At 32.4% G+C, this 72,089-nt stretch overlaps 2 protein-coding genes, 1 non-coding gene and 1 pseudogene across 8 annotated transcripts; all 4 read left to right on the top strand.

The window, feature by feature from the left end:
- The first annotated feature begins 18,636 nt into the window (after positions 1-18,636).
- On the top strand, positions 18,637-24,305 carry LOC120068085 (pentatricopeptide repeat-containing protein At5g66520 pseudogene; annotated as a pseudogene). Of its 3 annotated transcripts, none has more exons than XR_016525017.1 (5): positions 18,637-20,382; positions 20,486-20,576; positions 20,711-20,797; positions 21,794-21,897; positions 23,544-24,305. The product of XR_016525017.1 is annotated as a pentatricopeptide repeat-containing protein At5g66520 pseudogene, transcript variant X1 (transcript). The 3 variants fall into 3 exon arrangements; XR_016525019.1 differs by having other exon boundaries at positions 18,646-20,382; positions 20,486-20,621; XR_016525018.1 differs by lacking the exon at positions 23,544-24,305 and adding an exon at positions 22,975-23,103 and having other exon boundaries at positions 18,646-20,382.
- A 6,446-nt stretch (positions 24,306-30,751) lies between these two features.
- TIP2;2 (tonoplast intrinsic protein 2;2) lies at positions 30,752-33,845 on the top strand. Its single transcript, XM_039050826.2, has 3 exons — positions 30,752-30,986; positions 31,858-32,108; positions 33,262-33,845. Exons 1-3 carry the CDS (start codon positions 30,860-30,862, stop codon positions 33,634-33,636), a joined length of 753 nt encoding a protein of 250 aa, XP_038906754.2. The 5' UTR covers positions 30,752-30,859; the 3' UTR covers positions 33,637-33,845.
- A 448-nt stretch (positions 33,846-34,293) lies between these two features.
- Positions 34,294-34,366, top strand: TRNAK-CUU (transfer RNA lysine (anticodon CUU)). The gene has a single exon. It is a non-coding gene; the product is annotated as a tRNA-Lys (tRNA).
- Positions 34,367-53,000: 18,634 nt separating this feature from the next.
- LOC120067339 (auxin canalization protein (DUF828)) lies at positions 53,001-55,729 on the top strand. 3 transcript variants are annotated; one of them, XM_039018907.2, is made up of 7 exons: positions 53,026-53,142; positions 53,265-53,707; positions 53,828-54,212; positions 54,385-54,561; positions 54,989-55,038; positions 55,148-55,205; positions 55,304-55,729. In XM_039018907.2, exons 2-7 carry the CDS (start codon positions 53,444-53,446, stop codon positions 55,540-55,542), a joined length of 1,173 nt encoding a protein of 390 aa, XP_038874835.1. In that variant the 5' UTR covers positions 53,026-53,142; positions 53,265-53,443; the 3' UTR covers positions 55,543-55,729. The 3 variants fall into 3 exon arrangements, with proteins under 3 accessions (XP_090163966.1, XP_038874835.1, XP_038874834.1); XM_039018906.2 differs by having other exon boundaries at positions 53,030-53,142; positions 53,260-53,707; XM_090307840.1 differs by lacking the exon at positions 55,148-55,205 and having other exon boundaries at positions 53,001-53,707; positions 55,304-55,534.
- The last annotated feature ends 16,360 nt before the right edge of the window (positions 55,730-72,089 follow it).

Below are 72,089 nucleotides of genomic sequence, written 5' to 3' on the forward strand. Positions count from 1 at the left end.
AGAAATGCATAAATCTCAAGAATGGGTATTTGTTAAATGAGAAATTTCGGCTAATCACAAATTGCCACGTCGTCACAATGAAGACCTAGAACCATTGTGAAAATCATAAATTGGATCAGATTTAGTAATTAAATTGCTCGGGTCCAACCCAATTCAAAGCCCATGGTGAAATTTGGGCCAAATTAAAGATAAGGCTTAAGCCCAATATTTGGGCCCAAAAGCAACTAGGTCTAAGCCCATATAAGGTCCATGGAAGTCCCCTGTAAATAGAGGTCTTACTCCTTCATTTTGGGTAAGGCCTCTATTTATAGATCTGAAGATTAAAATTTCAAAGCTCTAAAGATCCAAAAGTTGAAGCCTTAAAGATCTGAAGAACACAACTCCTCTGAAACTCCCAAGATCCAAATACTGAAGCTCCCGAGTCTTGATAACCAAAACTCTCAAGCTCCCGAGTGCTGAAGACTAGAGCTTCTCAAGTTGTAAAAGACATGAAATTGAAATTATTATAAGGTTCAAAGATTTGAATACTTCAACAAATAGACCGTATCTTCACAACCTATAAACTGAGTATTCAATTTCCTCAAACTCAAAAAAAAGCTCACAAGTCAAAGGTCAATCTAAGTTGATCAAGAAGCCAAAGGTCGATCAACAAGTCAGAGGACAATTCAAGCTGATCAACAAGTCAAAGGCCAATCCTAGTTATCAACAAACAAAAGATTGGTCCAGGAAGATCATCAAGCCCAAATGTCAATCCTCCAAGAAGATCATTAAGTCCAAAGACTAATTATTCAAGAAGAGTGCTTAAGGATTAAAGTTTATTTTTCGAGAGAAAGCACAAAAAAAATTGTGTATTAGATTGTAATCACTATACAAAATGTAATACAAATACAAAATTCAAATTACACAAATTAAATTTCTCCGAAAATCTTATTGAACACATATAATAAAAGATATTATAGAATTTAAGTTGAACACTTGAAAATATAAAAACTAAAATGAAATGTTGGAAAATCTTCATGTTCATTCAACACATTTTTGCCTCTCCTCCACTAAACATCTATTGCTAGACACAAATTTACGTCGTATAAAAAGATAGCTAAAGTCATGTTTCAATTGCATTGTATAACCAGCTAAAAACTTTGTTAAACTTGGCCAATACATTATATTGAAAAACTTTAAATCTTATTATGCAAGTGCCTTCTTAAAATTATGAGCAAAATTTAGATATGTTTGAAAGTTATTTTAAAATAATTAAAATTACTTTATTAGGTTCAAAATTACTAGTAATCATGTTTAATCATTAAAAGCACGATTTTAAAAGGAAAAAATGTATTAGATGGTAAATCAAGATTAGGGTTTAACAAACATGACTCTAACTTTTCAAATGTTTCAAATATGGTAAATTATTGAGATTAACTTTGTAGACGCATCATCAGTTGTATGGTTGTTATTACCTCCGTCCACGCATGTATAGTGCAAGAATCTGCGCTTAGCAAATGCAACGCCCAATTAATGCTAACAGCAACAAATTTATAATAACGGATCAAACATTTTCAACTATGTCCTCAGGTCCTGTTTGAAACTATTTTGTTTTTTAAAATTAAGCCTATATCATCTATATTTCTTACCATGATTTGCATCTTTCTTAAGCACAATGGTTGAATTCTTAGTCAAATTCCAAAAACAAAAACAATTTTTTGAAAGTTACTTTTTTTAGTTCTCAAATTTTAACTTAGTTTTTTAAACCATTGGTAAAAAGTAAATAATAAAGGAAGAAATTTGAAGGTGGAAATAGTTACTTTTCAAAAACAAAATAGTTACCAAACAAGGTCCCACTCATCAAACCAAAACTCACTTTCTTTTCCCCTTTATTTGTGCCTTTTGCAGTCTTAAAGCTGAATATAGATTAAATGGTAGATTAGATTTCATCAGAGCAATGGAGGTTGTTTATAGTCGTGTCATGAACAAGGTAGGTTGTAGATTCTACCTAAGTCTTCAGATTGATAAGAATTTGAATTCTCTCTCTCCTCTCTATGTGACAATTCCTCCTCTTTTCAACTTAAGGTGATACATAAAAGGCCTAATTAAATGAAAATCCATTTAATTACAAACTTGTCACAAGTCTTTATTTACTTAAATATCTTTAAATTTAAAACACTTAAATAACTAGTCATTTTCAACGGTATATCAATAGTACATCAAGTGTATCAAATATCTATTAATAGTGTATCAAGTGTGTATCAACAGCGTATCAAGTGTATCAGGTGTATACTAGTCATGTAACAAGTGTATTAAGGATATCAAGTGTATATCAGTAGTGTATCAAGTGTATCACGTGGATTAGACCTGTTTTTTGCCATTTTTGAAAAAGTGATAAGTCTGGGTTAAGAACCTAGATAATTTTTTTAACTTATTTTGCCAAATATGCAAGAAGCCCTTTTAAACATGACCGTAAAGTGATTTAGGATATCATTGGGAGTGATTATGAAATAGAAAAAATAACTTTTGTAATTTCCAAAATTACTCACAAACATATATTTAATCATTTTTTATATATGAAAAATGTGTTAAAGTGTAAAATGAAACATTAAATTGAATTAACAACATTAAATACGTATTTTGGAGTGATTTTGAATATGACAAAAAATGATTTTAGTAATTTCAAAACCGCTCTTGACCATGTCCTTAATTGTCGAGAAGGTGTATTATATCCCATGAATAATTGGTTATTTGGATTTATTGCTCGTGCTCCAAATCTTTATTTTGTGTTAAAGTTTGCCTTAAAACATTCAAACGAATTAAGTTCAAGAATAATGAAGGTTTTTAAAATAATTACAAAAGTAGGCTATCAAAGAAAAAATTTTAAAACCAAAGTGGTTGAAGAAATAAATTTTAAAAATAAGGTTAAAAACCAAACTATTGACAAAAATACAGTAGGTTTGGTTATGATAAAAATTGTGTACCTGATACATGATTTTTATTAATCGTGTCATCACCAAGATAGTTGCTAGGTGACTGCCATGAGTCCAAAATCGTGGACCCCGTCCATGAGTTATTATTATTATCTTTGTTTACAATTTTCTTTCTTACGTGGCCCCATCTCTTTTTCTAGTGAAGAGATTGGAATATGAAAATAACAGAGAGAAAAATGTGGAATATGGGATATGAAAATTGTAATTAATTAAATGAGGAAAATAAATGGTCAATTTTATGAAAAGACAGTTGTAGACATTAGAATATGAAAATTTTAATTAATTAAATGAGAAAGACGAAAAGACCAATTTGGGAGATCTTTGAAGAAAAAAGAGAGAGAGTTCACGATTTTGGGGAGATTTTTTTAGGGTGGAGAAATTCATGGACCAGGTCCACGATTTCCTTCTTGTACACATGTATCCCTATTGGCAAATTTTGAAACCAGGTGGAGTTTAAATCATGGACCGGGTATATGATTTAAGATAAATTGAATCGTGTACCATGTATACGTTTTCTTATAATCGTGTACTGAGTACATGATTTTCCAACCCTATTTTTATCAATATTTTTTTGCTCTACAATAATATTATTAGAAAAATAAAATTTTCATTTAGAGTTACATCTATTAATAAATTTAGGGTAGTTTTGATTAGGAAGAAAATCGTATACTACGTAGTTGTGTTTAAAAATCAATCCAAATAGACAAATTGAACAGAATTGATTGTTTGGTCGAGTTTTTTTTTTTTTTCAAATAATGAATTTTTCGGTTCAATAAATGAGATAACCAAAATTTTTCAGATTCAACATCTTGAAAAATCTTTTAAAAAAAAATTAAAATTAATTAATTAATTATATATTGTTGTGAAATTAAGGAGCACAATGGAAATGAAAAAACTATAATATATATAAATATAATATAATATAATATTAATAAAATAATAAAAGATAACTAAACTTATAAATAACTAAATTAAAAATAACTAAAATTATAATTTTATAGAAATATGAATAATAGAAATAGAAAATATGATTTTATGGAAATAGGAAATATACGATATTTTCTTTTTATTCTCATCAATGTGCATAATTTTAAAATCCACCAAATGACACTAAAGTGACACTTTCATGGACACCAACCGTAAATTATTACAAGACACATGGATAACATGAAAAATGACACATGACTTTTAAGACATTAATTATTGAGCATCTATTTTTATAATATTTACAATATATGGATTCTTTTTTAATCTAATGTGGTCTTCTAGCCCATTTTTCTTTTTCTTAAGGAGAAATAAATTTAAACATACGTTCAGAAAAATAGACCATCCATTTTTTCTTCTTAGAAAATAGCAAACTAATGAACCAATGAATCAATCGTTTTTTTAAAAAAAAAAAAAAAAAGAAAGAAAAAATATACTAAAATACCATTAGATTAGAATAAAAAACAAAAATACAGTATATTTCAAAAAACATACTAAATCTTAAAAACCAAAGAAATTTTTTTTGAAATAATGTTATTTTAATAATTATTAACAAAAATAGGGTAAGGTAGAAAATATTGACCAAAATAGGTGTTGTAATCGTGTACCCGGTACATGATTACCACTAAATCGTGTACCCGGTACACGATTATAACTAAATCATGTACCAGATACACGACTACCTGTGACCTGGTACTCGCAAATTGCCACATGGACAGTCATGCAGCGTTGACCAAGTAATCGTGGACGAAGTCCACGATTACCCTAAGCCATGGTCCCTTAAACCCGTGCCCTTCCTCTTCTTCCTCCATCCGAAACGTTTTCTTCATTTTCTTCCTCTTCACTGCCACTGGTCACCATCTCGCCGCCGTCCGCCATCTCCGATCTTGTTGCTGTTGCCGTCGCCGTGAGCCGATCTACCCTTTGTTTGTCATCCGCCTTAGGTAAAAAATTTTCTTTATTTTTTTTCTAATATATGAATTTGTATATTTGGGCTTTTATAGATTTGTTTATTTGGGTTGATTTATAGATTTATTTATATGATTTTATATAATTGTTTATAAATTTGTATACTTGGGCTGATTTAAGCTGATTTACGTTTTATAGATTTAAGAAAATATTTGGATTTTTTAAAAAAAGAAACAATTTTTTTGTCGTATATTTTTTGTCAACTATAACAATTGAAAAATTTTGAATAAATATGTCGATGCATCCTAGTTATTCTTAAACCTGGAAATGATGGAGATAGTTATATTGAAGTTGAACTTGATGAATGATTTGGAAATGATAGAAGTGAGGAACAAGATCTTGAGTTGATACCGTCAGATATTTTCACCCAAATAGATTGGAAAATTACTAATTCAACATGTGAACGAAAGTCAGCTTTGGAGGAAAGGAGTATATGTATAGATAATTCTAATTTAATACAGAAGAAGATTTACAACTTGCTGTAAAAAAAATATTGCGTGACAGAACACTATGAGATTATGTAGTGAAATCAAATCAAGATATCTGGTATGTGAGATGCAAACAGTGGAAGGATGATTATGATTGGAGGTTACGACATGTCGGCGTAAAACTCATGTTTGTATTCTAAATTGACACAGGATCATTCACAATCTAAGTCAAATTTTATGAGTATCGAAATCCAAAATTTGGTTAGAGCTGATACTGAGGTACCTATAGCCCTACTCTAAGAAGCAATAAAAAACAATATGCTTAGACGGGTGTGGCAAACCAAGAGAACAACATTGATTGTTATGTTTGGTGATTGGGAGAAATCATATCCAGAGTTTCTATATTGGTTGAGTGCTCTTGTTCATTACAATCCAGAAACACAATCAGATTGGTATTTCCTTCTGTCTAATGTGTCAGGTACGACTTTTGTCGAGTTTTCTGGTCCTTCGGTCTTGCAAGAGAAAGGTTCAAATATTTTAGACTTAGGATGCATGTAATGCATTGATAGCAAACAGTGCTTATTCCTAAGCTTCTATCTCTTGATTATGCGTCCTAATCTGACTCTCCCGAGCCTAAATTCTGACCTGACCTTCCCAAGCCTAGATCCTGTTCTTAGACTATCCTCTCGAGTATCTCTAATGGACGAATGAAGCATACATAATACAAGATAATCGTATAGAATGAAGATTCCAAGTTGTACTAGTTAAATGTTTCTCACCACATTCAACAGATTTAGCTACTCATGCGTAAATAACAGAGAGTGAATAGATATAGAGAAGCAAATTCCATTTGTATAAATGATTTGAGTACAAAATAACAATGAAAGATAAAGGTAGAGAGCCTGGTAGAAATTCCTTGCTGACCGAGGCTTTTACACTGTAAATCTTTATTCGGTTCAAAAGATATTCCTACTTCCGCAGGCGTCGGCCCTCTCTCTATCCTTGAAGCTTCTGGCGCTCTCCAAGCTTACTAGAACGATCTGTTGGCACAACCTTCTTCTCCCGCGTCCGCCTTAAAGTAAAAGAAAATCTAAGAACAAGGCTAAATTATCAATAGAACTATGAACTCGTAAAATAGCTTAACCCCTTTTCTGAAGGATGCCTCTGGTATTTATAGAGCTTCGGGGTGAAGGCGGCTTCTCTTTTATGATTGCTCAGATGGGATGGCTTTAATTCCTTGACTGATGCGCCAAATATTTGTCACCGAAAAGCTGAATGTACTTGTTATCGTTAGTGGCTGTCAGCTTAATTCGGATTCGACCGTCATCAGCTTTCTGTCCCATCGCAATTAATTGTGCCTTTCACCCAAATGCGCCCACCAAGTTACGTCGACTAAGTTGCGGCATTCCTTTTTGAGCAAATGTTTGCGAACACAATCACCGCAAAGTCTTATAGTAATACTGCGCTTGACCAATGATTTCCTATGATCGCAATTTCCGCCTTGCGTCAACGCATTTTCTGCATAAAAATACAAAAATCAATTGTTCCTACACGATGAATGCATGCGACCACAATATTATGAATTTGATGCTTTTTGGATGCAATTTAACATGTTTTATCAATGCAAGTCAGTATTGTTTAAGAACTTAGCACTATGATAACGTGCATTTCTGCCTGTTATCAAGCAGCTAATCATATCTATACTTTTTTCAGGAAACTAGTTCCTGGAGACAACTTATAAAAGACGAAGCAACCTTTAAGGTAAGGACCGGGGAGATTGTTCTATTAAAGCAATGGGAGATATAAAGTTATTTGTTGGAGCTAGATACATTTTATTTGAAAATGTTTATTACATTCCTTTTATGAAAAGGAATTTAATTTCTATCTCATATTTGCTAGAGCAAAAGTAGAAAGTTTCTTTTGAATATAATGAAACATTCATTATCTCAAAAGGTAATATAGTATGTTATGCAAAATCTAGAGAATAACCTGTGTTAAAACCGACTGAGGTAAAAGCCCTTTAGAATATAGAGATGTTTAAAACAGCTAAAACTCATCATAAGAAAAGGAAATTTTCTCCAAATGCCTATCTTCGGCACCTAAGACTAGGTCACATTATTCTTTTCTCCTTTTATTTGTTTCTATTACATGCTTATCTTTGTAATTAACCTAATTAGAGTACTTTAGATCCGTTTTTCTTCCGCTACGCATGTGTTCGTTCCATCATTTTGTATATTTCATGTCTTGAATATACTTCTGCAGCAGCAATATCGAAAGAAAGGTTTTAAACAGTATTCTGAACTAATTTCATGTCTTCTCGTGATCGAACAAAATAATGAGTTATTGATGAAAAATCATGAATCTCGACCAACTAGAGCGACACCATTCTGATTATCATTAAAATTTATAGCATTCCAAGAAGTGAATGCTATAAATTTTAATGATAATCGTGGTTGAGGTCATGGTCGTGATCGTAGTAGATGGAGAAATAATTTTTCTTTTCGAGGTGGGCATTATAATCATCCAAATTTTAAGAGAATCACACGAAATGGTGATCATAAAAGAAAAGCTTTACAAGACAAGAATTTAAAAGGTGATGAACAAAAATGCTTTCGATGTGGTATGACTAAGCATTGGTCACGTATTTGTCGTACATCAAAACACTTAATTGATATGTATCAAGCTTCCCTGGAGGAAAAAGGGGGAAATGTGGAAGTAAATTTTGCATTCCAAGATAATGATATATTTGACTCATCCCATATGAAAAATTTGGATGTGGAGGACTTCTTTGAATTTCCTGAAGAGAAGATCGACACAGTTGATGAAACATCAAGTGTTTCTTTTGACTTTGAAAATATCTAGACTTAATGTTGTTTTTTTTTTTTTTTTATCCATCTTCATGTTTTTTTTCTCTTAGTAAATGTTAGCTTTTGTATATTGAAAATGTTTTTTTTCTTATTATAATTATTTTCTTTTAGTGAAGAGATCTAGATCATTTTCATATGTTGGGTGATTAAAAAATGAGTAAATAAGATCTATGTCTAGCAGACAATACAACTATACTCACAATACTTATAAGTAAAAAGTATTTTTTCAAATTGAAAATGTTGGAAGCAAAAGTCAATACAATATCAAATTCTGCAAACTTGATTGAAGGATTTAAAAAGGAAAATATTATTTTGCCTATAGAAACAAAAATTACAATTGACAATACATTGTTTTCTAGTCAATCAAAGAGAATCTACTATGTTTTAAAGATATATGTTGTAATGATTATCATATTGAGACAAATAGAAAGAATAAGATAGAGCATCTTTATATCATATCTACTATCTCAAATAAAAAACATATATTGAAAAAATTATCTACCTTATCTTTTGGATTATATTATACTCATATATGAGTAATTGAAACATATGCAACAATGACTCTAAAGTTCAAGAATCCATTTATACTTGTTATTTGGCATAACCGGTTGAGTCATCCAAGGTATATAATGATGAGAAGAATTATTGATAATTCAAATGGAAATCCATTAAAGAGCCAGAAGATTCTTCAATCAAATTAATTATCATGTGATGCTTGCTTTCAAGGCAAATTAATAATTAGACCATCACCAGCCAAAGTGGGAATTGAATCACCTACATTTTTATAACGAATTCATTATAATATATGTGAATTTATTAACCTACCAAGTGGATCATTTAAATATTTTATGATATTAATAGACGAATTCAGTATATGATCACGCATGTGCTTATTATCAAGTCAAAATCTTGCATTTACAATATTACTTGCTCAAATAATTAAGTAAAGAGCATAATTATTCTCTCAACTTCTCTGGAAGTAAACAATATATGTTATTAGATGATGTATATGTAGTTCCTAATATGAAAGGAATTTAATCTTTGTTTCTTGTTTGATTGAGCAACATTATTCTCTCTCCTTCTTTGGAAGTAAAGTGTTTGTTTTAAAAAATGGAATGGAGATAGGATTTGTTTCAAAAGAAAGTAACTTATATGTACTAAGGTCGTTAGTTATAAAGGTTGTCCTACATACTAAAATGTTCAGAACGGCAACAACTGCTAAGAGACCAAGGATTTCTCCTAAAGAAAATTTCCAGGTATCTAAGGTTAGGTCACATTAATCTCAATAGGATTGAGAGATTGGTGAAAATTTGACTTTTAAATAGTTTAGAAGAAAATTCTTTACCTATATGTGAGTCATGCCTTGAAGGAAAGATGATAAAACGACATTTTACTGGAAAAGATTATAGAGCCAAAGAAGCCTTGGAACTTATACATTCAGACCTTTGTGGTCCGATGAATGTAAAAGTAAGAGAAGGGTATGAATATTTTATCTTTTTTATAGATGATTATTCAAGATACAGGTATCTATACTTAATGTAACACAAGTCTAACGCACTTGAAAAGTTCAAGAAATATAAGACTAATGTTGAAAACATATGAGGTAAAAAGATAAAAACATTACGATCTAATCGTGGTAGAGAGTATATGGACTTAAGATTCTAAAACTATATGATAGAAAATGGAATAACATCCCAACTCTCAGCCCCTGGTATACCTCAACAGAATGGTGTATCAGAAAGGAGAAATAAAACCCTGTTGGACATGGTTTGGTCTATGATGAGTTATGCTTAATTTCCTGACTCGTTTTGGTGATTTGCAGTGAAGACTGTTGTTTATATTTTGAACAACGTTCCATCAAAAAGTATTTCTGAAACACTTTTGGAGTTATGGAGAGGCTGTAAAGGTAGTTTACGCCACTTCAGAATTTGGGGATGTCCAACCCATATGCTTATGACAAATCCTAAAAAGTTGGAACCTCGTTTGAAAGTATGCCTATTTGTAGGCTACCCCAAGAAAACGAGAGGTGGGTATTTTTTTGATCCAAATGAAAATAAAGTGTTAGTATCGACAAACGCTACATTCTTGGAGGAAGACCACATGAGGGACCAGAAACCATGAAGCAAAATAGTTTTAAGAAAATTTTCTGAAAATACTACTATAACTTCCAAAAGAGTTGTTGAAGGCTAGTACATCAACAAGAGTTGTTGATGTCGGTTCGTTTAGTCAAACTAATCCATCTCAAGAGTTGAGATTGCCTCGACATAATGGGAGGGTTATGAACCCACTTGTTTGCTAAGTGGGATTAACAGAAGCCCAAAACATCATTAATGATGACGTTGAGGATCCGTTGTCTTACAAGAAGGCAATAGAAGATGTTAACAAAGATGAATGGATTATGACCATGAATCTAGAAATGGAGTCCATGTACTCCAATTCTGTCTGAGAACTTATAGACCAACCTGATAGGGTAAAACCTATAGGTTACAAGTGGATCTACAAGAGAAAAATAGGTGTAGATGGAAAGGTACAAACCTTCAAGACTAGACTAATAGCAAAGGTTATACCTAGATTGAGGGGGTGGATTATGAAGAAACCTTCTCTCCTGTTGCTATGATAAAATCTATCCAGATTCTCTTGTCTATTGCCACATATTATAACTATGAGATATGGCAAATGGGTGTCAAGACTGCCTTTTTGAATGGTAATCTTGAAGAAATAATCTACATGACTCAACTAGAAGGATTCATAATACATGGTCAAAAGTAAAAAGTTTGCAAGCTCAATCGGTCCATCTATGGATTGAAACAAGTATCTAGATCTTGGAACATGAGGTTTAACGTTGCGGTCAAAACCTATGGTTTTGATCAAAATATTGATGAACCTTGTATTTACAAGAAGATCATTAATGGTTCAGTAACTTTTTTGGTGTTGTATGTGGATGATATCTTACTCATTGGGAATGATGTAGGTTTTCTAACCAAAATTAAGGAATGGTTAGCTATTCAATTCCAAATAAAGATTTGGGTGAAGCTCAGTATGTTCTAGGGATCCAAATTATAAGGAATCATAAGAACAAAACGCTAGCCTTGTCTCAGGCGTCCTACATTAACAAAATTCTTGTCAAACATTCGATACATAATTCCAAGAAAAGTTTACTACCTTTTAGACATGGAATTGCTCTATCTAAGGAACAGTGTCCTAAGACACCTCAAGAGATTAATGAGATGAGACTAATTCCTTATGCATATGCGGTAGGTAGCCTTGTGTATGTCATACTGGGTACTAGGCCTAATATCTACAATGCGGTGGGAATGATCAGTAGATATAAGTCCAATCTAGGATTTGATTACTGGACAACAGTCAAATCCATTCTTAAGTATCTTAAGAGAATGAGAAACTATATGATTGTGTATGGTGTTAAGGATTTGATCCTTACAGGATACATTGTTTTGATTTTTAGACTAATGAGGATTCTAAGAAATCCACATCAAGATTAGTGTTCACTCTGAATGGAGGAGCTATAGTATGGCGGAGCATCAAGAAATGATGCATTGCAGATTCCACAGTAGAGGTAGAATATGTAGCTGCTTATGTGTTGGGTTTTATGTCCTAAAATTTACAGTTTGTAAAATGATAAACATTTTCTATAATCAATATAATTATTATTGATTTTATAAATTGTATGAAAGTCTAAATCTAATAAACTAAGACCCATGATTATTACATGAGTACTTGAACTTTATGTGGAGACATAAGAGTGGATCAAGTTCGAGGAAATAGTCAAAATGATCTATAGTACATAAATAAAGTTGGGTACCTTATTCTGGTAACACTATTGGATGTGACCTACTCTATAGTTGTTACAAAGAGTTGTAAAGTGCTACATACAAGGTGATCCTAATTCGTACATGTTATGACTTGAGGAGTGGGAGCATCCTATGCAATGAGTTTTCATAAGACCGGACCAAAAAATAAGTCACTCTTACTTTATAACGTTGTTTACTGTATAAGACTGACTATTTCACTTAGATGACCTAGGTAACTCGATCTTAATCCTGAGCTAACTATGAACCGGAATTATCCTTAGATTTGCATAGGTGGGGATTGACTCAACAGTGCCGGCTCAATAAGCCTCCTATTTCAGGGGTAAGACCTAATAGATAGCTGGGGACATAGGGTGCAAGACAAAGCTCACGCCTACCCAATTTAAGGATAGGAGAAAGGTTGTTCTCTCTAGTACTGAATCTAGGTCTTAAACAAGGGGCCCCACCCTCTCACTGAGCTGAGAGAGTTTGGTTTAGTGATTGGATCACAAACTAGTTGTTCATTAGAGGATTAATGGGAATTTAAGGAACAAGACGTAATCTCGGGGGTAAAACAGTTATTTGACCCAGGCGTTATCACGAACAACCTGTGAAAGGCCGACTTGAAGATTATGGTTAAATCATGTGGACATAATATATCCTATGGACTTTAGTGAAGTGACCCATTAGTTAACGAATTGGGGTTAATTTGGTCTAATGAGTTTAGCCAATTAATCCCGAATCGTTGGAGCCCATGATCTATAGGTTCGCAAGGTCAACCTACTAGCTCGTAATTAGACTAGCTTTAGAATAGCGTGATAAGTTAATTTGAAACGTTCAAATTAGAATTAAGGGAATTAGTAATTACATGTTTAATTTTAGAATTAAATGGAATAGAAGAATTTATATTTAAATATGATTTAAATATATAAAGATGGTTGTGTGTAAAAATTAATTTAATATTTGATATTAAATTAATTAAGTTTTATTTAAAATTAATTTATGAAATTAATTTTATAAAATTAAAATTTTCAGTTTTAAAATAAAAATGGATTTTAAAAAATCAAGGTTTGATTTTGAGAAAAAATTGGAGAAAATAATACACAAATGGAAAAACAAGTTTTTCCATTATCCATCTTCTTCATGCTCACACATTTTCCATTTTCTCTTATTCATTAACTCCAAGCATGAGCTGCAACTCATGCAACTCTCTTCCTTACATGATGATTTGTGATATATTGAAGAGATTAGAGTGAATTTGGGGCATGGAATCAAGAAAGAATTGTAGAGAAATTTCATGTTGAAGAAAGTGTTCTTCAACAAGATTGTTGCTGTGAGCAATTCTCCATAATCCCTTGATTCAAGTTTGTTTTAAGTCCCACAACTCAATCTAGAGCACCAAGAGAATAGTGGGGAAGATCTTGAGGTGGTCTGCAATAAGATTCGGAGAAGATTGCAACTGAAGATCGAGCTTTGAAGAAGTTCTACAAAGGTATGTCATGAAACTCACTTGTTTCTGTAAGAGCATGCTTTATATTTTGCCAAAATTAATAAATTAGAGCGCTTAACTGATCCTTGTTGCTTCCGCTGTTGCTGATACATTCCTACATTGTGAAGTTGCTAAGGAAGCTGTGTGTCTCAGAAATTTTCTGGCAGATTTGAAAGTTGTTCCAAACATGATTTTGTCTGTCACCCTTTATTGTGATAGCAGTGGTGCAGTGGCAAGCCAGGAGCCTCTAGTCACAAACGTGGAAAGCATATAGAGCGCAAGTATCATCTCATTAGGGAGATTGTGCAACAATGAGATGTGATCGTCACACAAATTGCTTCGAAGCACACGTTGCTGGTCTATTTACAAAGGCTCTCACAGCTAAAGTTTTCCAGGGTCACATGGAAAGCATGAGTCTACGAGATATGAGTCACTTAATCTAGGGCAAGAGGGAGAAGTTGTTAGGTATATTGTATACCCTAATTTATTGTATTGTATTCGATACTATACATCCCATTTTTAGTATTTAATACTTTATACTCCACTTATTCATTGTATTATATTTGATACAGTACATCCCACTTATTTTAGAACAAGTGAGAGATTGTTGGAGTTAATATCCTAAATCGAGTGTATCTTATAGTTTATAAAGACAAATTATATATCTAATAAAATAAGAGGTATTTTATTAATGTTTAGACTGCATTAAATCAATCCAATAAACTAAGATCCAAGATATTTTATGAAACTTAAACATGTATGTGGAGACATACAGGTGGATCACGTTTAAGCGATAACCTAAACAGTGTGTAGTAGATGGATAAGGTTGGTTACCTTATCCTGGTGACACTACGAATACGACCTGCTTTGTAGATGTTACAATTGATGTAAAGTGCTATAAATGATATGATCCTGATCGTTCATGTGGATACATGCGAACGAGGATAGTTTGTATAAGATCAGACCGCGAAGTGAATAGTCTATCTACATAACACTGTTGTTAAGAGACTTACATTTTACTAAGATGAACATAGGTGACTTGACCTTAATCTTGAGTGAGTTATGAACTCCTGTCTATGAGGGTAATCCTTTGATTTGTATGAATGAGAGTGGCCTTCTTAGCCGACTCAACAAGCCTACCATTTTAGGAACTTTTCCAAGTAGGGAGTTGGGAACATAACTACACAAGATAGAATTCACTCTTTTCCCGACCTTAGAAAAAGTAGATAAACTTCTTTAATAGCTAATTCCGGGTCTTGAACATTGATGCCTCAACCTCTCATTGGCTTAGAGGTGTTAGTTTATAGTTGGACTATAAATTGTTTGTTCTTAGGGGGATTAGTGGTATTTAAGGAGTTAGATGTACCTATAGGGGTAAAATGGTATTTTGACCCAGCTGTAGTTTTGAGCAATTTTTGAAAGGTCAACTCACTATTGATTGGTTATATCCATGGACACATAAATAAATCTACAATGCGAAGAGTGCAACTATCGATCTTTAGTGGAGTGAACGGTAGTTAATGAAACTTGATTAATTTAATTAAAGAGTTTAATTAATTAATCTTATATCATTTGAGCTTCTAATCTATAGGACCATAAGGTCCCCTTGTTAGCTCACTAAAGGATATATAAGAGGAATGATTTGAATTGTTCAAATCAATTACATATTAATGAGATTAATATAATATGGTTAATTATAGATGTGATCTATAATTAAGAGAGGAAAATATTTGAATAAAATTCAAATATTAAAGAGATGTATATATATAAATATGTGATAATTATATGTTGATTAATTCTATATTAAATATGATTTAATATAGTCGTTTAATTGATTAATTAATGGTTAATTAATTAATTAATTTTTGAGAAGTAGAGATAAATAAACAAGTGATGTTTATTATTAATTAATTAATTAATTTTATATATATATCAAATTGAATTTAATATATATGGTTATTTAATTATTTGACTAATTAATTAAATAAAAGTTATTTAATTAAATTAGAACTAGAGTATGAATAGGAAATACTAGGAGAAGGGGGTCATCCCTCCTCTCGATAAATAAATCTTCATGGCCCATGTTTGTGATACAGTTGAATTGGAAATTCTGACTCCTAGTCTCCTACTACTTCTCTCAAAATCTCTCTTCTTTTCTCTACTACTTCTTCTTCCTCTTCTAATTCTTGAAGACCATACATCCAATTATTGGGATCCTAGAGAATAACAAGGTTTCACTTACGATGGTATCCCTTGATCATTAAAGAAACATTCCGAAGAAGAAGGGAATCATGAAGAATTTGGGAATCTACAAAGGTAAGTTTTAGCTCTTCCCTCCTTTCTTCTTTTAGATGCATGCTAATCTTGATTATTTATCTATTATGCTTTTATTTTTATACCGTATTTTGTTTATGTAAAATAAAAAACAAAATTGTAAGGCGATCACACGCTTCTACTTGGGATTTGATCCATCTAGTCACAAGATATAAAACAAGATTAGTTGCACAAGATTTTTCACAAAGACCTGATGTTGATTATGAGGAGACATATTTTTCAGTGGTTGATGCAATTACACTAAGATATTTAATTGGCCTGACTGTATATGAAAGTCTGGATATGCATCTTATGGATGTAGTCACTATATACTTATATGGATCTCTTGATAATGATATTTATATGAAAATCCCATAAGGATTTAAGATACCTGAAACATATAAATTAAGTTCTCGAGAATTGTATTCAATAAAGTTACAGAGATCACTATATGGATTGAAACAATCAGGACGAATGTGGTACAATCGTCTAAGTGGATAGTTGAAAGAAGGATATCAAAATAATTCAATATGTCCGTGTGTTTCTATAAAGAAATCACAGTCAAGATTTGATATTATAACTGTATATATTGATGACTTAAATATAATTGGAACTTCCGAAGAGCTTTTAAAGGCAATAGCATATCTTAAGAAGAAATTTGAGATGAAAGATCTTGAAAAAATAAAATTTTTCCTTGGCTTGCAAATTGAGTATTTAGTAGATGTGATATTTGTTCATCAGTCAACTTATACAGGAACAATTTTGAAAAGATTTTATATGGACAAAGCATATCCATTGAACATTCCAATGGAAGTTCGTTCACTAGATGTGAAGAAAGATATATTTTGACCTCAAGATAACGAAGAACTTCTTGGTCCTAAAGTACCATATCTTAGTGTAATTGATGTACTTATGTATTTTACTAATAATACAAGACCGGATATCACATTTTCAATAAATTTATTAGCTAGCTTCTCTAACAAAAAGACATTGGATCGGAATTAAGCATATACTCCATTATATCCGAGGAATGATCTATATGAGTTTGTTTTATTCAAATAAATTAAATTTTGATCTAGTTGGTTATATAGATTTTGGATATTTATCTGATCTACACAAAACTAGATCTCACATGTGGAGGAACTGCTATATCATGGTGATCAGTGAAACAGATTATAACGACTATTCCTTCAAATCATGCTGAAATTCTTGCAATTTATGAAGCAAGTCGAGAATGTGTATGGCTAAGATCGATAATTCAACACATTCGTGGAACATGTGGTTTGTCTTCTACTAAAATCCTACCAATAATATTATACGAAGACAATATAGCATGTATAACCAAAATCAAAGGAGGATATATTAAAAGCGATAAAACAAAACATATTTCACCAAAGCTTTTCTACACTCATGATCTTGAAGAAAATGTTGATATCACTATACAACAAATTTGTCCGAATGATAATTTAGCAGACTTATTTACAAAATCATAACTAACCGCAACCTTTAAAAATTGGTGCACAACATTGGAATGTGGCGACTTAGAGATCTTAAGTGATGTTTTCATTAGAGGAAGTAAATATATTGTATTCTTTTAGAAGTATAAATTATATGAGACATGTATTCTTTTCCTTCCCTTAGATTTTTCCTAATAAGGTTTTAATGAGACGTATCTCATATATAATGGGCATCTTAGGAAGAGTATTATAAATATTACAAAAAAGAAACAATTTAGATGTCCATCCTTAGTGTCTAGTGACCAAGTGTCACTTCTCCATTATCCCAAGTGTTGTCCATGTGTCTCAAGATTACACAATATTAGTGTCCATGTAATCCACCTTCTACTTGCCAAATTGTCTATAAATAATGATATTTGGTGGATTTTGTAGAGAAGCACATATTGGTGAGCAATCTTAAAAAGATTGGAGAAAGTGAAAAACTTGGAGAAATTTTCATAATTTTACTTTTGTTATTTTATATTTTATATTTATTTATTGTTTATTATATTATATTTCTCCATATCCGTGTTCTTGTTGTGTGTCATTGTGCTCCTCAATTTTACAACGAATGGAAATTTATTAAGCCTAAATAATATAATTTTATTTAGTAATTAATTAAAATTAATAGTAATGATTAGTTGATATTAATTTATTAGTTAATGATGCTTTATTCATCTTCAGTTATAGAAATCTTTGGAGGTATTAAAAAATCCATACCATGTGGGTTTTAATGTTCTTTGGATAATAATATTCTGGTTGTTAAAAAGTGAAATCCTGTGAAACAAACAATGATCTTTAATGTCTGTCTAAAATCATGGCAACATCCGTGAAACAAACATGCCCTAAAACTAAATCTCCACCTTCAATTTCAAGTAGTGCTGGCATCAACACTTCCATCTCCTTCCTCTCTAGTCTCTTCAACTACACCTTTTTTTCTTTTTTTGGGCAAATTATACCCTTAAACTGTTAATTTTAAAAATTGAGCCATCAAACTCATATAACAGTTAAAATTGAACCCTCAAACTTGCATAATTGTACAAATTATAATAGTTGTATAAGTTTGAAGGTTTAACTTTTACCATTTATAGGTCATTTTACATTTATTGCAAGTATAAGGGTCCAATTTTAACACTTTTAGAGGTATGGAGACTCAAATTTTACAAATGAAAGTTTGAGAGTACAATTTTAACTAGCACCATACTTTTGAAATGGTTTTACAATTTGTCATTTTTCTTAATCCAGCTTTAACCGAACCGACCGGCATGAACCGAACAAAAACTGAAGCCCCACCGACAAGCTAAAATACCCATATTTCCCCTCTTTACGATTGACCCAAAAACCAGCGATTGAAATGATTCACAAAACGTTTAACGACGCCATTCTTCCCCTTTTACACAAATCCAAATCCCTGCAACATCTCAAACAAATTCATGCCCACCTACTCAAGACCCACCTTCCCGAAAATCCATACGCCATCGCACCTTTGCTCGCCGTCGCTGCAACTTCCGGCTACAATGGCGGTTCTTTTTTCTCTTACGCTTGTGAAATTTTCAAGAACCTGCAGCAGAGGAATATTTTCATGTACAATTCGATGATCAGAGGGTATGTTCTATCCCAGTCTCCGAAACAAGCGATTTTGTGTTACTTAGATTTGATCGTTCATAGGTTTTCCGCTAATAACTACACTTTTCCGCCATTGATAAAAGCTTGCGCGTTAGTTTATCATGAATTGAAGCGAATAGGTTATTTGGTTCATGCCCATGTTATTGTACTTGGATATGAGAATGATCCTTTTGTTGTGAGTGCGCTCGTTGAATTTTATTCCTTGTTCGATTTGAAAATTGCACGTGTATTGTTCGACAAAAGTTCTGTGAAGGATGTAGTTGTGTGGACGGCGATGGTTGATGGGTATGGAAAGATTGGTGATGTTGAGAATGCTAGAGTGTTGTTTGATGAAATGCCTGAGAGGAATGTAATTTCTTGGAGCGCTATGATGGCTGCATATTCTCGAGTTAGTGACTTCAGAGAGGTGCTTTCTTTGTTTAGACAAATGCAAGAGAAAGATATTAGGCCCAATGAATCAGTTATTGTTAGTGTTCTTACTGCTTGTGCTCATCTTGGTGCTATAACACAAGGACTTTGGATGCACTCTTACGCCAAGCGCTACGGTTTGGACTCGAACCCAATATTGGCTACTGCATTGGTTGACATGTATTCAAAATGTGGTTATATCGAATCAGCTTTAGCAGTTTTTGAGGGCATTTCAAATAAAGATGCCGGGGCTTGGAATGCAATGATTTCGGGTGTTGCAATGAATGGGGATGTGATGAAATCACTTGAATTATTTAATAAAATGATTGTCAATGGAACTCAAGCTACAGAAACTACATTTGTAGTTATCCTTGCTGCTTGTACACATGCTAAGATGGTTGAGAGGGGGCTTAAATTGTTCAACCAAATGTATCCTGTTTACGGGGTTCAACCTCAATTCGAGCATCATGCTTGTGTGGTTGATCTTATGGCTAGAGCAGGTATGGTAGAGGATGCTGAGAAATTTGTAGAAGAAAAAATGGGAGGCTTTGGTAATGTGGATGCAAATGTGTGGGGAGCAATACTGGGTGCTTGTAGAAAATATGGGAATATTGAAATTGGGAACAGAATTTGGAAAAAGCTTTCAGCTATGGGTGTATCAGACTGTGGTACCCAAGTTCTTTCATACAACATCTATTCTGAAGCTGGATGGGAAATGGCGGCAAAGGAGGTAAGAAAAAAGTTCTCAGAAGCTAAATTGAAGAAAACCCCAGGTTGTAGTGTATTAGAGGTTGATGGCACAGTTCAAGAGTTTCTTGCTGGCGATCTCTCTCATCCACAAGTGCAAGATATATGTGAAATGCTTGGTTCTCTTTCTAGAATGGTGAAGTGGGAGACACTTGGTCGAGTAATTTAGAAATGGTTTTCAAACAGGAGAAGAAACTCTTTTAGAAGTTGTACATTTCATTTGGTTACTTCAATACTTTTCCATGAATTCAGAGGCAGCGAGTTATCTCTCGACAAGGTTCGCATATTTGCAAGTGTGGCATTTCTTGGTAAAAAAATAGCTTCAAGTTGCTAAGTAATTAATTTCTTTTAAAAGCATAACCAAATTCTTTTCATTACAGTTTAAAAAGTTATGCTCGAGATGGAAAAAGTCAAATGCATGGCCAGGCCAACATGAGAAAGAAAGGACAAAATCGTAGTAATCTTGCCAAGGTATGATGAGGCGGGGATGGATATTAACAAGTAAAAGTTTTGCAGGTTAATTATGATTTGCATTTCATTGTTATACATCAAATAATATGTACAAAATCTTGTGATTCATTTATTTCATATTCTTTTACCCGTAGATCACCTATACTTTGAGGATATTCTGGTGTCATCCATTTGCCGAAGCCATTGAGTAACATTCACATCTTCTGCAGATCATCTTCACGGTAAACCTATATCTATGATTATATGTTCAGCTGCACTACTCTTCTATGACGTAATTGAAAGTTTTGACTTTGAATTCTTCTCTGTCATGGTTAGCTGCCTTTTTATTTATTTTCTGAGACTTCTGCTAAACCTTTTTTTAAATATATATCCACGAGTGTTGGGGCCTACCTTGAGTAATCTTACGAGACAATCTGTCTACCCCTATAATTTTAGGTGCCAAAGAAATTTGTAGGATATTAAAGTTTAGCTAGGTGTCCATTATAGATTCTACCTATTCTCTCTAAAGCCCTTTTATCATATTGTAATTGAGAAGCACCATCGGTCTTTCACAGGCATAAAAAATAAAAGAGTGCTCATTAATTGAAGTCAATGGTATGACCATATATGGGGCATGAGTGACCAATTCCACAAATGAGAACAATCTGAAATACCTATCATTCTTCACACATGAAGTAGATCATTATTACATGAATTCTTAAGTTTCCCTATTTGAACAGGTGGTAGACCAACACTTTGGCATCTACATTAGTGTATGTTTGGCACGTCTTTTAAAATATTTCGGACAACTAAACGTTTTCTTCAAGGGAAAAAAACTAATATTTTGTTAAAATCTTGAAGAGCAGCAGTTTTAAATTTTCGGAGGTAAAAAAAAGTTGAGAAATTCTAAACATCGATTAAAAAAACATTTAAGGGTCGTTTGTTTTTGGAAAGATAGATAACCGAAATCTTAGATGCACGGAATTATATATATTAGGAATTTTAAATGTTCGGTATCTTTAGACTATCATGTTTGTTTTGTAGGAATATTTTTGTAGATATTTGGAAATATTTTGATAACTGTGTTTATTTCGTAGGATTTCTACTTGAGAATAACTTAAATTTACATAAAGTTTCATGAATGCCCTTACAACTATTAATATGATAAAGTGTTCCATTTACAATCCTTTTTTCTTCCCAAAAGGTATGCTAAATGCACACTTAATTGTGGCTTGCAGCTATAGGGAAGTAAGAGGCGCTCTCTAGTGCCTGCAAAATCAATGGAAGACGAATCATAGGTTGGTGGAGCCAATCCTGCAAGGTGACCGCAGTCCCCAACTTGGTATGTGAACTTGAGAATGACTTTTGACATGTTTGAATGTGATTTTGAAATTGTTAAGGATTTGTTTGGTTGAGAATTTGAAAACAAAATTTTGAAAATAAGGGTTTAGATGATAACAAAGTTGTATTTCATATTTTTAGATATGTGTTTGATAGCAAAATTCAGAAATTGAATTTTAATTTAAACAAGTACAAACTAGTTGTAGTTATCCATTAAATATTAGTTGACAATAAACTATTATTAATTTATTTAATGAACATGGTTTTATATTAAAAAATTGTATAATTATTATTTTGTAATATTATATTATTTTGAGGATATATTAAAATTTTTGTCCCAATGGTTTGGAAGAAGTTAAAATTTAGGTCTTATAATTTATAGTTAGAATTTACCATCTATGGTTTGATAAAAGCTTCCTAAATAGTTCCTATGGTAGGGACTTATCTAAGAGGATTTAACAAACCATAGGAACTATATATGAAGTTATTATCAAACCATAGGAACTAAATTCTAAATTTTAAAACCATATGAACTAACTTTTAATTTTATCAAAACCATAGGGACCAAATTTGGAATTTGACCTAATTTATAATATACTACATAATGCTTATTTTAATTTTTAAAAGATTGATTTGAGTTTATAACATGACATACCAAATTTCAAATGTTATTATTTTTATTTATTATAATTCTGCATTTTAAAATTTAAAATTCAAATTCTCGGTACAATGAAAACATTAAAATTTTGTTTTCAAAATTTGCAGTGTTTGGATCACAAAATCCGAAAACAATTTTAAAAACAGAATTCGGGTTGTCTGCCAAACACATATTCGCTGAACATAGTGAATATGAAAACATAAAACAGAATGGTCCTAAATTACTTGTCATGTTCAAAATCATTTTGAACCTCTCCTTAATCATGTAAAATCAATTTATTGTTTAATTTTAAACTTCTGAATGCAATTTTCATATCATCAAAATTGATCTTAAATGATTAAAAATATGTTTGAGTGTGATTTTAACCCTTTTATAATCTTTCACAAACATGCTTACACCATAGCTTATCATATAAATCAGTACCTAAGTATCTGTGATCCTGGTGGGTATAAATTGGTCTGGATGCTCATGGCTGTCTAAGATAAGATCTTTTTAAAGCACTTGGGACCAGTTGGCTACTCTATCACAGAGCACTGGGTTTCCTCCTTATGGATGTGGACTGATGGAGATTTAACAATATGTCACTGTCACTTGGTTAGTTCAAGGTTATTTGTGATGCTTTTATGTGAAACCTTTTTATATAAACACTTTTGGAATATAAACACTGTCACTTGGTTAGTTCAAGGTTATTTGTGATTGCTTTGAGAGAGAGCATTTGTAGAATGCTTTTGGCTCAAATACTTGATTACATTACAAGGCATTGGAAAAACGTTTTTGACAGTATGAACTCTAATTAATTTTTCTGTTAAAGTGCTTGGTACTTTTTGAGAAAAAAACAGTTTTTCTAAAAACAGACTCTTAAGTGCTTATTTTCATTACTTTTTTTTTTACTACTTTATTAAACACCACTAAAAAAAAAGGGTTAAATGATTTTTTCCTATTGTTCTTGATCTGATACTGTGTTCTTATTCTTCAAATATGCTGTGCAGGATTAGGAGTTCTAAAAACCCAGTTGGTGGCCAAAGCTCAAGTTCCTAATTACCAAATAGTAAAAGGTATCTGAATTTCAAGCATTTTTTTCCCAACTATCTATTATTTTGATTCTTCTAAGATGCAATATATGTATTTTATCTTTTTAAGCGGATTCTTCTCTTGCTTTCTGGGATCTGTCAAGGTCACAATTTATTGTAGATAGTCTTCAATTGAATCACGTCTCTAAGACCTCGTTTAGTAACCATTTGATTTTTTGTTTTTGAAAATTAAGTCTATAGACATTATTTCTACCTCCAAATTTCTTCTTTGGTATCTACCTTTTACCAATAGTTTAAAAAACTAAGCAAAATCTTGAAAACTAAAAAAATGGCTTTTAAAAACTTGTTTTTGTTTCTAGAATTTGACAATTATACTTAAGAAAGATGCAAATCATTGTAAGAAATTGGGAGAAAATGTGCTCAATTTTCCAAAACCAAAAACAAAAAATCAAATGGTTACTAAATGGAACTTGAGTTTTATAAACTTCTTATAGATTTATTATTATTACTATGTTATTATTAGTTCAATAGTGATAGAAACGTGACAAAGTGTATGTAGCTCATGAGATTGACATGTACTTTTCTTGTAAACGGAGGTTTAAATATCCATACTTTACATGTACTAAAAAAGATGTAAAAATGTAAGCCTTCAAAAGAAAAAATAGTGTACCAATGAGTTGTGTTCATGTTGATATAAAATTCAAATGGGTTGAAATTTTACTTTTATCCCTAAAATTTACATATGAATGTAAGTTGAAAGTGGGTAATTGAAATTTAAATGTAAAAGTGACATGCCTACGACCAATTATTTATTCATTTACCAACGTGAGCAACTCGATTGGTATGAACTTGTAATATCAACCTCAAAGTCTAAGGTTTAATCCTCGCACTCAAAAATTGTGTGTATATTCATTTACCTAAGAGCATAGTTCAATTAACATCCAGTATGTGGTTCGAATCATCCCATCCCTACTGTGTGTATGTATATATATCCATTTAATGTTCAAAATATTTATTTATTCAGTTTACTTTCTTTTTTTTTCTATCTAGTTAATGATATATTCGGATCTTTTACTCGTTTTAATGGAAATTTTAAGTTTGAGACCAAATTAGTTTATCCGATAGCAAATTTAAATTAGTTGAGTATTAGAAAATCATACATAGGCATATATATATATAGTTAGAATATTCTCTATCTTGCTTGAAAATAAACTATTGATTTGATGTCCCTTACATCTTTATGAATCGAGTTTATTTTAGTTTAGTTTCCCTTTTGTCCTCTCTTTTTATTTGTCATCATTGTCAAGGTAGGAGCAATTATTTTTCAAGTTTATATTTATAATGTAGTCATGTATGTAATTTTCATTAATTTAAGCTTAGAAAACTCTCTATTTCCACACCCCCCCCCCCTTTTTTTTCTTCCTCTCTCTCTCTCTCTCTCTCTCTCTCTCTTATTTGGAGGTCTCTTATCAATTTTTTATTAGGTGCATACTTTCGCTCAAAATTAACAATATGAAGCATTATAATAGTTTGCATAAAATAAAGTGGCCAATTATAAGTATTAGTTGTCTTCTCCAAATCAATGCATCAATCATCATTATGCATTTGTTATTTTTTTAATCAATTAATCTATCTTTAAAAGCTGAAGAAAATGGAAGACGTCGATACCATCATTAAAATGTTCTAAAAAAAATAAAATAATGAAAAGCCACCCCTAATATTACTTCAAATTTTAATCGAACGAATTATTTTATTGTTTTCCAAATTATCAATTTGATTAACTATATGACAATTTTCGAAATATTTGGTTTTATCCGACCTTGTCATTAAACTTTTGTTTTAAATTTTACAAAAATTTTGAGCCACAAGTTCTTGAGTTTGATAATCATGTGGTTTAGAATCAGTTTATGCAGTGACATGAGTTTTCTTTTCTTTTGTCTGAAATGAAATATTAGAATTTAACTGGTCAAAATTATACAAAATAGTCACACTTTGTGGTAAAGTTTAATCCAAACTTTAAATTTTCACTTTTGAATTTTCAAATTTATTCCAAAAAATATCTGTAAAAGAATATATATATATATATAAGATAAAAATTGGCATTGCGGCTAATATGTAAAAGTTTTAAAATATATGTAATATTATTTATAGTATCATTTAAATTAATGTAGTAGTTGATAAGTAAAAATTGACTCATTTTTTAAGGGTTTTTATTTTATAAATAAACATTAACGTGGTAAAAATTAATATAACAATTTTTTTTAATCAATTTCAATGTTTAAGGGATTTTATTTAACAAATTTTAAAAAGTGTAGAAACTAAAATTTTTAAAATCTAAGAATATAATTAAAACTTACTTCAAATTGGACGTAATGTGAATAATTTAACAATAATGGCTAAGATTGTTATTTGGAACAAATTTTACAAATAAAAACATTAAAATAAATTAAACAATGACTTGGATTTTTATAAATAGAAACGGATAAACCTAAAAGTTGGGAAATTTTTTCCTTTTCTTTTTCTTCAAGTCAATGTTTAATTAAATAATTGATGAATTTAATATATCCTGAAATCGAATTATAAAATTGTTCAACCCTTTTCAAAAATTAAAAAATATATATATATACTCACGCCAAACAAAATACTCAAATCCAATCTATAAAATGCCTAGCTCCAAAAGAAATGTTCAAATTGGCTAAAAGAAATTTCAAACACAAATATAATAATATATAATTCGTATATGATATGTGACATGTAATTGTGTGTTAATCGTCAATTAGCAAAAATCAAAACACGTGTGTAAATTAACCGGTTATTTAGAATAGTCTGTTTATAACATTGCATGATTGGATTAATTCAAGAATGAAATCGATTAGTAACTTAGGCTATCCAAGTCTAATTGTCGTAATGAAATCTTTTATATTTAATATAAATGTGAGGTTTTTATAAATGCTATCAAACCCATCGAGCATTTGATTCAATTAAGAATTATATCTATTTATATATATATAAATGAAATAAAACATAAAAATTTGTTTAAATTATTTTCATGGTTATTTATTGGATGTAGTAGTTGGAGTATCCAATTGATAGGCTGTGCCCATTTTATAACATATATATGCTTCGCTGAAATAATTGATGAATAAATTTAAAACCGACCACTTTTTAATATAATTATCATTACCTGTCATTTGATCGTGGATTAATTATATTATCCATCAATTACATTATTAATATATATATATATATATATATATTGAAATAAATAAATAAATAAAAACCCCACTAAAACTCTACTAATGGACCCTTTGTGGAATTCACACCATAATTAGCTTCATGGACGGTGAATTCCAAGTTTATTGCGCGGGTTCTGTAATGTCAACGTGTCACAATTTCGTCTTTTAAAATCTGATTATTCACCCAAAATTTATCAATTTTAATTTAATATAATTTTTTTTTATTACTATATATATATCCGTTAAATATAAGTGGATAGAGCATAATTCTGTCACATACGCACTTTATCAAAAAGAGGGGGAAAAAAGGAAATCAAGTTCTTAAAAAAAAGGAGGGAAAATCAAAAGTTTTGTTTAAAAATTTCGGATGATGGAACATTTCACGTGGATTATCTTCGAAATTTTTTTAAAGAATTTAAATATATTCTTTAAAAACAAGGTCGTTTTTAAATAAAATAAAATGAACTAATTTATTTATAAATATAAAAAAAAAATTATAAACAGTGACATTTTGCTATGATGGAACATCTATGAATGTCAATGATAAATGTCAATCGTGGTCTATTACTGACAGACGGTGACATTTTGTTATACTCTTGAAAATATTTTCAACAGATTTATCATTTAAAATAATTACTCTAAAATAACACTATTTACAAAATATTTATAACTTTTTTTCCGGTTGCAAAAATATTGACAAGAACACAACATTATTATTATTATTATTATTTTGTAAATGTACAAATTAAAATATAGGATTATGATTTAAAAGTCAATTTATGCATAATTAAGTAGTTAAGTTTCAAAAAGGAGGAAGAAAAAAACTAGCCAAGACATTGTTAGCTCTTTACAAAGTATACATTTTTACATTTACATTAAAAAAAAAAAAGAAAAAAGAAAAAAGAAAGAAAGATAATGATTTACTATGATAAATTATCTTTTAGATATTATTTACAAATTACACTAACATTAAAATAAATGAACCAACACTTTATTGTCTATAAAAACTACCCTAGTTATGCAAACATATCCTATCCTACCATTCCTCTAATGTAAGATTTATCCTCATATAGAAATTGTATGTAAATCAACTGTAAAGTTTTGTAAGTGTAAGAATAATAATAAAAAAGAGGTTAAAATCACTTTTGGTTTATGCCCTAAACTTCAATGAAAGTAATAATTAGTTCATAAATTTTGATTTATTAGGATTTAATGTCTATGTTTTTAATTTTGTAGTAATTTAATCCATGAATTTTATTACATAAGAATTTAGTTCATGTACTTTAGAATATATAACGATTTTGTCTTTATTCAAAAAATTATTGTTAAGATTTAATGAATCTATTTACATAGGGACTCAGTATTAAATAATAAAGATTTAAATTTAATTGTGATAGAACTTTTTATGGTAAGTTTTTATAAACAACTTATTTTATTGAGAAGACAAATGAAAGATTACCAGAGCAAACAAAAAATTTAGCTCACAAAAATTTTACTAAAAAGGGGTTTCAATTAAGTAAACGGTAGCCTAAAGAATAATGTTGAAAAAAAGAAAAAATAGAAATATTAAACCTCATCAAGGACCAAGTACCAAATATCACTATGGTAGGAATTAATTTTTTTTACAAATTTGGAAAAATAGGAATTAATTTATTACCTACTAAATAACAAAAATTAAGGTCTATTTTGATAACAATTTCGTTTTTAGTTTTATGTTTTTGAAATTTATGCTCGTTTTCTCCGAGATTTCATATTATAGTTATAACATTTCTTGAAAAAAAAAAACCATTTGAATTCTCAATCAAATTCTAAAACACAAAACCTACTTTTTGAAAATATTTTTAAAATTTTCAAAATCTAACTTGATTTTTAAAAATAACGATGAAAGTAAATATCAAAACAAAGAAATTTATAGATAAAAAGAGTATTTATAAGTTTGATTTTAAAAAACAAAAATCAAATAGATATTAAATGAGCTATTGATACAAAATTAAATATATAAAAATTAAATTATTACGTATGAAAGTTTAAGATTAATTATATTATTATATCAATGAAAATTCATACAGCAAAAATGATTTTTAACCTTAAAAATAATTAATTTAGATATAATAACAAGAACAGGAAAAAAAGAATATATTTGAATGTGTGCATATATATATATATAAGAACCCCCTTAGGATTAATTTAATTAAAAGCAACATAAAATATTGAAGAATGATCCTTGTCTTATTGTAGAAATTCCTAATCCTCTCCAGAACATTCCAATCTCTATGTCTAAAATAAAATGGAAAAGTTGAACTTTTACTTTATTATAATGCCAATAAAGCTGTCACACATCCCAACCCCATCATTCACATTCTTTTAATGCCAACCAGAAGTTTTATTTCTTCAAAGTTAGATTAGTACCAAAACTAAATTACCAATTTGCCCTCCTTCATTTCTTTTTAATTTTAATTTCATCCCTATAATTTTTAATATTTTAGTTGGGTTCTTGTCATTTTAATTTAATTTCAATTTAGCTCCAATTATTTTTAAAGTTTTTCATTTCATCCTTGTGATAGGATAAAATTTCACAGTTCTACCCTACAATCTATTACCATGGTAAATATTTTACACATGTTTTCTATTAATATTGTTTTCTTTTTCATTTTTTTTCTCAATTTTGCAACATGGTATAATATTTTAAAATTAATTTAGCTATATTGAAGTTTGCTATATTAAACTTGTCTATTCTTTTAATCTATTTAGTTAGGGTTTCTACGAGGTAAAAATCAAATTATTGACTTTATTTGCATAAGAGATTATAATAATTTAAAATTTTAAAATTACAAAGATTAAGGATCTTTTTTAATTGACTAGAAAAAAAATATGCTTTTAAAAAAATTAATTTTTATTTAAATTCTTTTGATAAAAAGGTTTAAAATAACTTTGAAAGTTATTTAAAACTATTTTAAGGGGCCGTCAAATATTTCAATTTTTAAAATTAAACACTTGAAAAGTTAAATCAACTACACGCTAAATTTAAAACTAAATTTATATAGTTACAAATAAAATGTCTAACTTGGAGTATAATTCAATAGAAGTTCAACATATCCTATATATAATTAGAACAAAAAAAGAAAAAAGAAAAAAGAAAAATCCAAAATGAACCTAACACAACAATTAAGTATGTCAATTAATTAGTTGACTTATATTCAATAAATATAACGCCTATCTTTGTGAATTCATCAAACTTGAATCATGGAAAAAATATCAATATTACTATATATTTTGAGAATTGTATATCAATTTAAATTATGAATTTTATTAAGTATATCAATTTACACTTTTTCGTTAAAAAATTATTGTAAATTAAAGCATTTATTGAAATTACCTTTAAAAATTGTTGTTTCATCCATCCTTATACACATATACAAATTAACAAAATGGACAATTAAAATTGATATGTATAATTTTCAAAAGAAACTCTATTTGAAAGTCCAAATTTTTGTGCTTAGCTTAGAGACTTAATTAATAAAATTATAAATCCCACATAATATATATTCAAACAAAACATAATAGATGATATAAGTTAATATACTAATAAAATCAAGAGTTAAAATTAATACAATTAATTACTAGTTCAACATCTTAATTAATACAACCCCAAATTAAAATAGATATTTTTTTACATCAATTATGATTTGGAAAGAAATGACAAAAATTTGAGAAATTAACCCCATAAAAAATGAGGGGAAAAAAATCGAAGTAACGAAAGAGAGGGGAGGGCGGTTTGGTCGGCACCGTGCCAATTCTCTCTCTCATCGTTTTCAACCACAAAATTCACTCTCACTCTCAATGCAATTCCAATAAAATAAATAATTTAAAAAAAATTTAAAATTAAATCAAAACGACGTTGCTTTGGTGTTATAAAAACCCCGTAACTTCCCTGCTCTGAGACCATCCCTAACTCCGCCGGAATCTTCTAGCTTCTTCTTCTTCTTCTTCTCTCTCTCTCTCTCTCTTCAAACTCTTCTTCGATCTCCGTCGCCGAAAATGGTGAAGTTGGCCGTGGGCTCCGCCGCCGATTCCTTCAGTGCGGCTTCTCTTAAAGCTTATCTCTCTGAATTTATCGCCACTCTCCTTTTCGTCTTCGCCGGCGTCGGTTCCGCCATCGCCTACGGTCTCTTTCAACTCTCTTTACTTCCCTTTTAACTATTTTTATTTTTTAAAATTAATTAGACACAATGTTGAAAATTTAGAGATCTTTCCGTAAAATTTATTTTTAGTCCTCATATGTGTGTGTATGATAATATATTTAATCACAGCTATTGTTAAATTTTGTTAATGAGATAATTAGTAAAAAGGAGTGGTTGCTTGCAGCCTTGTGCTAGTTATAATTGAATTTGTTTCTATTCGTTAAATTATATGTTTAGTTATTTATTAGACATTGTTTATGTTTATGACTGAGTATATATAATTTTATAATGTTCATTTTGCAAATATATTAAATAAGTCAAAAATTTATTAGATACAAAATTAAAAAATTCAATGAATTATCTAGACATTAAATCAAAATGTTAAGAATATATTAGATACAAAATTGAAAACGAAGAAATCTGTCATAATTTTATAATTTTATAATTTTATTTTCGATGAATAAATATGAATTTATGAATCTTTTTAATGGTATATATTAATTAGTGTTAAACTCTTACGGATTAAAATTGACACATTTTTAGTTCAAATCTGTTGAAGAGATTTAAAAATGAGTTCTTATATTTAACTAGTTAAATGTGTTTTAATTTGTTAAATTATAGGTTTGGTTAACAAACTTTAAGTTATTTTGTAATTTTATAAATTTTCATTTTTTTTAAGAATTTGTTAGATATAAATCTAAAAATTAAAACTTATTATACCACTTATAAAAATTTATCGATCTATTAGATATAAAATTGAAAGTCAAGGTATTTAGGTTTAATTGATATTAATAGTTACATGTTAAACCTTTCGAGAGCTGTTCTACTGATTTGGATTGACGGTGTGACGTGTAGGTAAGTTGACATCTGATGCGCCATTGGATGCACCGGGTTTGGTGGCGGTGGCGGTGGCTCATGCATTTGCCCTATTTGTCGGTGTGTCAATGGCAGCAAACATCTCCGGTGGCCACCTGAACCCAGCGGTGACCTTCGGGTTGGCCATCGGCGGCAACATCACCATCTTGACCGGCTTGTTCTACTGGATCGCCCAATTGCTTGGCTCCATTGTTGCCTGCCTCCTCCTTCAATTCGTTACCAACGGCAAAGTAAATAAATTGTTAAATTAATTTTCTTAAATCTTATAACCAATCCAATAATATCTTTTATAATAAAAAACGGTAAATAAACAATAAACTGCATTGGCGATTTGGAGTTGGTAATTACGATTTTAAATATTTGTTGGATATATTTATTTATAAAGCCAATTGCAAAAACATCCTTCTGTCGTTTTCAAAGTCAACAATTTCCAATTCTTTAAAACCAATCATGATTGGCTTAATATAGTACCAACAAATTTTATTTTCTTCTTCCAATCTATCTAATTTTGTATATATTTTTTTATTTTTATCCTTGTCTTTTAAGCATTAAATTAAATATTCTAGACTTTCAAATAGTTATATTTTACATAAAAATTATTTAATAAATCCTAAATTAATTTTAAAATCTAATCCACTACATTAGGCTTCAAGATATATTTATAATTATAAATTATATAAAAAAATATAAATTCGACACTCATAAATATTTATGAATCTTTCTAAGTTAAAATATCAAGACTTATTTTATTTAACCTTTCTACTTTTAAATATTTAAATTTAATCATATACTTTTAATAAAATTTAAAATTAATATTTATTGTAAAATTAGCATTAGCATTTCTAAAATAAATTCAGTTTATATTAATATTTCCCACCTAAAATTTGGTGTATATTTCTTTTTTAAGTTGAAAGTTGAAAAGTTTTATTATAAATTTGTCCATTTTAATAAAATAAATTTTAAATTAACAATATATAATACTAGTTTTATTAAAAAGTACGAAGACTTAAACGAAACAACTCTTAAAATATATAGATGATAATGATATCATAGTTTTTAAGGATTCAATCCTTTCAAATGTCCAATATTGATTATTATATTTTTTAATAATCTTAAATCTAATCTCTTTGGTTAGCTTTGTTGTTGATCTTTTTCTTTTTCTTTTTTAGCTTTATTGTTGATTTTTTTTCTCTTTAAATTTTTTTACTATCATTCACATAATTTTTTATATTAAAATTATTATTATTGTATAATTAATTTCAATAAAAATTAACCAAAATGATATATATATATATATATATATATATATATATATATATATTTTGTTATGCGAAACTTAAAAAAAAAAGGTAATTATTAAAAAAAAATTGTTTAAATTTACAGAGTATTCCTACCCACGGCGTGGCGGCGGGACTGGGAGCATTTGAAGGAGTAGTATTCGAGATAATAATCACCTTCGGTCTGGTGTACACAGTTTACGCTACAGCCGCAGACCCCAAAAAGGGCTCTCTTGGAACCATTGCCCCAATTGCTATCGGCTTCATTGTTGGTGCCAACATCCTCGCTGCCGGCCCATTTAGCGGTGGGTCCATGAACCCGGCCCGTTCTTTCGGCCCAGCTGTTGTTAGCGGAGACTTCTCTCAAATTTGGATCTATTGGGTCGGCCCACTTATTGGTGGTGGGCTTGCTGGCCTTATCTATGGCGATATCTTTATTTCCTCTTATGCCCCTGTTCCTGTCTCTGGTGATTATGCTTAAAATCCCAATTAATTTCTATTAAATGTTTGTTTGTGTGCTTTTTTTTTTTTTTTTTTTTTTTTTTTTTTTTTTATTGGGAAAAGAAATTGTAATTTTCTTATTTGCTCGTTTTTCTTCTGAGGTCTTTCCTTTTGTCAACGTACTTTGTTAGGTTCTGTGTTGTTATTTGTCAATTAATAAAAAAGTGTAAATTAGTATTTATGTGTTTAGTTATGGTTTTATACTGGGGTGTTGAATGATTCTTATCAAAATAAATTGAATTACCATAGTTAGGATATGATATTTATGTAGAGTTTAAAAGAATATTTATGGATGATTTCTGAAAAAATAAAAATAAAGAGTTGAATCATCGTAAATAAAAAGTTAATACAAATATTAAAATACATAAGACATCGTTTATACAATAGAAGTAAATTTTTATATTATATATCATCATTTATAGTATAAATCTCTAAAAAATTGATATATATAATATAAAAAATTGATAGAAGTAATTAAGTATATAAATTTTATATGGTTAATTTCAACGAAAGCATTTATTTATCTTTTGAAATAAGATCATAATGCGTTGGTGATCACGTGAAAAAAACAAAGATTTATTTAAAAATATTTTTTAAAGAAGAAAAGATATAAATATTAAAGATTTTAATTTAAAAAGCCCGTCTAGCTCAGTCGGTAGAGCGCAAGGCTCTTAACCTTGTGGTCGTGGGTTCGAACCCCACGGTGGGCGTTTTTTTCCCCCTATTAAATTTACAAATATGTCCTTCCATGCTTTTATTGTAGTTATGTTGCGACTAAGCCTCATTCATGTTTCTATTTTGCCGAATTATTCAACTCTAGTATGTCGTGTGACAATTTTTTTTTTTAATATAGTTTTAAAGTATTATTTTGGTTCATATGGTTTAAAACTTATTCAATATTACTCTTATATTTTTAAATGTCTAATTTTAGTCTATGTAATTAAAAAAAAAAAAAATTAGATTGTTGATTTTTTCAAAAACTTTTTATTATCTATAAATAATTTTACTATAAATTTTCTCATATTATATTTTCTTACCTGAAAATTATGATTTTTGTTAAACCAATTTTGATAAACATTCACTTTTAGAGACTAAAATTGAGATTTATTGAAAGTATATATAGATTAAAATTGGGCATTTAAAAGTACATGGTCTAAGATTGAAATAGTTTAACTTTTCATTATTTTAAAGAGAAAATATATTGAAAGCGGGAGAAAAACTAAATATAGCCAAGGTGACAAAGCAGAGACACCCTATTCAGGAAAGACCAAACCAAAAAAGCCCTTTTGACCCCTCGATCAGGAAAGAGACAATACAAAAAAATATAACCAGAAAGCTAGGTCTCCGTCGTTGCAAGGGTACGAGTAACTTTATTTCAAGCTTATTATAAAAAGAAAACCATAGAACATTCATCTAAGATGCAAGGAAAAGAATATCTTCAGCAGCATTCGACTTCTCTGAGTAAGATATTGATAATCTTCAGAATTTAACTTTTTTTTTCTTTGACATTATTAGTTTAATTAATATATATAGATAGATAGAAAGATGCATAAAGATTATGTAGTCAGAAAATATAACTCAACATGGTTCTTTTTCTGGGGGGACAATTCTCATTTCTAATCGCTTCTCTTTCTCAACAAAATCATTAGCAGACTTGTTTTCTTGATAAGGTTGGCCAGATTTTTGGGTTGTGTCTGTCATCTTCCAGTCAAATTTATTAACATATAATATAACTAAAATTTAATAAAATGTGCTACAAAAATTTCTAGTGGAGAAATAAAGACTAATTTGAAGCACACATGGAGATAAAAAATGGCCTGATTTGACAACATGTTTAAGGAACATCACTCATGTTTTTTGGATATGATATGTATTATAATTCCTAATTCCTAAATTATGCCTTTTTCAAGGTTTCATTTCTCTGTGTACTGAAAGAAAAGTTTTTTTTTTTTTTTTCTGTCTTTATTGACTCATTGAAATTGTGATCAAATGTACCAACATATTGATCTAAAAAATGAAAAAAAAAAAATCTTTTGTGAAAATAAGTTTTCTTTCTCTCAGAATATTTCAGTACAGAAGTTAATTAGAGACAAAAACTTAGACCTGTTTGATGATAACCATTTTGTTTTTTTAATTATATATATATATATATATTACCATTGTTTGGATCTTTATTAAATATAAGAGTTGAATTCTTAGTAAGAATCTAAAAACAAAAATAAGTTTTTAAAAATTACTTTTTGTAATTTTCAAATTTTGGCCTGAATTTTAAAAACATGAGTAGAAAATAGATAACAAAACAATAAACCTAGAGATAAAATGAGTGTTTGTAGGCTTAATTTTCAAAAATTAAAAACCAAAAAGCAAAAACCAAATGGTTATCAAAGAGATCATAGGTGTAATGATTTAATTTTTTTTTTTAATTTTCAAAAATTAAAACCAAATGGTTACCCGCCTTAAGTGTAATGATTTGATTTTTTGTTTTTAAATTTTGAAAATTAATCCTATAAACATTCTTTCCCATCTAAATTATTGCTTTTGTTATGTACTTTTTTTAATCAATATTTTAAAAATTAAACTAAAATTTGAAAATGAAAAAATGAAAAAAATATCAATATAATTAAAAAAAAAAATTGCAAATAAATAAGTTCAACTTTTAAAAATGAAAAAACAAAAAAACAAAATGATTATCTAATTTCTAACTATTTTTAGATTTTCAAATTTATTTTAGAATAAAATATGGATCAAGATCAATATGTCATAGGACAACATTGTTGTGATTAAAAAAATAATTGGATAAGATTAATAATCAAATAAATGATTATTTCCTTTGCATTTAAATTAATAATACTTGTTTAGAAAGATGTTAACAAGAATTGCACATGGAATAATTATGGCTCAAGAAAAGTAAGTTAATGGAAGTGGATTTTCCAACATAAAGATAAGATATAATAATTTGATCATAGAGAACACACAAAGGAAATTTAATATTCAATGTCCAAAAGCATGAAATGTCATATCAAATTTGGCATTCTACATGACACCTTACTAGTGTTTGGAATTCTTGATATATATCCAACAACAACTTAATTATTAACAAAATTTTCTAGAACAATATTGTTTTGTTCGTAATACAAAAAATGAGATCATTCAATCAACCTTAATTTAGTCAAATTTCATGACTTGTAATTTATAATTGGTTATAACTTACAAATTAGTTGAACTTGAATGTAATAGTTAACATCCATTTAAATCAACATAATGTTATAGTACCATGGATCTTTTTAGTGTAATAATATTTTCAATGGATTTTTTTTAAAATTATTATTATTATTATTATTTAGATCAATTATGTTGAGTTAAAATATAGATTTGAATGCTTTCCTGATCATTTTCTTTTGTATTGCAAGGAAGGATTACTTTTTTACATTTGCGTGAAGTGTAATAATATTTCCTTTTCAAAAATATATATAAATAGATAGATTTTAGTTAACTTTAAAAATGAAAATGGAATCTTGAGAAATATTGAAATTTTGGCTAAAAAATTTAAAACTTATACTATTTTGATATTATTAAAGTAGTAATATAGTGTACTAAAAAAAGTAGTAATATAGTGTACTAAAAAAAGTAGTAATATAGTGAATCAAAAGTCATAATCTTATTTTAAGTTGTAATACTTGAAAGGAGAGAGAAAAGAAAGATATGGTTTTATGAGGAAAAAAATTAAAAATAAAAGGTTACTAAATAAAAAAAATAAAAAAAATGTCATTAAATCATTCCCATTTGGTTTCTGAGCTGAAAACTTAGAAAAATAAGTTAGAGTTCAATTTTAGTTCTTGTTTGATGTCAAAATTTGGATAAGAAAAAATGCATCCGAATATTTACATGACAATAATGATAAATTTGTCATTTGGAGATAAGGGAACCTATCAAAGAAAGAAAAAAGGTTTCAATGTCAAAGTCAAAGATGGAGAGAATTGTAGAACATGAGAAGAAGTCAGATTTTTTTTGTTAATTACCTCATATGGAGTTATAGATTAATCGGGAATCTAATTTAAAGTTTATCTTAATCCTACTAAGATTAGGATATGAATTTTTCTTATTTCCAAACAAATTAGGATTAAATCTTATCCTATCTTATATTATTTTAGTCTGATTTTTGGTTTATTTTGTCAAGTCTAAATTCACCCCATCCCTTCTTAAATTTAAATTCAAGAAATATAGTTACTAATATCTCTATAATGAAAGGGATCCATTTATCAATTTTTTAAATACAAACAAAAATTTAATAATTTCTAAAAAGAAATGAAACCCATGAAAGCAAAGAAAAATAATTTTGAAATTCTTGTCTTTAATTCACAATTTTCAAATTCAATGTAGACAATTATATGCACTTCATAGAAGTATACTATTATTTAGTTCTATTTTCAACAATAATTGTTTTTTTTTTTTACATTAGGTATGACATTGACCTTACGCTATATTTTGTTCACCAAATCAAAATAATAGAATGAAAATTATTTTTCTATATTTTGATATAAAATTTTCTTACCAACTTAATTTACCTCTCTCTCTCAAGTCTAAACTAATGTTTGGTGAGTGAAAGTAAAGATTTTCTCTTATTAGAAAGAGAGTAGTTGATGTTTGAAAATATTTTCTTATGAGAGAGAGAAATGCATAAGATAGAGATAGACCAAGTCCAAGTCTAAGTCTTTGAAGAGGTAGGTAAAATATGCTCTAGAATTTCCAAACCTTCAAAGCCTAATATACCAAATAATTGACTGTCGAAGCCGAGAGAGAGCATAGGTCAAATGAAATTAGAATTAGGTGTTCAAATGTTAAAATAAGTTTTATAACCTTAATTAATGAATATTTAAGATATTTATTATTAAATCCATCGATAAATTAAAAAAATTAAAATAATTTAAGAAAGCTGACACCAAATATTTAATTTAACGTGGTTTGAACTTTATAACTTCACGTAAAAATATTGTCTCCACTATATATTACAAATTTAAAATAAAAGAAGGAATAGCTTAAATCCAATTAAACCAAAATCATCTCAGTTGAAATTAAAGAATATTAATTAAGAAGAAGTGTCAAAATACAATGAGCATATAACTGTTAAAACACCTACCCATGACGTATTGAAATACAAATTCAATTTCAAGATATGTTATATTAAAGAAAAATTGTCAGAAAATAAAATTCTTAATTTTCAACTTATACTTAAGTCCGGATGTTCAAATTTGTATATCTTATATTTATTATACTATAAGAACAGTGGATTATATTTCACTTTCGGTGAAATATGTCTCTATTCCTATAATTGTTAAACTAAAATAATAGATTTGTTTTTTTCTCCGTCTCTACAACAAATTATTCATAATTTCTTATATTAAGATTTTAATATCTACTCCTAATCTCTATGGATCAACTAGTTAAGATATTTTTCTTAAAAAAAGATATTTCTTTCAAAGGAAGAAAAAAACTAATTAATATATTAGTATAGTTAAATAAAATTTGCTACGATATTAATAACGAAAAAGACTATAACTCAAGGTTAGAGATTCGATCCTCTATCTCATTATTGTAAAAGAAGAGTATATTAATAACATCTTTTATAAATTAAAACTTTGAAGTTCTTCCATTTTCATATTTATAATATAATACTATATTTTTTAAAGATAAATAACAAACCAATAATATTACTCTCAATGAATCCGTATTGTTGTCAAAGTGAATATAACTCAAGTAATTGAATGCATTACCTTTTTTGAGGTCGGAGATTTAAATCCTCCTATCTCATTTGTTATGCTTCCAAAAATAAAAAATAAATAAACAAATACCATTAGTTTGAAATATATATATGTAATGTTTATTGATTATGTATCATACTTCATTTCTTAAAAATATTATCCATATGTCTCAACATTACACATTATTAGTGTCTATAAAATTCACGTCGTCTTACTTGCCAAAGTCCTTATAAATAAGTGGTATTAGTGGATTTTAAAAACACACACATTGAGTAAAGTCCATGAAAATGGGAGAAAGTGGATAATTTAGAGAAATTTCTTATTTTATATTTTGTTAATTTATATATTATTTTTAATTTATTTCATTATTATTATATTAGTTTAATATTATATTTTATTGATATCCGTGTTTTCGTTGTGCTTCACAAGTTTACAACATTTTTCATTTTTTTTCTTTCAATTCTGATTTCTAAAAGTTATACACAACAATTCATGTCGGCATCCTAAGATTCCATTACTCGGTTGTTTTTAATTCCATTTTTTAAATATTTATTTTCCATTAATTGTTTTTATCGATCCGTTACTAAAATTAGCATAATTTAATTGACATTAAGTATGTACTATCAATCTCGAGGTTGGAATTTTTTTTTTTTAAAAAAAATTAATCGATTTGATCTTTCATGAATATTTCAGAACTAGTATTAGAGCATACGTTTGTTTGGATGTTGGATGGAAATTAACACAATGTGATAGTATGACCCGAAAGAAAATTGAAATTCAAATCTTATCCCACAAATATCCAAAGTCCTAATTTTTATTTGAAATTCTATTGAATTTCTACTTCACACGTGGTTTTGAAGCAGTTATGGAAGGTCAAAGATAATATTCCAATTTTTTAAAGAATCAAAATTCACCCCTATTTTAAACCAAAGTTATTGAAACTCAAAATGATATGACAGTGATTTCAAAGGAATTTGGAACTTTGACAATTGAATTTGGAACTACTTTGTTGAATTTCTAATTTACACAAGTGATTTTAAAATATTTGTGAAACGTTAAAAGATAATATTGTAACTGTCAAAATAGTTTTTAAAATAAAGTTGTAAATTTAGATTTTTTTTGTAATACTTTTTATTGAGTCTGGAATCTTTTAAGATTTTTAATTTTGCCAAACCGTTGTAACAACATTTCTTAATTAGGTCATTCGTTTTTAAAATATTGTTAAATTTTGTTAGCTAAAATTTGATTGACCATTGCATATATATTCATAGGTTTATTCTCTCTTTTTTCGTTAAAAAGAAAAAGAAAAAATCAATATAACCTTTCAAATCAAATAATTTGAACCTTCAACCACACAAAGGGAAAAATAAAATAATATTATTATTTTAAAAGTAATTTATAAAAATATTGTTGTTTTGAAACTATTTATAAAAATATGGTTTTTTTTAATGTGTTGAGTCTTTAAAATTCGACCAACCTAGGTCGAATTTTGAAGATTTGACCTTCACTTTTCTTTTTCTTTTTCTTTTTTTTAAAAAAATTCTATTTTATAAAAACAATTTATTAATTTATTATTTTATTTAACTTAACTCTAAAAAGAACAAATTAAAAAAATAATATCTCATAAAAATAAAAAAGTGTAAATTAAAATATCTCATTTATATAAAAATAATTACAAAAATCAATGAGTCCCACAAGGCGGACATCGTCGATTTCGAGCTGGTTGTCGTCGTCGACTTCGAACTTGAGGTTGCTCTGGTACGTCTGCAGACGCTTCATAATATAAATATTCATTATGCTCTCCACGATCCCGACCATGTCCATGCACATATGAAGACGAAGGACCGACCTCTGAGTCATAATGTCCTGAACCAAATGTTGGCATCATCATCATCGGACTAATATAATCAGTTTGATTTTGCGTCTGCATCACAGGGGCAACTCTTCCACATTATGGGCAACCTCATCAAACTCATCCTTTTCCCAAACAAGTCCTCTACGTTTAGGAGCTGGTGGAGGAACAATAGGTATATCGTACATCCTTCATATAGCTTTGGTTGTCACTACATATAGCAAGAACCTGGTTCGGATCATTCGCAACATCACGGAGTCTACTGTTGTTGTTCGATTTATGTGAATTATAAAACAATTAGATAATTTTTAAAATAAATTTAAATTAAAAATAATTAGATAATATTCATTCATTTACCAGGGACGAGTGACATAGCGCCTTAATATTATTGTGCCAATGAATATAGTCTTGAGTGACATCCCTATCAAATTGTTCAATAGAAACCCCACTGCAATAAACCTTGCACGATAGTGCCATCGCACTACCAAATGTGCAATTTTTTCGGACCAATCTACAGTCCTTAAGTCGATATCATGCAGGGTTCAGTATTACAAGGCGATGGGACATCTTGCTGAAAACTGAATTGTCTCATCACCCTGTTAGGAAGATGCAACTCACCAATGTGAAAACATATGAGAGAACTATGAGAGGACTCATCGTCCGCCATATGTTTTGACCATTCATACAATAATAGACAAAGTATGCATAATAATTTTGTATGGCTTCCAAATAACCTGAAACACAAAATATTATATTGGAGAACATTAAAGACAAATATAATAAAAATGTGTATAAAATAATCAATTTGGTTCAGTGTTATATGTGTGGCTATAACATGTATCTATACTGGCTGATTACATGTGTGGCTGTCCTAGTCATACAAAATTTGTCTCTCCACCTAAATTTTTAAATTGATAATTTAGATTCTAAATTAACTAAATCAGTGATATAAAAATTAAATTGAATTAAAATAAAATACCGAGAACCATGGGCTCGTCTAGCTAACTGAGCGTCATTGACATGTTGTAGCTATGGAGCCATTGTTGGAAATCGCTCCCAAGCCCATAGTTGCAAAAGTATGAGAGACCCAGCTATCTCACGAACCTCAGGTCTTGTTGCTTTGCATAGTTGTCTTTACAACCATGCAAAACATGCTCCACCCCACGAATACTGCCTCACATCATAGAGATTAGCTAATAGTGGCAGGAACATCAAGTAAATAAAATGACTTGATTTGTCGGAAAACAGACTTCCACCCATCATTTGTAGTATATATGCTCGCGCATATCTTATGACGGTTTCCTCGTCTGCATCATCTGCGAGCTCACGAAATTGTGTTCCTAACCATATCAAACTTAACCTCGATCCTTTAATTTTGTTGGTAGGTGGGGTCACACCGAGGTACAGTTGACAAACTTGTGACCAGTTATCGTATATCACTCCGGTGACTGGCTCATCGTCAACAGGTAACCCCAACAACACTTCTATGTCTTGTAAAGTGATAGTGCACTCTCCAACAGACAAATGAAATGTATGCGTCTCAAGTCTCCATCTCTCGAACAAGGCTTTGATCAGATGCCAGTCCAACTGAATAAATCCCAATCTAACAATCCATAGAATCAAGATGTACAGAGTAGCGGTAGTATTCGAGGGTGGAATGGGATAATGCGTTGAAGAATTGCCTTTCGACGCCTGCAAGATATTTTTCCAATAGTACGATCTCGTCATACAACAGATGATTGATGAATGGACTGGTCGTACAAAACATTGGGATAAATAGGTCCTGGGTTTAAAGCCATGATCTGAAAGGAAAAAAATATTTATTTCTCAATTAGAAGAAGGACAACTTAATTAACTAAATTAAATATACATAATAAAAAAATTATTTATTTCTCAATTAAATAATGTAAAACTTAATTAAAAGAATAATATACAATTTTATAAATTATAATAAAAAAATTGAATATACGATAAAAGTATCTACACTTAATTAAATATACATGATAAAAAATATTTATTTCTCAATTAAAAGAATAATGTACGACTTTATAGATTACAATAAAAAAATTGAATATACAATAAATTATAATAAAAAAATTGAATATATATAAAAAAAATTATTTCTCAATCCCTAACTATCTAGAGCCCGTCTTAGTAAAGCAAGACACTTCCTTCGATTATGGCCTAACTGATTACAAAATCCACATCGTTGTCGAGTGATTTGTTCTGTCCAATCTATCTCGTTATGATAACGTGAACTTTTTGGTCTACCAGGTTTTCTCAACAACGATGGATCAGGATGTAAGACGGGCATATTAGAGGCGTGATCCAGTAGTTTTCATGCGGTACAGGTTGAAATTGAGGAGAATAACATTCAGCATACGTTGACAATTTATAGTAGTCCTCAATAAAATCCTCGTAGTTCATGTTAAAATTTGAGCAAACTGCCATAAAATGCGAGCATAGAATGTCGAACGCTTGCCACTTGTTACATGAACAGTACCGCTCGGACCTGTTTAGCCTCAATATTTGAACATTTCTTTCTTTAGTATTGAGACTATGACATCCGGTTTTCACATGAAACACACCTTCATACAGATCGTATGATTGTACTTCATGTTTACTAGATCTTGCAGCCCATTTATTTATTTTCTTGTGTGCGTACCTGAATTTTTACTCCACTTAGTATTATAAAATATATAATATTAACGAGTGTATTTATCTTGACGCTCCAACACATCTCTTATTTCTTCTCTTATTTTCTCGAAATAATTCACGCACTTGAAGAAGTTATTTGAGCAAGAGCATTTATAGGCAATATTCAAGCTCCTTTGAGGACTCCATTTATGCAATAGATTTGTCGTCATCCACCCATATCTGAACCCTCCATCATGTATGATAACTGGCAGAAATGCCAGTTATTATAAGCCTTTTATTTAGAATTATGAGGGCTAACATGTAGAAAACGCAGTGATAATACTTAGAATTTGTGAAAAATTGAGTTTTGCGTCGATAAGCACCTAAAACCTTACTGACCCAATATTATGCGTTATTCTGTGCCAAGGTGTCTATTTTTGTAGCTATCGCAAGAATCAAATGCATGCGTTTGTAATAAGCAATCACAGACAAACGCATGCGCTAAAGCCAGGCGACTGCAAAAGACGAACGAAGACGGCAACCCCATGCGTCCAACGCATGGAAGTTGCAGTAACCCCATGCGTCCAACGCATGGAAATTGCAGTAATCGCATGCGTCCAACGCATGGAGAATGCGGTGAACAAATAGAGATTGCGGCCACGGATTGACAGCCATAATAGAAGATCGCAAGATGGGTAGAACGCATTGATAACTTTAGCTAAATTCAGCTCGGGCGCATACCTTGGGAGTATCAACAAGATAAGGTGATGTGACAACGCCCATACCACGACAAAAGAAGCAGTGAGTCATACCTCCATCATTATAGCTGTCGGCATCCAAGTTCTATAAATAGCCTTTGAGACTTTCATTTTGAGACATCCGAGCTTTTGCTTCAAGGCAGAAGTTTGTGATCACAGATGAGAGCTTGAAAGAGATTTCCAGTGAGAATTCTTCATCTTCACAATCCAAACCAAGTGACGATCGGAGCATTCGCTGGAGATAGAGCTCGAGAGAGACATCTCCACCATTCAACCATGGCACCACTGGCAGCCTTGACGCAGAGTCCTTCATTTCCCTTCTAATCTCTATATTGTATTACATTTTAGCTTGAGATATTAAGATATTTTGTGATCAATGCAAATCTTAACTCCTTCATTACCGTCTTCTTCATCATCTTCATCTCTATCATAGTTTATTTTCAGCGTTCATTTATCAAAGTCAATCGCATGCTTAATCGTGTAGCCTAGAAATAGGACGTATATAGCAACCCATCGAGAAGTGTGCGTTGTGCGAGTATAGTGAGTTAATCCTCTTTGCTTGGTGAAAGGCTGTGCCAGTGCTTGTCTATGAGATGCTGCATTGCTTGTCTATAAGTTAAGTAACTGCGTCTAACTGCTTGAGAAGGTAAGGGATGGAACGCACTAAGCAAGGTTTGTATTGTTCCTAGAGATAGGCACAATCTTATGCTCGACGCAACCATGCATTATAGATAGTCATGCGGCTGACCACCCAGAGGTGTGATGCGTTATTGCAACAAGCTAGGATTACTCAGGCGATTTAAAATAGTAAACATTACTATGCGTTAATGGTTGTTGTGTCTCTACCTATTCTCATTGCAAGTTTTCTATTGCTCAATCTGTTTAGTTAGGAGTAGAGTAGTGTATGAATCATTTTTAACCTTCTTCGCTTTATTGTTATTCTTATTTATCGCCTCAAACGCATCACCTTATAAATATTATTGAGTGACAAGTCCCCGTGTTCGACCTCGGATTACCCGAGAAACTTGTGTTTGTGTTATATTTGGCGCAAACGTAAGAAAACTTGTGATAGGAACGCGTGATTATTGCATGCTAAGATTAACGCATCATCATTCCGACGCATAACCTCAGACGCATGGGAGAAAATGCATAAGTTATGTCTAACGCATGATTTCATGTTCAAACTCATCCGTCCTTAAATGATAAAAATAAAACAAAACAAAATGCGTCCATAAATTATTCCCAATAATGTACTTGAGTCCATTGCTCTAAACCAATGTTGTAAGAAAAACTCAAATAGGTCCGATTTATTTCTTTAATATCTTCAATTGCTTTATTGAACTTTCGAATTTGAAACTGACACCCGATACGATAAACATAATTTTTCAATGTATTAAATATGTACTTTTTATTAAAGTTGCTGACGATATGTCGTAAGTAGAAACGATGGTGACATTTTAGTTCCATCTAACCATTTGCTGGATTATTCACTACTGCGATTATGTTAGCATGTCGATCTGAAATTAAACATACCTCTTCGTGTGTTACAATTTCTCTAAAGTGTTTCAGGAACCATCCCCATGAGTCTGCGGACTCTTCATCAGCAACGACAAATACAAATGGAAGAAGATGCCCGTTCGAGTCAACTAATGTAGCAATCAAAAATTTTCCTCGATATTTGCCATACAAGTGTGTACCATCTATCTGAATGATCTGTCGACATTTATTGAAAGCTTCTATACAAGGACCAAATGCCCAAAATATAGAAGTTAGGATAACATGGCCTTCAGTAAACGTTTATTTCACTTTCCATTTTATACGTGTTCCGGGATTGATCTGCTTAACCATATACAATCACCTGGGTAACAATTTGTAAGACTCATACCAATCACCAAAAACTTTAGCCAACGCTTTTCTTTTGCCCCCCATACCCTCTGGTAAGGAATATGATATCCAAACTTTGATTTGATGTCGGACTGCAGTTGTGCCACATTGATAGATGTTGCTCATCGTACTTATTAATCTCGAACAAGCCATGCGATTTTTTTTTCTTGCATAAAGTCTCCACTTGCAACCTTCCTCCCACTTCTTACACCGAATTGTCCAAATCTTCGATATCGATTCCACAGCTTCATATGGTGCGTGACATTTAATAGCAAAACATTTGATCACATGTTATATCATTTCTTTGTCTTGACAAATCATCCCTTTATACAACTGAGTATTGTCAACATCTATAGGAGCTACAATTGGGTTATGTTCTCGAATGCTATCTAGTACATTCATATCCAAATCGTTGAATGTATCTGAAGGTAACTCATGTTCACGACCTCGAAATCCAACTCTTCAAATTCATCGTCCGTTTCAGTTCTGAAACCTCTATACTGGTTGTTAGTCGCCATATTTTCATTATCACATGGTGATGCAACTTATTCCAGATTAGGATCAATATATTCAGTTGGATCTTCAAACTGATTAAATGGTGCATTCAAGTTTATATCCAACCCTATCCTATTTACATTTACATACAAATGCACTAAATTTGGCAGTGACATCGCGATTGAGAACATCAAGTTCATAGCTTGTGCATTCGAAATAGGGAATGACATAAACCTTATTGATCCTGATGGTTTAGGTTAGGATGTCTATATATTATTTCTAATTGATTTGTTCCCATATCTATATCAAGTGACATCCCAACCATTTCAATGAATTGTTCAAATACAATTCCACTGTTCACATTTATGCTAAAACTCCCTCTTGGTGGTTGGTCATAGTTAACTCTATCAATACCATCAATCATATTATCATTTGTAAACAACATAAATCCCAAACATTTGTCCGCCATTTTCTAAAAAAAAAAAAAAGACAAACAATACGTTACTAATTGTTCTACTAATTATCAAACTTAAGCAAAAACAAAACACAATAAAAATCATAATAAGAAACATATATAAGAAATATAATAAATATATTTAAAAAAATCACAATAAAAATCACAATAAGGTAAACTTTTTAAAACTATTTTTAAACATAACAATAAATTAAATTTTTTATAACTATTTTTAAACATAACAATAAATTAAATTTTTTGTAACTATTTTTAAACATAACAACAAATTAAACTTTTCAAATATGTAAATATTATTGAATTCAACAACTACTAAAGAATTAACATGATAAATCTACTAAATATATATAAAAAATAGTAATAAATAAATAGTAAACTCACAAATTTAATAGTGGTTTTATTTTTTCTCCCAAAATGACAATGATCTCTCTTTTCTTTATCCGGAAACAAAAACTATGAAAAAAAACAAAATATTATGAGAATATGGATCTAAAACAAAATATTATGAGAATATGGATCTAAAACAAAAACTATGAAAAAAACAAAATATTATGAGAATATAGAGTTTTTTGTTAACGTTAACTTTTTTGTTCTTTGTTTCCCAAACAACAAAAATATAATAGTATGAGAATATGAACAAAATTTATAGTTATTTTAAAAAAATGAAATTTTGTATAGTAAATGTACAAACCTCACAATTTAATGGACGAACGTGGGAGAAGAAAAAGATTTGCCAATGAAGAAATGAAGAAGACAGAAGCAAATTTGTAAGAGTTTTAATTAGGTCCAAAGAAGAAGGCAAAATGATTTGAAGAAATTAAGAAACGAAGAAATGAAAAATGATGAAGTGAAGAAGGCAGAAGCCGGAGAAATGAGAAATCTGTGAGAAGTGAGAAATGAGAAATGAGGTGTTGAAAGTCGAGTTTTCAAAACTCGACCCACGGGCGTTGGAAAAATTTAAGTGGATGGGATGAGACGTGCATAGATTCTGACAGGTTTATTAAAGAAGGTCGAGGGTTCAATCATCAACATCTTGACCGCTGCATTTTCGTTGGCGAGGCAGAGATTCCCGCCGCCTTATTAAAGGAGGTCGAGGGTCAATCCTCGACCTCCTCTTGCATCTCTTTGTACACAGTCGCAGAGATTCTCTTCCATCTTCCATCTTTAATGTTCCATCTCTTCTGCCTGCAACTTTAAAGGAGATTGAAGGTTGAACCCTTGACCTTCGCTTGGATTCTTCTGCCCTCTGCACGTGAAGGAGGTTGAGAGTTGAACCCTCGACCTCTTCTTTAATTTTCAACAAGTCGAGGGTTGAACCATCGACAAAATATTTTACACAACACTCCCGCCCTCGAAAACTCCAAAACAATCCTATTATTCTAAACAGTTTTGCAACAATCATATTTTCCTAATCACGATATTAAAAAAAAATCCCACACGAAGTATATTTAAATTAGAATGATAAATATGAAAAACCTTTTAACAACACAAACTCGAAAACACATAGTCCCATGATAATGTTGTCAGGACATCAAATATCTTGGGTTTGTCACGAAATATCCAAAGGGATAAAATTGGGAAAATATGAATCCATACATAATAAACAATTTTATTTATTTCTTTAATGAGAATAAATCACAAGGAAAATATGTGAAAGGAAGAAACAAAGAAAAGGAAAAGGAAGGTAACCGTCCAAACCGGTCATTGTTGTTCATTACTTTACAATTGCATGACCCTTTAGTTTGGCATTTTCCAGTATTTCGCTAATTTTACCGACAGCTCCACTTTCTAGCCCTTTTCCAATACCTCCATAAGAATATCCGTTTTCTTTGGAAAATTTTTAGGACGAGTTCACTTGAAATTTAGCTCCACTTTATAAATAAATAAAATTTGATCTTGCTAGGAATTTATCATTTTAACTCTCTTTTATCCTCCTTCCTTCGTTCTTTTGGAGCATTTTCCCCCGTTTTTCGTGCTTTTTTCTTTTTTTCTTTTTTTCTTTTTTCCTTTTCTCGTTCCAGCGATTTCTTTCATTTACATTGTCCTTTTGGCAATTTCTCTTTTTCTCTCCAGCGATTTCCATTCATGTCGCCATATTTTTTTCCCATTTTTCTCTCTTTATTCTTTGTTCTACCGTTTTTTTTCGAAGAAAAATCTTACAGGTGTGTCTGATGAAGAACAAGACAAAAGAGAGAGGAGTGGGAGCGAGAGCGAGGAAACAAGAGAAAGATCTGAACAAACGGAAAGAAAAATTGAAGAAAAAAAAATGGATTTGTGTCGCGGGAGCGAGAGTGAGGAGCTAGAAACAAGTCATTGCATGCGTTTTGAGGTTAAATGGGTACTTTCACATGTGAATGACGTCAATAGAAGGCTAAATTTCGAGCATTTTTTTAAAGTGAGCCAAAATTTCGAGTAGGGGCCATCTGTATAGATTCTCTTTTTTTTTTTCTATGTTAAAAAAATGTGATATGTTGTTATATTTTGAATATTTAATAACTTTCTTTTGGAGTTTTAATTGAGTTAAAGAAAAAGATGTTAACGTACTCCATTTGTATATTTAAATAGAAAGTTTGAAATACTTATTTAGATGTTATTTATCATGAATATTAAAAATCAATATCTAAATTTGAGTATAAATAGTGGTATCATCTTTTCCTCAAGAGATACAACTTCAACAAATATATATATATATATATATTTCTCATTAAGTCTTTAAGAGCAATTGACCAAAAGGAGGGTGTTCTTATTTGTAGAACTTTGAGCTCAACTTTTCAATATAGAGTAGTTTGAGTTATACAGTTTCATTTGAGTTGTTATATCATGGAGAAGACAGACTAGAGAAATATTTGTTGCACCAATGGTTGATATTATAAAGAGATACAACACACTGTAAATGACTTGAATTTCCTTAAAAAGAGTGAAATATTTACGCTTCAACCTAATTGTTAAGGTATTTGTTTTCTCACTACTAACTTAATTTTTCTTTGTTATTTGAAATTTTCCATCATGACCAATTTTTCATTTATTAAACCCTTCTTTTAAAAAAAAAGGGTTTCGTTGAAATTTAGGCGTGAATTCACAACTTGCTTATTTTTTTTATTATTATTTATTAACAAGTGAAATTATAAATTTGAACCATAAATTAGGTTTGTGTTTGATAAATTTATGTTTTAGCTTTTAAAATTGTATCTAATAAAACTTTCTCCTCTAAAAAGTTTTTAATAATTTTGAAATTTTTTAATTTTGTATCTAATAAATTTATGAATAAAAAAGAATATATCTCAATTAGTATAAAATATGTATTATCAACCTCGAAGTCAATGACTAAGGCATGAATAATCTCTTAAAAAGTTATATAAGATTTAAATCAATCTAAACTATTTGTGATATTATCCAAATTTTAGATCAAATTAAGATAGTCGTTAGTCCTTAAATAGTACTGTTAGTGCATTACGTTTTGCTTGTATTGTCCTTTAAAAAAATAATGCATTACAAAGTATTAAAGTGGTGAAGTTAATGGTAAGGAGATTATTAGTAAAAAAATCATTCAATTTCTTAAAATACAAAAACTAGGTAAACGTAATATTAAAAATTTAAGGACGTATTAGAACATATTTAAAGTATCGGAACTTATTACACACCAAATTTATGGGCAAAAAATTGTAATTAAATCTTATTTTAAAAAAAATAAAATAAAAGAACCACTAAAAAAAATTAGACATGGAATATAATACTACAATCACTGTGAGGCTAAGTTTTATAAGTATATGCTTCATATATTTATGTTAGAGGCATTCAATTATTTATAATGACAAAAATGATTCATTAAAAAAAAAAAAATCTTATGTAAAAGTCTTAATTTTAAAAATAAATAAATAAATATTATATATATGAGTCTTTGCTTTGTTAAAATTTCAATCAAAAAATTCTTTCAATAAAATTAATGTTTAGTATTATATCTTTGCTAAAATGGTAACGTGAACATATTGACTTTTAACTATCATAGACTGAATAAGCTTTAGAATGGTTGTTCAATCTCTTAACAAGGATTGTACTACTCTTAATAGATATACCATCGTTCTTAGTAACTTACGTGTTTCTTTTCTTCTTTTATTTTCTAATGAAAAAGTAAAACTTTAGAGAAAAAAAATCACTCTATCCAAATAGTCGGATCATAAGCAACCAAATAAAAGAAAAAAATTTATGACTTATATCCTTCTAATTTTGATAATATCATCCATAATAAACAAAATTTCAAAGTTGAAAGAATCTTTTTCAACTACTAAATTAAGAGATACAACATAAATCAAATATGACAAGGGAAATTAAAAAAAAACATTATCAAGATGCATACTTTTACAAAAATAAGGATAAAAACAAGAAAGAGAAATAAACATGCAAGTGGACCAATGAAGTTTTGAACCTCTTCAATGATTAAGTCTATGTCTATCATATAATACAATATTTATTTGCAAAATAAAATAAGAAGGGTCATATAAAGGGAAAAAAAGCTCTAAAAAAAAGTTTAAATACTACTTTTAATTTTCATTGGTTCCTTTACTTTTAGGCCACCTTTATCTTATTAAAAACATAATAGATTAATGGAAATAAAAAAAAGTAGGGCTCATTTGATTATTTTTGGTATTTATTTACTTGTATCTACAATTGTATTGATACATAAACCCCGCATCCAAATCTATAATGAAATAATACAATTTGATTGATGAATAAAAAGTACTTAATCTAATTACACCTGAGAATTACGTTCTATTATTACCGTTACCGTTATGGTTACCATTATTATTGCTATTACAATTGAAAAATTGTCAATTTTGACGTTTTTACTGTTATCATTACTGTTACTGTTACCATTTGACCCACAAAGGTAGAGTAGAAGTAATGGTAACAGTAAATTTGACAAAGTTAATTTTAATTAAATGCGATCAAAACCAATCCAATTACATTTGCGATTCAAGTTCATTACAATTGATCCATCAATAAAATTTCATTACGATTGCACCAATTTTCATCACAGTTTGGTAAATGAGGCCTTAAATGGTTCATTTTGGTATCTATATTTCAACTCTGATTCATTTTGGTCCCTATACTTAATGTTCATGTTAGACTTTATACTTTTAAAATGTGACATTTTTAGTCTATTCATTTTCATTTTATTTTTAAAGGACAAAAATGTCATTTTTTGAGACTACATTATCTGAAATGAATATTTTAAAAGTATATGAACTAAAATAAATCAAAGTTGAAAGTATAGAAACAATAAATATTATGTAAATATATAAATTAAAATAAATCAAAACTAAAAGTACTAAAATTAAAATAGTATTTAAAAAAAAATCAACGAAAAGATTATTCAAATCAATGGGTCAAAAGAGTAATGAAGGATTCAAAGGGACAGGGGGAGGGTTAGAAAAGGACAATGAAGGCGCCTAAACAGTAAGCTTTATTCTTCAATACAAATACAATAATACTATTAAATCAATGGCATTGGCCAAATGTTTCATTGATAAATCTCATCTGGGTCTGTTCCCAATTTTCAAATGGAACGATCCCCTGTTTGCCCCAGTGTTAAGAAGCAGCTTCCGTCGATTCAGGAAGACGCTAATGCATGGTGTTTTTTTAAATTAATATTTTCTCCATTTCGAGCTTCGTGAATTTAAATCTCTTTCTTTGTTTCTTTGTGTTTCTGATTGCTTTTTGGTTGAAACTCAACCTGATTTTGTGGTAGTTCAGAGCACGAGGCCTTTGGAATGTAAACTTGAATCTCTTCTTGTCTGGATATATCTGGGTATTTAAGGTGTTTATGAAAATGCCGCTGAGAGAATTGTTCTTGGAAGAGACGTTTTTTGTTTTGAAAAACAGGGCCGTTTGATTGTACTTTTTGTGGAAAAGGGTTTTGAGGTGGGAAAAAAATGGAAAAGGGTCACTGTTCAAGTTGGAAATTTAGCTCAATTCATGGGTTAAAAAATATGGAGGAAGATGAGGAGATGAAAATGGTGTCGTCTTTGCCTTCAATTCCTCAGCCTCAAACTCCACAAGAGCCTATGGAGTTCCTGGCAAGGTCTTGGAGTCTATCAGCTTCTGAGATTACAAAAGCTCTTGCTCAAAAGCAAAAGCAACTTTACATTGAAAGGAGCCCCATCACAATTCCTGAGGCCATTGTTGCCCCACAACTTGTAAGCTTTTCTTTTCATATCCATGGGAAAGTTACTTATGAAAAGCACTAGCTTTTCAGCTCTGGTTTTGTAATTTTCCAAATGTTTTGCTGAGTCGTTTGTACCATTTCTTTTGTACAGCCAGAAAAGATTGTGAGTTCTGTCCATGCTTGGAGGGTAGGATCATTTGGAAAATGGTTTCACTTTCCCCACAAGGAGGCTGGCAATAGTATTGTCAAAAAGAAGGATAGAGCAAGAATTGAAAATGCTAGAGTTCATTCTGCTATGTCTGTGGCTGCACTTGCTGCAGCCTTGGCTGCTGTGGCGGCAGCAGAGAACTCTGGTGGCTCTGATTCGAAAATGGGTACGGCTCTGGCCTCAGCTACTGAGATTTTGGCATCTCATTGCATAGAAATGGCTGAATTTGCTGGCGCGGACCATGAGCGTGTCAGTTCGGTTATCAGATCGGCAGTTGATGTTCGGTGTCCGGGTGACCTCATGACTTTAACAGCTGCAGCTGCCACAGGTACTTGTTTCATTTGAGAAAGCATATTTGGGGAAACTGTCCACATGGGATTCCGGCAAGTTGAGAGATGATTTGAAAATGATAAAAAACTATTCCATTTCTTAACTATCTATCATCTGTTTCCCTGTCTTGATCTCACTTATTGTTGTATTATTTCTGATTTCTAATCCAGCTTTGCGAGGAGAAGCCGCTTTCCGGTCAAGATTACCAAAGGAAGGCCGGAAAATTGCTTCTGTGAGTCCTTATGATAGGATAATGGCTCAGAATCATTGGGCTACAGCTTTTAATGGTCATATGGAGGAGCAGGAACTTCCCTGTGTGGGTGAATTACTGCAGTTTACACAGAAAGGTACAGCTTTTTTCCTTTACAAAGTTCAATTTCTATTAAATTCTAACTCCAAGATCAATATATTTAAATAACAGGTTTTGTACATTAAATCACCAATGAACTTAAATTTAATTCTATCAAATGTTTTAACACTAGGAGTGAAAACTTGGTAGAAAGCCCAACAAGTGGAAATGACATTAGAGAGGTTCAAACACGGGACCTTTTGCTTTGATAGTATGTTAAATTACAAATGAAACCAGCTTAAGTGGATAGCTTATGGTAAATTTAATTATTTCAATTCTTCAACATCGTATTGGGTTCAAAACATAATAAGTTATGTTGAATTAACTGATATATTTAAACCTCTATTTCTCGTAGATAACATAAGTTTAACAATAGAACACTGGTTGAGCTGCTCAATCTAAACCACTTCTTGTTGTACGAACAGGAACCCTGAGATGGAAGGAGGTCTCTGTCTACATCAACAAGAAATCTCAGGTAAATAATTCAAAACTCAGGTGAAGATGACTCGTCGAGAAACCGCGTAATAAACCGTTGAAACTATGATCGAAATTACTTGTAATCACTATCTACTATGTGATTTCAGGTTATAGCATCAATTAAAAGTAAGCATGTTGGAGGGACCTTTTCCAAGAAAAACAAATGTATACATCTAATATCATTAGTTTCTTCATCCTATTCATCATCTCGAAAACGATTTGTCCTAACCATTTTGTGAAACTGTGCTTCTCTTATGTTCTAGGTGTTGTTTACGGGCTCTGTGACGAAACGTCTTCATGGCCATATGAAAGAAAGAGAGATATCTCAAACGAGATCTATTTCGGCATAAAAACTGCACAAGGTCTTCTAGAGTTCAAGTGCAAGAACAAGATCCATAAGCAGAGCTGGGTTCAAGGGATTCAAAGTCTTCTTCATCGAGCTAACTGCATTGAAACAACGAGAAGGTCTTTGCAGATTTTGAGTTTCAGTGAGAGTATATAAATCAGTTGTGGATTTGGTATAAGAATATATATATATATATATATATATATATATATATATAAGAACTGTTAGTACCAAAGTTCTGTAAACTTGGGATGAAAATTATTGTTAGTGTGTATAAATATTGGTATATCAAGTATTTTTGTTATCCATAATAATAAGTAAAGGCTTAAAGTTGAGTAGCTCATCCTGGGTAAGTCCACCTCTACAAATTTAATTTGCCCTCTTCTTTTTAGTTTCTACCACAGCTATGGTATGAGAATTTTAGAAGTGTTAATGAGATAGACTATATACAATTATAATGTATGTATATAAATATATTACTCCAATTGTGCCAATTTCCTTCATTAATATTTAGGCACATGATTCATTAAATCTAATAAGCTGCAAAAGTCTTATATAAATGGAAGGACTATAAAAATAAAACAACTAAACTTACTAAATGGTTTGTATTTCTATAAGGCAATTTTCAAATTGCTCTCTTAAAATTTGGAAATTTACTCTTTAATGTTTTTCAAAATTCTTCAAACCAAGGATTTAAAATGGATAAAGTCAAGATGTCAATAGAAATATCAATAAATAGGGATATCAATGAAAATTTCTGAAAAAGTTATTAAAAAAAATCAAAGAAAAATATTTAGATCAATAAATGTTAATTATTTAGGTTAGGAAAAATATCAATTTATACTTTTTAACTTTGGAGCTATAACAATTTAAACAATAAACTAATAATTGTATCAATTTAAACCTTTCATTATATTATGTTTGGATAAATATAGTGTGAAATTTATACTTTCATCAATAAAACCTCCTAAACTTTTCTAAGTGAATTAATTTAAACTCTAATAATTCATTTCTTAAACCCAACATTTGAAGAAGTCTACACACATCAAACGTGTGTTGATGGCAAAATCTGACAAAGAGAACTCAGGTAAATTTGTAGATTGAGGAGGAGGTCACCAACAAAATAGCTAAAATAACATACCCATCTGGTGCTTGTCGCAGACGTTCTAATGCTCAAGTTGAAGATTAAGAGGTTTTGTTTTGAGAGAGCCTTTTTGACTTCCTTCTTTTCTCCTTGTATTCAATCAATGCAATAGTAGCTACAACCCTATACACTCATTGGCCTACAATATGGTTACATAATAATACAAAAAGAATAAAGAATATCACACTTGGCTTGGTTTGATTGGTGGAGAGAAAACAAATTCTCAACTGAAAGGTAGTGATTCATTTCTATTTTCTTCCACCTTTCCTTTGCCTTTTTCATTTTTATTTTCTTCTCTAACACCCCCCCTCAAACTGGAGGGTATTTCAAGTACTCCCAGTTTAGACCACAATGTATAGAAGTGGGAGTTGTTGAGTGGTTTGGTGAGGCAATTAGCTAGTTGGTCTGTCGAAGGTACATTCGAATGGTGATGTTTCCTTTTAGAACATGGTCCCGAATAAAGTGAAGATCAATTTCCACATGCTTAGTTCTAGAGTGAAGCACCGGGTTGACAGCTAAGGCACCTGCCCCTAGATCATCGCACCATATGGTCGGTCGAGTTCTTGATTGTAATCCCATCTCACCGAGTAGTTGTTGAATCCAGAGGACTTCGGATGTAGCATGAGCTAGTGCCCTATATTCAGATTTTGTACTCGACCGTGCAACGATCGTTTGCTTTTTCGAGGACCATGATACAATGTCGTTTCCTACAAAGGTACAGTAGGCAACCACTGATTTTCTGTCATCGAGATTGGATGCCCAATCAACATCAGAGTAGGTAGAGACATGTAGGTTCGGGCTTGGTTGGAAGTAAATGCCATAGTGTTTTGTGCCACTGATGTAGCGAAGGACTCTCTTAGCTGCCTGCCAGTGTACATCATTGGAGTTTGAAGGAATTGACTCAGCTGGTTGACAACATAGGTGATGTCCGACCGTGTGTAAGTTAAGTATTGAAGGGCGCCGATGGTACTACGATATATGTAAGGTTCAGAGAGGGGTTGTCCATCAGTCTTCGATAGTTTCCTGCCTTGCACGTTGGGTGAGGGCATTGGTTTCACATCAGTCATCTGTAGCTTATGCAGTAGGTCATCCACATACTTGGATTGGTTGATCAGTAGGCCGGAGTCTAAATAGTGAACCTGTATTCCCAGAAAATATCGAAGTTGTCCCAAGTCCTTGAGTGCAAACTGAATATCAAGAGTTTCTATGAGTTGCTCTGTTAATTGAGAGTTGTTACCTATGATAATGACATCGTCGACATAGACAAGTAGGAATATTATGGATCCTATCGTGCAGTAGATGAACAAGGAAGTGTTCGATCGTGACTGATAAAATCCCCATTTTGTTAGGACAGAGCTGAGAGCAGTATTCCAGGCTCGTGGGGCTTGTTTCAGGCCATAGATAGCTTTTTCTAGTTTGCAGACATGTTTCGGGTATTGAGGGCCGACATACCCCGGTGGTTGACACATATAGACATCCTCGGGGAATTTTCCATTTAAGAACGCATAGTTGAAGTCAAGTTTCCTGAGAGTTCAGCCGTGTGAAATAGAAACACTGATGACTATTCAGATTGTGGAAGACTTCACGACAGGGCTGAATGTCTCAAAGAAGTCTACTCCATGATGTTGATGAAAGCCCTTCGCAACTAGTCGGGCCTTGTATCTCTGTATTGAGCCATCCATGTTCCTCTTGAGTCGAAATATCCACTTGTTTCCAACTATTTTGTGTGGCGGAATGGGGGAACCAGTGTCCAGGTCTTGTTTTTCATGAGAGCCGAGTATTCCTCATCCATTGCCTTCTTCCATTGAGGAATTGCAAATGCAACTGTGATTCTTGTGGGCTCTGTTTGAGACCAATCAATACTTTTTCTTGTTATCCAGACTTTGGGTTTGAATATGCCAGCTTTAGCTCTTGTTATCATGGGGTGAGTGGGAATAGGTGAGAGGCGGAAGGAGATGGCAGGCTTTGGCAAGATGGTAGAGGTTGAATTATCAGTAGGATGTGGTATATGTGGTATAGTGGGGTTGTCATGTCGGACTGGGCTGGTTTGAGTCAGGGGCACCGGTGAGGGATGGGTGGGGCTCACTGTCAGGGAGAGATTTGGGTTGTGGTGGGATGTATAGCCTGGTGAGGATGTTTGGTTTATGATGGTTGGAGCATAGTCGGGAGCATATGGTGGCGTAGGATTTGCTTGTAGGAATGACTGTGACTGAGGTAGGTTATTGAGTATGGGTTGAAAGCTCGGGATTAAGGACTTAGCTATGATAGGGGTTATGGCCTGGACGATCGTGCTGGATGATGGAATGTCAGCGATCGTGGGGTTCTTCGCTGTGGTGATCGGGTTATGGCCTGGACGATCGTGCTGGATGATGGAATGTCAACGATCGTGGGGTTCTTCGCTGTGGTGATTGTTCTATGCAATGAGCTTTCATCGATTTTTCTAGTTGATGAACTCTCTGTGATTGTTGTGTCTTTGGCCTAGGCAATCATTCTATACGATGGAGATTAAGAGATCACGTTGTCTTTTGTCTGGGCGATCGTTCTAGATGATGAGCGTTGAACGATCGCATTGTTTGTCGCCTGGCGATCGTTCTAGACGATGGAGGCTGAACGATCGTGTTGTCTGTCGTTTGGGCAATCGTTCTGAGCAATGAGAACTTAGCGATCGTTTTCTCTTTCTTTTGGCTTGTTGTCTGGGCGATTGTGCTAAAGGATGGAGGTTTAGCGATCGTTCTGTCTATCATCTGGGTGATCGTAGTGCACGATGGGGATGTAAAGGGGAAGTCATTCTCATTGAATTTCACATGTCTGCTGGTGTAAATTCGGTCCGATGGACTGAGGCATCTGTACTCCTTGTGATGTGAGCTGGGACCAATATACACACATTTCTCCGAGTGCAATTGGAATTTTTTTACTGTGGTATGGCCTTAGGTAAGGGAAGCAAGCACATCTGAATGTCCTGAGATTGAAAAAATCAAGGTTAGAACCAAACAGTACAGTGATGGGCGATTTATCTTGTAGCATAGTGGTAGGCATTCCATTTATGAGATAAGCTGCTATTGAGAATGCCTCCCACCAAAAGGATAGAGGCATGGATGCCTGTGCAAGTAGCGTTAGGCCGGTTTCGACGATATGTCAATGCTTGCACTCAGCTCCGCCATTTTGTACAGAGGTATAGGGGTATGATTTTCTGATTAAAATACCTTTTGTTGGGTTTTATGTCCTAAAAACTCGTAGTTTGTAAAATGATAAACATTTTCTATTATCAATATACTTGTTATTGGTCTCATAAATTGTATGAAAGTCTAAATCCAATAAACTAAGACCCATGACTATTGTATGAGTACTTGAACTTTATGTGGAGACATAAGAGTGGATCGGGTTCGAGTAAATAGTCAAAATGATCTATGGTACATGAATGAGGTTGAGTACCTTATTTTGATAACACCATTGGATGCGGCCTATTCTGTAGTTATTACAAAGAGTTGTAAAGTGCTACATACAATGTGATCCTAATTCGTACATATTATGACATGAGGAGTGAGAGCGTTCTATACAATGAGTTTGCATAAGTTCCGGACCAAGAAATAAGTCATTCTTACTTTATAACGCTGTTCACTGTTTAAGACTGACTATTTCACCTAGATGACCTAGGTAACTCGATCTTAATCCTGAGCTAACTATGAACTCCTGTTTATTCGGGATTGCCCTTAGATTTTCATAGTTGAGGGTTGGCTCAACGAGCCGGCTCAATAAGACTCTCGTTTCAGGGGTAAGACCCGATAGATAGCTGGGGATATAGAGTGCAAGACGGAGTTCACACCTACCCGATTTAGGGATAGGGAAAGGTTGTTCTCTCAAGTACTGAATCCAGGTCTTGAACAAGGAGCCCCACCCTCTCACTAGGCTGAGAGAGTTTGGTTTGGTGATTGGATCACAAACCAATTATTCATTAGAGGATCAGTAGGGACTTGAGGAATAAGACGTAACCTCGGGGTTAAAATAGATATTTGACCCAGCCGTTATTACGAATAACCTGTGAAGGGTCGACTTGCTGATTATGATTAAATCATGTGGATATATATATCTACAGCGAGGGGAGTGCAACTATGGGCTTTAGTGGAGTGATCCATTAGTTAACAAATGGAGATTAATTTGGTCTAATGAGTTTAGCCAATTAATCTTGGATCGTTGAAGCCCATGATTTGTAGGTCTCCAAGGTCCCCCTACTAGCTCGTAATGGACTAGCTCTAGAATAACGTGATAAGTTAATTTGAAACGTTCAAATTAGAATTAAGAGAAATAGTAATTATATGAGATATAATTATATGTTTAATTTTAGAATTAAACGGAATAGGAGAATTTATATATTTAAATATGATTTAAATATATAAAGATGGATATGTGTTAAAATTAATTTAATATTTGATATTAAATTAATTAAGTTTTATTTAATAATTAATTTATGAAACTAATTATTTTTTCATTTTTAAAATCAAATAGATTTTTTAAATCAAAATTTGATTTTTAGGTAAAATTGAAAAAGGAAAAGAAAACAAAAACACAAATTGGAAAAATAGATTTTTCCATTATCCATCACTTAACTAGCTCACACATATATCAATCATTTGCCTTGTCTTCTCCAAGCATGAGTTGCAACTCATGTAGCTCTTCTCTTTGCATGTTGATCTGCAATATAATGTTAAGATTTGAGTGAAAATCGGGCATGCAATCTACAGAATTTTGAGAGAAAATTCGGTTTGAAGAAAGGTTCTTCAACAAAGGTTGTTGCAATGAGCTTCTCCTTCATCCCTTGATTCAAGCTTGTTTTGAGTCCCACAACTCAATCTAGAGCACCAAGAGAATAGTGGGGAAGATCTTGAGATAGTCTACAACAAGATATAGAGAAGATTGCAGCTGGAGAAGAAGTTTTGAAGAAGTTCTACAAGAGGTATGTCTTGAAACCCATTTTTCTACAGAAGCATGCTTTATATTATGCCAAAATTAGTGAATTTGAATGCGTAAATGATTCTTGTGTTTCCACTACAATTGATATAATCCTACACCTTTGGACTCACAGAGGTGATGAATTCTATCATACTCTTTACCATTATCTGATTGAAGCATTTTGATCCCAGATTTGAATTGAGTTTGGATTAATTGAGTAAAGTGATTAAACGCTGACAATGTCTCACTTTTTTGTCTCATAGGGTATATCCACACATATCGCTTGTGATCATCCAAGAACAATATGTAGTATCAGTATCCATAAGTAGATTCAATAGGGGATGGTCCCCAGACATCTGTATGTATTAAATCAAACTTGTTTGATGCTCGAGATTGACAGTTTGGAAATGGTAGGGCACTTGATTTTCCTAATTGGCATGAATCACAAAATTCATTTCCTCCATTAGATTTGACTGGTAAATTACATTAGCTAATAATATAATCTAGTGTCTTAATTGACGGATATCCTAATCTCCTATGCCAGACAGCTCTTGACTCAACCAAATTTATCCTAATTCTTGATAGAACTAGGGTAGTCGTGTTGTTATTTTTGTACAGAGCATTCCCTCTTCTCTTTGTGTTGTCTTTCAGTACTTCAGTCCCTTGTAGGCGGTATAGTCCTTTGTCAAGCTCCCCTTTTAGCAACTTTTTGCCCTTAGCCTTGTCTTTAATGACACAACAGTCAGTGTGAAATTCAACAATCACAACATTGTCATGAGCTAACTTGGATATGCTAATCAAATTCTTTGCAATATTAGGCATACATAGGACATCATTTAGTATAAACTCATTTCTTCCATCAGATAAATATGACTGACCAGTGTGAGATATATGCAGTTTTTCACCATTACCTATAATGACCAGTTCATTACCTCCGTACTCGGTTGGGTTATTGATGTTGTTATAATAAGGAGTGACATGATTAGTAGCTCCATTGTCGATGTACCAATTTGGATCAGCTATTGTCTCTGGTGTGGCCATGAAGGGGTTGGAGGGCTGTGAGGCTGTGAACATAGCTGTGGCATTGTTGTTGGGGCCAACCGACCCATGATTTCCTCTTCCTTGTCCATTGTTTTGAGAGTATTCTTTATCAAACTGATAATAGCTGATGCATGGAAAATGGAGTGTAAATATGTGATAACGGGCAGAAATGCACGTTATTACAGTGTTAAATTATAAAACAATGCAGGTTTGCATTGATAAAAATATACAAAATTGTGTCTAAAAGCATTAAGTTCACAATATTGTGGTCGCATGCGTCCATCGCGTTAAAACAGTTAACTTATGTATTTTTGTGCAGAATATGCGTTGACGCAAGATGGATAATGCGATCCAAAGAAATCAATGGCCGAGCGCATTAAGAGACTGCGTTAACGCAAGGCTATGTGATCATTTGCACTCGCAATTATCTACGCGAGAAGGTTGCCGCATAGAGCCGGCGCATCTTTGGTGGGCACATCTAGGTGAAAAGCGTAATAAATCACGACGGGACAGAAAACTGATGACGGTCGATTCCGAATTAAGTTGACAAGCCGTTAACGAACTACTGTAGCAAGTATACTCAAATTTTCGGTGACAAATATTCGGCACATCAGACAGAGAATTAATGTCATCTCATCAGTGCAATCATAAGAGAGAAGAAGCCTTTCACCCCGAGGCTTTATAAATACCGAAGGCAACCTTCAGTGAAGAAGTTTAGTTAGTTCAGCGGAGCGAGAGAAGGGAAGAGACGCCGGAAGATCGCTCTGGTCAGCTTGAGACAGAGCCCAGGAGGCGTGGAAAAATAGAGAGAGGGTCGACTCTTGCGAGAGCAAGATTATCTTTTGAGTAGAGTAGAGAAGAACAGTGTAAAAGCCTTGGGAAGCAAGAGATTACTACCAGGCTCTTTATTCTTATACCGCATTGTCATTCTATATTTCAATTATATATCTATAAAATGGAACTTGCTTATCTACATCTGTTCACTCTCTTAAAAGCATGCATGAGTAGCTAAATCTATCGGATGGGTTGAGAAGAACTTAGCTAACATGACCTAGGATTTTCCTTGCATGCGATCATCTTGTCTTATGTTGCGCCCATCACCCCTTTAGAGCTACTCGAGAGAGAGTCTGAAGAAAGAACCTAAGACATGAGAGAGCTAGGTTAGATTCTAGACTCGAGAGAGCAAGATTAGATTTGCATAAGCAAGAGATAGAGACTTAGAGATAAGCTCTGTTTGTCAACATGCATCGCATGCACCCTAAAGATTGGTTATGGTATTATGCGGTCACCTTGTATGTGTGAGTGTCAATTGTCATCGCATAGACAAGAATAGAGGCTTATGTGTAGGTTCTATAGACTTTATCGCATATATCGCATGCGTTCAAGAACTAGAAGCTGTAGCATTTGCGTTGAGAGATGATTTACTATTGTATGTGTGTAGCATGATCGCATAACATGAACGCAATCCTAGGAAGTGTTAGCTGAACCCCTTCTCAACCTGTTCCCATGCATATTTATCGTATCTTCTGTAGTATTAACTCTTTTCTTAACTCTGTCGCATACATTTTATACTGTAAACAATCAAATAACTCTTTGATTTATTGGTTACTGCAAAGTAATCTAAAAATTATTGTCGCATAGTGTTTTCCTTAGTCCCTAAGTTCGACCCTGGACTTACCAGGAAACTCAGTAGGATTTATACTTGGGTCTTGCTGAGAAAACTTGTTGTACAATGCATTTTCCATCACCGCAATTCCTTTCATTAATTCACTGCATAAAATAACGCATCAATATGCGTGCATCTTATAATATGCATTGATCTCCATGCGTTGGACTAAGAAATATGCAAGATGCGTTTAAGAATATATGCGATGACCATGCGTTCCTGCCACAAGTTTTCTTGCTTTCTCGCCAAGTATAACGAGAACGTAAGTTTCTCGGGGTGATCCGAGGTCGAACTCAAAGACTTGTAACTAAATGTTGAAAATTAATGTGTTTGCGGTGATGAATAAAAGAACAATGAAGTTATAGGACTATGCGCTATTCCTACTCCTAACTAAATAGATTGAGCAATGGAAGTATGACTATGAGAATTGGTAGAGATGCGGCAACTGTTAATGCGTAATAAGATGCATGGAACAATAGATAAAATGGTGGAGGGGATAAATTCACCGCATCACTAAGCTTGATCACAAGGGTAATCACAACCATCACAAGTTATGCGATCATGCTATACACAAATATACCCATGCGATGCATATGCGAAATAGTCAAGAGAACTTATTTCTAAGTTTCTATTCTTGCTTATGCACACATAAGACAAGATGACCGCATACCACCATTTCCTATTTCTAGGGTGCATGCGATGTGTACATAGAAAATAGAACTTATTACTAAGTTTCTACTCTTGCTTATGCGATCTAATCTGACTCTCCCAAGCCTAGATTCTGTCTTTAGACTACTCTCCCAAGTATGTCCAAATGATGAATGATGCACTCATAAGACAAGATAATCACATAAAGTATGGTTGTATTGAACATAAGATTATTCCTATCTCTAAGAACACTGCTTACTTTGCTTAGTGAGTTCCACTACTTACCCTCAGGGGCAGTTAGTCACCGTTGATCAGCTCATAGACAAACATTGCGACTGCTCATAGACAAGCGTTACTACATCTTCACACTAAGCAAAGAGAATTTACTCACTACACTCGCGCAATGCACACCTCTCGGTGGTTTGCTAAATGCTTCATATGTCTATGCCGCATGATTGAGTATGTGATACTCTTGCAATCTTACTTAGTTCATTGCAATGAAAGTAGGGGATGATAAAGAAGAAGTTAATGAAGATGGAGTCTAAGAAAATAAAGTGATACATTGATTACAAAATGTATTAATGTCTTAAGCCAAATGTAAACAATCTCTTGCTTCCATCAGATGTGTGTCAAGGCTGCTGGTGGTGCCATGGATGGGCGGTGGAGTAGTCTCTCTCGAGATCTATCTCCGACAAAGCTCCGATCGTCACTCAGAATGGGTTGAAGGAATGAAGAACTCTCAAAGAGTGTCTTTTCACGCTCTCATCTGTGATCACAAGGATCTGCCTTAAGGCAAAAGCTCTGATACTTTGAATTTGAGCTCTAAGGCTCTATTTATAGAGCTCGATCACTGACAGCATTAATGGTCCCACTCTAAATCTCTGCCACTAACGGCGTGATGGTCCCGCTCTGAATCTCTGCCACTAACGACGCGGTAGGTGAAATGTCAACATCACCTTTTTTATACTCCCAAGATATGTGTTCATGCTCGTTTTTACTGAAGTACCATCGCATTCTACCAACCTTGCGATCACCCTTCTATCATGGTTATTACTTTGTAGCCGCAACATCCATGTGATGAACGCATGCGATCAATAGCCGTAACATCCATACGATGAAAGTATGTGATCACCCTTGCGATGGTCTTGGATTCACCGCATGCGATCAATTCCTGTGATAGCTACAAAAATAGACATTTTGACGTAGAATAACGCATAATATTGGGTTAGCAAAGATTTCCCATGTTGATCGTCGCAAGCTCATTTTTCACATAAATTCTTAGTATTATCAATGCATATTCTACTTCTTAGCCCTCATAATTCTAAATAAAAGGCTACAATAACTTATATTTCTACCAATTATCAATAGCATACCAGGGTTGAGTGACCATACTTCCCATAAACTTGACATGTTGGTCTGTTTGAGTTGTTGTTTCGTCATCTTCCTCAACCTCGGCCGCCACCTTGTCCATTGAATGGATTATGATTAGAGCTACTGCCTTTGGAGCCGTTGCCTTGTTGCCTATTCCCATTGAATGAGGGATTGAAATGGGGCTTCCCTACATTTGTGTTCCTGTGAAAAGCTACATTGACAGAAGGTTGCTGGGCAAAGGAGCTATACATTTCGATAGAGTTTTGGTGCTCCAATCGTTTTTCATAAGAAAGAAGTTTGGATTGCATATCTAACCAAGAAATACCTGGTTTACCTTGGATGCCCACAACTACTGGGTTGTATTCTTCATCAAGGCCAAGGAGAACTTGTGACATTAGTGCTTTTGTCGACACAAGGATGCTTGCTTGCGCAAGGTTGTCGGAGTGCAGCTTCATTAGCTTATGGTACTCACTCATTTTCTGACTGCCTTTCCTTGTCTGTTAGAACACCTACCTTAGGTAGTCTTCTTCAGCTCGAGATTGAACTTCGAATAGCTCTTGGATGGCCTGCCACAGTTCTTTGGCATTCTCGTACCCCATGAGTTGGACGGCTACATCTGGAGACATGGAGTTGCACAACCATCCTAGTAAGAGTTGATCGACGCCAGCCATGCTTCATATTGGGGATTCAGACATCGTTCAACTAATGAGCTGACTCTATCGTCACTAATCATTTGAGAGTTGAAAGTTGCTTCAGAGGTAGTCTGGACAAACATTGGTGGGCAGGGTATTTATCTTGAGAGATGTCCTTCGAGCTTGTAGCTTCGGAGGATGGGCAGCGCGAGCGTCTTCCACAACATGAAGTTACCGTGTTCTAGCTTCATGGTGGTGAGCTGATTGAAAGGTGGTGTGCTGAACTTCACTGGTTCAGCAGTGGAGGAACTTTTGGTGAGTGTGGCATCGGCCATGGTAGCTCTGATACCAAGTTGAAGATCAAAAGGTTTTGTTTTGAGAGAGCCTTTTTGACTTCCTTCTTTTCTCCTTGTATTCAATCAATGCAATAGTAGCTACAACCCTATTTTCTTTTATATACTTGCCCTACAATATGGTTACATAATAATACAAAAAGAATAAAGAATATCACACTTGGCTTAGTTTGATTGGTGGAGAGAAAACAAAATCTCAACTGAAAGGTAGTGATTCATTTCTATTTTCTTCCACCTTTCCTTTGCCTTTTCCATTTTTATTTTCTTCTCTAACAACTTAAGTTAGATCTTACTTCATATTGGTCTGTCATGCTCTAGTTATAGTGGAGTTAGGTTAGGGATCTTCCTCATCCTTTTAAGATTAGAATCTTCTCTCCTTTATCTTTTTAGAAACATTACACACACTTGAGAGCTAGGCCGAGCCATAATAAAGGTTCAAGATAAAAGGTCTACTATAATGGACCTTATGTTGGGGTTGATGCCTTAAAGTCTCGTGTCCTATAGTTTGTACGAACGTTTGTGTTGTTAATATATGATATTTACTTCACATCTTGTATTTTGCTCAGTTGCTTATTTTATTTGCTTTACCACAAACCAATAAACATAAAATCCCTGGTTATCTGTAAGTGACTCAAGCATGTATGTGGTGACATACAAGTGGATCATGTCTTGAGTAATAACCAAAATGGTCTGTAGTTTATGGATATAAGAGGAAACCTTATCCTGGTAACACTATGGATGCGGCCCACATTGTGGAATGGTACAAGTGTTGTGACTTGTCACAGATGGTCTGATCCTGATCATTTGTGTTGAGGATATGCAAGTGGGGGTGTCCTATTCAAAGAGTTTGTATAAGACCTGACCACGAAGTGTTAACTTCTCGTTATATAACACCGTTCATGACAGAGACTTCACTTCATTAGAATGACCACAGGAACATGACCTTAATCCTAAGTGAGTTGGGAACTCCTGCCATTGAGGATGGTCCTTTGATTTGTATGGGTACGAGTGGCCAGGTTGCTGATTCAAACCTACCATTTTGGGGATTTGTCTGATTTGTTAGCTGTGAACTCAACTACACAAGATGGAATTCACTCCTTCCCCGAGGTAGGGGTAAGTAGATAGATAGCTCCCTTAAGGGCTGATTCAAGGGCTTGAACGATGTGGCGCCACACACCTTCTCTTAGCCCGAGAGGTGTTCACACATAGGGACTATGTTGTATTGTTCATTAGAGGAATCAGTGGTACTTAAGGAGTGACATGTAACTAAGAGGCAAAAATGGCCCATCTGTACTTACGAGCATCTGTGAAGGGTCATCGTACTCATGATTGGTTATATCTGATGGACACAAAAAACCTACACGATCGCATAGATTCTCTAAACGTCGTATAGTATGTCGATTTTGCTAAATAATTGTATACCATTTCCTAAACGATCGTTCAGTAAAACCTACACGATCGTATAGCTTCTCCTAAACGATAAGCATTTTTCTATTCGATAGTGCTTTTTCACTCCCACTTGCTTATCGCCTACACGATCTGGTTTTCCTCCTTCCTCTACCAAATTCACCAAAGACCACGCTTTGGGTTCTCACTCCGAGAATACCATGGGCTCTTTTCTGGTGGTGTCGTCCCCATTGAGGTCGTGAGTTTGCGTTGTGCATGCTGCTACGTTGACGATTGGGTGGAGGTTTGCGCTATGGTGAGTTTTGAAGTTTCGAAGACTGTCTTCAAATGGTATGGAACTCTCTCCCTCGTTATATCTTCTTCTTAGCATGCCGTTAATTAAGATTTGTTTTCATAAATGTGCATTGAATGTATATTGTTGTATTTTGATCACTGTGAGATCGGAGCAATCCGAATGTGCTCATGGAACTCTTCGGTAAGAGATCCTTCAATTGGTGTCAAAGCCAGGTTCTGATACTTCGATTCCATATGTTGCAACGAAATGACAATTACGTTCTCGGTGGGTTCATTTCTACACTGTTAATGGTTAAATTTTCTGTGGATGTGTGGGATTAATAAATGTTTTAGGGATGATTAGCCTTGGTTTGATTTAAATCCTTTTACATTTGCAGTTGTTTGTAAAGGCCCCTACGTTTTTGGGTATTAATAATCGTTATCGAGTCTGTATTCAAATTTTGTTTGATGTTTTGAGTCGTTCGAAGAAGAAGATCTGGGCAACTGCTGCAATTCTTCGAGGAAGGAGGCGATCTGGTATGTGATCGAAGTGGTATGTGATCGCTGTTGATCACATCGTACAGACGATGGAGTACACGATTGCTGTTGAACGCATCGGTTAAACGATGGGGTATGCGATCAAGAGTTGATCGTATCGTTTTGACGATCGGGTACGTGATCACTGAGTATCACATCGTGTAGACGATGAGATGCTCGCACATCGTTTAACGCGCGTGCTTGACGATCGTTTAGGTTAGCAAATTTTATTGCTTAGTAACTGACAAAACAATCACTTAGTAACGCATGGTAAATCGTTTAACTGTCGTCGCGCTAAACGATCGCATAGACAATCAGGCTTAACAGCCTCATTGTCATTTTGCGATCGTTTAATAATGCTTCTATCGTCTAGTATGCGCTCAACGATCATCTACTTGTGACGTTTGCTACACGATGAAAAACTTTCTGGTGGTTCAAGACCCGGTTCGACTGTGAACCAGTTTGCTCGATGAAAATCGTAATAGATAGGGTTATTTCATTGCCCTGGGTCTGTTTTCAAATTTTCGCCTGCCAGAATGTTCGCAGACAAAAATTGGGCCCTGGGGTACCCCTGCTAGGCCCGATCTCTGTTTGGAGCATCAAACGAGCTCCGTTCCCAAAACCGTCTGACACACTACTTTTTCTCATTGTTTGGAACCATTGGGTCCGTTTTCAAATTTTTGCTCGTAGGAAAGTTTGGGGACAAAAATTGGTCCTCGGGGTAGCCTCGCCAGGCCCAATAGTCGTTCGGGGCACCAAACGAGCTTCGTTCCCAAAGTCTGGCGCACGACTTTTTCTCATCGTTCTGAACCCCTGAGTCCATTTTTAAATTTTCGCTCGCTCGGAAAGTTCGTACACAAAAATTGGGCCCTAGGAACCCCTACTGGGCTTGATAGAAATTTGGGGCACCGAATGAGCTTCGTTCCCAAAACTGTCTGGAAAATGGTTTTTTCTCATCGTTATGAATCCTTGGGTCCGTTTTCAGATTTTTGCCTGCTAGATTCGCGCAGGGCTCGATAGCCGTTTGTGGCACCAAACGAGCTCTGTTCTCAAAAGCGTCTTACTTAGAATTATGAAAGTTGTTAAGCAGAATATGCGACAATTGTGTTAAAAGTTCATGAGAAAGTGAGCTTGCGTCGATCAACATGTTGAATCTCAGCCGCCTCGTTATTTTGCGTTATTATGCGTTCAATGTTCTATTTTTGTAACAAAAACAGGAAATGGATGCAAACGCGGAAACCAAACCATCACATAGATGACCGCATGCGAAGAAACACTCCATCGCAAGGCCAAACGCATCAGTCAACGCATAGATGTTGCGGTAATCAACCATATGCGACCATCGCATGGGAGTTGCGCTCGCTTAGCGATTGCGGTCATCAAGTAGAGTTGCGGTATTAAGCGAATGCGGTCATTAAATGATTGTGGCTATGCGACAACGGATACTAATGGGATCAACGTAAGGTTGGTGGAATGAACGCATCAACGCATCTACCTCGAGAAAATCCAAAGCTGATGCTGACATTTCACCTACCACGCCGTTAATGGCAGAGGTTCAGAAAGGACTAATGCGCCGAATGTCAGACTCAGAGCAATCCAATTAATGCTGTCGGCGACCCAAGCTCTATAAATAGAAGCCAATGAGCTGAAATTCAAGTTATCCAGAGATGATCCTTGTGAACCGGGGATTTTCCCCGTGATCCAGACAAACTGCGTGAGAAGATGTTTGAGAGTTCTTTACCTTCTTCATCCATTCCGTGTGATGACCGGAGCCTTCGACCGGAGCTAGATCTCGAGAGAGTCAGCTTCTCCGCCCATCCATGGCACCACCGGCAGCCTTGACGCACATCCGCTGGAGCAAGTCTTTGCTTCCAATTGGTCATTCTATTTCCTTTTCTTTTCTTATATTGTATTATATGACATTTTGTAATTAAGGAATTAATACAATTTGTTTCCAATGCATTTCTCTGTTCCTTCGACTCCATCTCCATCTTCTTTGCTTAGCATCTTTACTTTCATTGCAACACCTAGTGGGATTGCTTGGGTATCGCATACTTAGTCATGTGGATTAGGGATATGAAGCATGTAGCAACCCACCGAGAGGTGTGCGTTGTTGGAGTCTGTGAGTAATCTTATTTGCTTAGTGTGAAGCTCTGCAATGCCTGTCTATAGGCTAACGCATTGGTTGTCTATGAGTAAAGTCAGCAACAATCAATTGCCCGGGAGGGTAAGTGGTTGGACGCATTAAGTAATATATGCATTGTTCATTAGAGATGGGAATAATCTTGCGTCAACCAAGTTCATGTGTTTGTCTTGTTTTATGTTGTGCCCAACACCCCTTTAGAGCTACTCAAGAGAGAGTCTAAAGAAAGAACCCAATGACTCGAGAGAGCTAGGTTAGAATCTAGACTCGAGAGAGCGAGATTAGATCGGCATAAGCAAGAGATAGAGACTTAGAGATAAGCTCTGTTTGTCAACACTGCATCACATGCACCCTAGGAATAGGTATGATATTATGTGGTTGCCTTATTTATTTGTGTGTCACTTTGTCATCGCATAAATGAGAATAGAGGCTTATGTGTAGGTTTTATAGACTTATCGCATATATTACATGCGTTCTAGCATTAGAAGCTGTAGCATTCGCACCGAGAGGTGGTTTACTATTGTATATGTGTTGCATGATC

The sequence above is a fragment of the Benincasa hispida genome, chromosome 12 (genome assembly GCF_027475165.1).
Source record: "Benincasa hispida cultivar pf3 chromosome 12, pf3_genome.v1.1, whole genome shotgun sequence".
Taxonomy (NCBI): domain Eukaryota; kingdom Viridiplantae; phylum Streptophyta; class Magnoliopsida; order Cucurbitales; family Cucurbitaceae; genus Benincasa; species Benincasa hispida.

Bases quoted from the DNA above. Each gene is read 5' to 3' on its own strand.
- LOC120067339 (XM_039018907.2), top strand. From the start codon at position 53,444: ATGGAAAAGGGTCACTGTTCAAGTTGGAAATTTAGCTCAATTCATGGG. The intron at 53,708-53,827 runs GTAAGCTTTTCT...TCTTTTGTACAG, and splicing joins CCATTGTTGCCCCACAACTT to CCAGAAAAGATTGTGAGTTC. The intron at 55,206-55,303 runs GTATACATCTAA...CTTATGTTCTAG, and splicing joins CTTTTCCAAGAAAAACAAAT to GTGTTGTTTACGGGCTCTGT.